Here is a 72,089-nt window from a genome sequence, read left to right on the forward strand (position 1 = left end):
AATGAAACCTGTATCCTGCATTCAAGAAATATAATGAATGATCATGAAGTAGGAAATGAGAGTGTTATCCACAATTGTTTTATAGTGAGCTATATTAACTCTTAAAATTTAATGTAAGATACTCGCATCATCATTGAATATGTGCATTGCAGTGAAGAGTTACGTACATTTTGAGCGACTGTAAAGTAACCTACTCCGATGGTCACTTAAACAGTTTTTATTTTGGGAAAATGTATGTTCAACATCACACGATGTAATACATACATATTAGAAGAACGGAAAGTCACTGCATTTTAGTACACCAACTTCAGATATCTTGTCGTGACCTGATAGTAATACGAGGTTGTGAATACGCAGAATTTTTAGCAATGACGTTTCTCAACTTACATTTCACTTTTTCTGAAATTAGTGAATTGTTATTTTGGATAACGGTTTGTGATACTTTATCCACTATATTAAGGACTTCTGAGAGCTGTAGTTTAGACGATTCTAACAGGGTGATGCTTTTTTGGACACGATTTTAAAATCAGAATCAATGAACATAATATCTTCCAATAGCTGTTCAGAAGGCAATGATTTTACAACTGCAACAGCGGAATTGTCTGTGCTTTCCAATGCATCAATTACCTCCATTATTTTGCCGTAATGTCCTGCATAATAATTAACAGCATCCAACCACGTTCCCCAACGGGTCAAGATTGGCTGCGGGGGTAAGGGTATTTCAGGGGCAATTATTTGGAACAGCAACACTCTCATTGTAGTATGTTTGATTGAATTTTTTGTCTGCACTGAACAAATGTTAAGCTTTGACTATTCCAACCACAGTAATGCAAAAACAAGTGCTTACATAGGTATATATTAGCTATAGCTGCTCTATCTATTTGGACCGGTCACAGCTCTTAACATAAACTGCTTATACTATTAGACCGGGCGGTCGCTCACCTCCTCTATACTACCGTACATCGGTAACCTGATTGCATGCTGCGTGTGGCAATTCAAGGAAGTCTAGTCATATCACAGCCTACTATATACAGTCGCGAAGCTCAATATGTAGTAAAAATGCAAACATGGGTAGTTGCCCACCACTAGGATCGCTACTATAGCCTCATCATCGCAGATCTCTCTCCTAGTAGACGACAAAATATGTTACACTTTCGTTGTGTTCTTTTGGAAAAATTAACACCTTCCTTCCTTCCCTTCTTGAAATATTAAATGCATAAAGTTAATTTTATTACTTTAATAAAGTATATTAAATTCCACCATAAACTCGAAGATACCTGCAAGAAATAGGTTAACATTATTTTTGTTTGTGCAAAACGAACTGAAATTTACTATAATCGCTTCACTCATTCAAGATTATAGCGATAATTAACTATGAAACCAATAAATATTAATTTGCATTTCCCTTTACAACAATAATAATGTAAATATGAATTAATGGAGTAATTTATGTGTACAGGTACTTGTAGTTTAGGCTACGTAGTTAACAAAGTGGGATGAGGTTAAGCAATAATAATCACACCAGAATTGGAAATAAAACGTGATCAATAAATTTCATTAAAACGAACTTAATTTTTCTACGTCTCTAGTAAAATATTATTATTCCAATTACTGTATTTTAGCCATTAACATTTTCATTACAACCAATAACGAACATTTCACAAGCATCAATGTCAAATACGCAACGAGCTAGCACTCGATGGAAATGCGACACAGTCCAAAGTCGACCGTGGACAGTCTATTGTTTCTAGTTGCTAACCGCTTGGAGCGCTTTATCACGAGATTTGCAAAAAACCACCTCAAGCTTCGCGACTGTATATAGTAGACTGTGGTCATATGTTATGTGATCACAAGAACCAATCACAACACAACGAATTTATACTATCTTTGGGATGAGAAACTGATTTAATTTTGTACATATTTAACTTATATTAACCTTGAACTTAGCAGCTGATATTTCCTATATATCTTCTTTCATTAAGTGAATGCATAGCATATCTTCTACTGCTAAATCAAAATGTTCGTTTCCCGCGTCCTCGTTGCTGCGATATGAACACTTGATTCTTTGATAATACCAAAGCGTCGCTAGATCGTTTCTTTTATCGTTTATCGTTGCTCCAACGTGTACGTAGCCTAATGCTCCGCGCTTGGCTACGAAACACATGTCTCCCTACAGGCGGCAGTACGACCAGATTGAAACGCTAGGCCAGGTATACTCAAAATTGTAAAAGCCCCGATTACACGGATGATGCTGCACTGCATAACACACACTGCGTACGGACTGGGCTCCGCAACTACTTTGCAGCACCGCCCGTGGCATAGTTCTCACACTCTAACAAATACGGATAATAAACTGAATTTGAAAAAGTAAAGAGTATGCAATATTCAGTTATTACATTATTTATTATATTTAATATAGTTATCATATAATAATATCATAGATAATATCATTTTCATATTCCACCATCTAGCCTACTTTGGGGTCTATTCAACATCTGGATTCTTTTCTGCAAGTAATCGGGAATCTATTTCCAACGAATTTACTGCAATGCGCTAAAGATGCTCATCTGTTAATCGGGACCTATGTTTGGATTCAGCAACCTTCATTTTCGAAAATAATTGTTCGCACACATATGTCGAGGCGAAGGTAGTTAACATAGTGGCAACGAATAAGCCCATCTTGTAATATTTAGTTTTGTTCATTTTTTAAATAATTCTATGCTTGTCAAGTCATATTCTCTGCATTTAGTTCTGAATTCTGCGTTACTTAGTAAATCAATTAACTCGTCCTGGAACTGCACTCTCACGGATTGTACTAAATTTATGAAAAGATTAACAAAAATACTAATATCACTCTCCATATGTCTAAAATCACTAAAACTATGTTCTGTGAATTCACATTTGAACTGTTGCAGTACAGAGACATAATTAACTATATTTTGTTCAGGCACCATACATCTCTTTACAAGTTCACCATCCGTGAAGGGTTTTAGTACCTTAGCTAATTCCCAACATACTACATAGGCTAACTTGCTCCAAAATATAGACTCCGCATTGTTCGACTCTCTTCAATGATTGGCCTTTCATGAAGTGCTTTCAATTCTTGAAGCTGTAGTGCACGTTGCATCCCTGAAAAATTATTTTATCAAAATATCTATTTCTGCTGGAATAATATCACCACGGTAATAATAATAATAATAATAATAATAATAATAATAATAACGTTAGTATATGAAAATAGGCTACATTATAGAAAACAGCTTCCCTGTCACTTCGGCATGTTCTGGGTAGCAGAGCCTATAATGTCGTTTTATGTTGCTCAGTAGTATTCCTGACAGTACCTTACAATATAGTAATAACTTTCCGTTTTCACCGAACGTACAACAAAAAAAGTCTTCCTCCCACACTGAACGGAATGATCGTTTGCTTACAGAAGGTTTTGACTGTGTCATTGTCCCGCACTGTTCGTGCGTTTACTAAGTACTTGAACTGCCTTCTGCAGCCATCCGTCGAGCTTCGAACGGGGAACAGCACGCTCTACACTGGAAGGTTGTGATTACAGAACGTAATCGGGAGTCAGAGAATGAGCATACCTGCGCTAGGCATTGGATGTGACGACACTCCAGCAGTAAACACGGAGTTCCTCATTCTGCCACGACGGGTCCCGCGTAGTACTTTGTAAGTCATGAGGTCATGAGACCATCGCATTACTGTGTCCCGGTTTGTTATTCATTGAACCCATCGTTTCAGAGTGGGAGCACAGATACCCCCTAATGGAGGTTTCAATACCTACGAGGAATTTTGTTACATCTGCACTTATTTTCCGTCAGAGGGCAGAGGGACAAGTGGTAAGCTCGTCTACTCAAATGCCACCTAGTAAGCAACTAAGGTATTACTAGGACGCGAGAGAGGACAAATTTGGTTCAGAGACTGTAATTTAGACTTGGAGGTCTTTAACGTGCCGGAAAATTACGACACGGGACATATGGCTTAACGTCTTTTCCGGAGGATTTTTGCGCCCTGAAAAATCCATCGATTCTAGCCAGGTTTGAACCCGCAACCCTTGAGTATAAAGGAGAGCGTTTTAGCCCTAACTAGACTACTGGGAACGATGCGAAGGTTTGTTAATACTTGCTTATGAAACATTTAGACATATTCCCTTTCCAATATTTCGACAATCAAGCAAACAGAGCGGACGATCTTCCCAGGACCTAAATATATAACAAAATCTGGAAATAGCTCTGATCTTCACCCTTAATAAAATGTCAATTTATAGACATAAAAATTTCAATTATTTTGCGTACTATCTGCATTTCTGCAATGATAAGCAAATATCAAATTATTTTGGGTTAATGTTTACCACGCTTAGAATTGTCGCGGAAGTAAATATTAAAATGATTTCCAGAGTTAAATCGCATGCAATGGGAGAGATGATATCAAAAGTTAATGATCGTGTTGCAGGATCGGATTTACTTACTTTCCATTAATAAGAGTAATTCTTCGTCCAAATCGTCTATTCATTTTTTTTTTGTTCCGGCGTAAAACTTTAGTATAAAAAATGTGCTGATTATTATCGATCTTCTCTTCCATAAAATAAAACATGACATATTGTTGCAGTTTTGTAAAAATAGTTACACAACTTTATAAAAGCGCATACAAAATTGCATGCAAATAATTCTTTGTACTTACACAGCGATGGATATAAAGCGAGCCATTTCAGGAAACAGGGATACACTACGTTAAATAATTTTACTATTGTCGGACCATCGGATCTGTGCCCCTTCAGCGCTGTCGTCGTTCTTGGAAAAGTTAACTCCTGTCCTCACTCCATTCCACCCGCTTTCCTCCCACAACGTTAAACAGCAGGCCACGAGCCTTGCCGAATAGAGATGTTGCCAAACTTCCGTCAAACGGTGTCATAAATAACTGATCCTCCATGCTACAATATCATTCCTTTCAATCAAAATACATCTTCTATTTCTACATTTTTTAAACCGAAATCCCATGTCTCGAATCACTTTTCATAGCGTTTCTCTCCAACTTTGGAAACTATTGCTTCTCTCGCAACCTTCAGTAATTTCTTCAATGTAGGAAATTCTTTCTGCAAGGTATAAAATTCTTGTATCTTTCTTCTTAAAATAGGCCTACATCGGTCCATATCAAATACAAAAATTAAAGGTTCCCTTGGTCTGTTCTTTTCTAGTGATTATAGCTTTTCATCTCCTGCACAGACTCTCTCTCCTGATTTTCTTTATTAGGCGCTCTGAGCTGTCTATATAAATTACATAAAAATGTTGTATTATTACTTAAATAAGGAATTTTAATACGTAATCAGTTGAAATAAAATAAGCCTCACCTGTGATCGCAGCTGCTCTTTTCGTTGCCTGATTTATAGGAAACAAATATTGACCTGTTTGTTTCTCGTCATCGAAAAATAATATTACGTACTTACTTACAGTCCGCATTTCACGAGAAAATCTGAGCAAGGAGTGCGATTTTTCCCCCACTCTTATAACCTATTCCCGACATGGAACCTTCAGGCCATTAACTGAGCCTTGTTTGTCCCAGTCGACCAATGACACCACTTCCATCCACCTGCTCCTTCAAGAACGCTGATTTACGGCTTATTCTCTCCTCTTACCTCGCAAGGACCATACTTCCCTAGCAGGGATCCTCTCGTGAAATTAGTAATAATATTTATTTCACCACTCCATGCTACAGTCCACACCTGTGCAGTAACTGTCAGCGCGTCTGGCCGCGAAACCAGGTGGACCGGGTTCGAATCCCGGTCGGGGCAAGTTACCTGGTTGAGGTTTTTCCGGGGTTTTCCCTCAACCTAATATGAGCAAATGCTGGGTAACTTTCGGTGCTGGACCCCGGACTCATTTCAGCGGCATTATCACCTTCATTTCATTCAGAAGCTAAATAACCTAGATGTTGATACAGCGTCGTAAAATAACCCAATAAAATAAAACAAAATCCATGCTACAGTGGTCATGTTGAGTTGACAACACTGGACTGCAAGTTGCAAATAAACTGTCCCGCAAGTAGGCTCAAAATTGCGAGTAGTAGGGGAGAGAAAGGAAGAGAGATAGAAAACAGAGAGATATGAATGCAGGGAGAGAAATGAATTACCGAGGCTGAGAAGGAATTAGGGTTCAGTTCGCATATCTTACGGGGGACAGATCCGATGGTGCGACAATAGTTGTCACCATGAAGCTTTTCTCTGCAGTTGCGTTCATAAGCACAGACTAATGGCGTGCATACCCGGAATATCGGAAGGTGGTTTGGTATATGATATTACAGTATTAAGAACCTAGTTACTAAACTAAAACTGAAGTTACGAGGTTAACACTACTTCTTCATTATGCATTTTTCAAATGTTTCGCATCACGTTACGAATTATAATATTATGCTTTATTTTTGTTTCACGTAGATTTCTTGCACCGATTAAAAGCATTCGTGCTGGGATCATTTGTGAGACGCATGTATTCATTCATTAATCCAAAGTTTTCTGTCCAAGAGCAGGTCTTTCACTGCAAACCCTGCATTCTCTAATATTTCATATTTACGGTCTTTTAGTCTCCGCATACGATCCATATAACATTAATTTGGTCTATCATCTAATATCTTCTTATGTCCCGAACTTTTCTCCCGTTCACCATTCCTTTCAGTGCATCCTTCAACAGGCAGTTTCTTCTTAGCTAATAACCCAGCCAATTCACTTTTCTTTTTCTGGTCAGCTTGAGCAACATTCTATCTTCATATACTGTTTCTAGCACAGCATCATTGTTTTATTTTGTCTATTTCACACGCTCCGTACTTCTCCATATGTCCATCTTATATATAAAAGTCAATGTGGCTGAGTGGGTAGGTATGTACTCTAGACATTTACCAAAGTTTGTACGTATTTTAACCTTCATAACCAGGAGAAAAACATATGCTACATTAAAATAGGGCAAAAGGACGTTAAGTTAATTAAAAAGCTGAAAATAAAAATAAATTAATACGATCAATCTTTCATGTATAATATTAAAATGCAATCTCCTACAGTCAATTGTTTTTTATTATTGCCTGTTCAGAGCCATCTTCAGTTACAAGCCGGAGCTTGGGTAGGTTTAGCAACGCTGAGCGGGCAAAGGCGAAATAAAGGCATGACGTTTGACGTTTCAGTGCTTTGATTTCATTGTCATAAGTACATTTTCGACATTAATTGATACAAAACTAAGTGCACATGATCAAGATTCAGTGTATTGATGTACGGTACGTAATTTATTACGGAATCCGAAATAGTATTTTGAGTTTCAGAATACCGCGTAAGTAGGCTACTAGCATATAGCCACTTATAACTTAAAAAAAATTAAAAGCATACGTGTTTTTATTGATGGTACAAGGGAAAATAAATAAATACTTAAAGAAATATTACTTGTACCAAAAATAAATAAAATAACGACGTACTTTCGCAATACTCTATTCCAATCAATTAACCATTATGTGGCTAGTAAATTGACAATGTTTTGCCGCTTTATGTTGTTTCACCTCTGACGTGAAAGGTCTAGGATATGATATACATTTTAATTTCATTTCATTATCTGTCGTGCTTTTCTATAAATATTTCAGATATCCAGGAAGCCAGCTTTAGTTTGAACCTCACCAGTCACCATAACAATACTGTTATCCTAAATTATTTGTTATAAATTTTTAAAAATATAATTTTAAATAGGCCGAGGTCAAGTATAAAGATCTATGGAAAACTGAAGAAACATATCTTCAACATAATACGTAAAAAACACATCATTATCTATTAAGTATGTGCCAATTAGCGTAAACTTTTCTATAAATATTTCAGATATCCAGGAAGCCAGCTTTAGTTTGAACCTCGCCAGTCACCATGACAATACTGTTATCCTAAATTATTTGTTATAAATTTTTAAAAATATAATTTTAAATAGGCCGAGGTCAAGTATAAAGATCTATGGAAAACTGAAGAAACATATCTTCAACATAATACGTAAAAAACACATCATTATCTATTAAGTATGTGCCAATTAGCGTAAACTTTTCTATAAATATTTCAGATATCCAGGAAGCCAGCTTTAGTTTGAACCTCGCCAGTCACCATAACAATACTGTTATCCTAAATTATTTGTTATAAATTTTTAAAAATGTAATTTTAAATAGGCCGAGGTCAAGTATAAAGATCTATGGAAAACTGAAGAAACATATCTTCAACATAATACGTAAAAAACACATCATTATCTATTAAGTATGTGCCAATTAGCGTAAACTTTTCTATAAATATTTCAGATATCCAGGAAGCCAGCTTTAGTTTGAACCTCGCCAGTCACCATAACAATACTGTTATCCTAAATTATTTGTTATAAATTTTTAAAAATATAATTTTAAATAGGCCGAGGTCAAGTATAAAGATCTATGGAAAACTGAAGAAACATATCTTCAACATAATACGTAAAAACACATCATTATCTATTAAGTATGTGCCAATTAGCGTAAACTTTTCTATAAATATTTCAGATATCCAGGAAGCCAGCTTTAGTTTGAACCTCGCCAGTCACCATGACAATACTGTTATCCTAAATTATTTGTTATAAATTTTTAAAAATATAATTTTAAATAGGCCGAGGTCAAGTATAAAGATCTATGGAAAACTGAAGAAACATATCTTCAACATAATACGTAAAAAACACATCATTATCTATTAAGTATGTGCCAATTAGCGTAAACTTTTCTGTAAATATTTCAGATATCCAGGAAGCCAGCTTTAGTTTGAACCTCGCCAGTCACCATGACAATACTGTTATCCTAAATTATTTGTTATAAATTTTTAAAAATATAATTTTAAATAGGCCGAGGTCAAGTATAAAGATCTATGAAAACTGAAGAAACATACCTTCAACATAATAAGTAACAAAACACATCATTATCTATTAAGTATGTGCCAATTAGCGTAAATCCTGTAAATGCGAAGTGAAAAGGAACATGTTTATAACCAATTTATTACAAAAGAAATAATATTAATAAACAAACCTTGAAAACCAACAAAGTGCATCTAAAAATTATAGGTAGTTCTGACGTATAGCAACCATTCCGAATCTTCAACAACATTTATGGGATCACAAAACAGCTGTTTACAATGAACTTGAAAATCAACGGCGTAACTTTATCGATTTAGCAGGGGAGACCCAACAGTTTGGCCAGAATTCTGATACACCACAAACCACAAGTAAGACTATAAAAATGTAGTTTATACAAAATTTAATATTTAGAGGAATTGTCAATCACTTTGTCAGTAATAATAACCGTAAAAATTGCTAATGACTGCAGCCATATTTTCATTTATTGTCTTGTTTTTATCGCCAACACGCGCTTAGTTTATAATACATCAACAATTAACGCTTGGTACGACCGCGAACATAATTCCATCGACATACACTTATATTGTAACATTAATTTACATTGAAAATCGGCATTAGCACCAACACATGTTATAGATCGCAGGCTTCCGTCTGACAGTTAACTGCAGTGTTGCCGACGTATGGCTCCGGTTTGTAACTGAAGAAGACTCTGGCCAGCTTCATTCAACATCGACTTTCTTGAGGCCATGGAAGAAATAAAACCGAAATTAAATAACAGTTTTCATATATCATGAAGGTCAAAATGTAGACAATTCATGCTATAAGTATCTTCACGCAGTCCAGAACCGTATTACAAGTTTCTAGAGACAGTTGTAGATAGTGAGCAGACTGTGTTTTACCAACTGAATTCTCGATTTTTTTTTACCAAGAACTGTCAACACATAATTTAATATTTAATACTGTATTGATTCACCAATACTATTGCGAAATATTGACCCACCAAAATTATGCAGTTTGGTAGTAGTATTAGTAGTATTTATTTATTTAACCTGGTAGAGATAAGGCCGTCAGCCTTCTCTGCCCCTCTACCAGGGGATTACAACTGTAACATGAACAATAAAATTAAAATTAATATTAAATTTACAATTACAATTACAATAAAAATTAAAGTACGACAAGAATACCTCATTAATGAAAGCTAGACATTTTATCATAGACGTTAAGAACAAAGAATATTTTTGTATTTACTGAGTTACAAATTAAACCTACAATAACAAAATTCTGTAGTGATGAAATTACCGGATATTGGAATATTTTGTGATAGATTAAGAGAACTATTTACAAGAAACCATGTCTGAACGAGTCTCAATTACTGACCAAGTGCCTAGTAAGTTTGCGTTTGAATTGAATTTTATTTCGACAGTCACTGATGCTAGCAGGTAACGAATTCCAGAGTCTTGGCAGGGCTATTGAGAAAGAGGATGAGTATGAGGAGGTGCGATGGGATGGTATTGTTAGTATTGTTTCATGGCGAGAGCGTGTGTTCAGATTGTGGTGGGAAGAAAGGTAAGTGAAGCGAGACGACAGGTACGAAGGAATAGAAGAGTTCAAGATTTCGAAGAGAAGGAGAAGTGAATGTAAATTTCTTTTCTTATCTAGTTTAAGCCAACCTATTGCTTCCAGGGATGGGGTAATATGATCATATTTACGAACATTGCTTACAAAACGTACACACAAATTATGAGCTCGTTGAAGTTTCGTTTTGTTGTCGCTGGAAAGGTCAGTCAGTAAAATGTCAGCATAGTCAAAATAGGGAAATACAAGCGTCTGCACAAGGGACTTTTTTAAGCAAGAGGGAAGATGAACATTTATCCTTTTTAGCACATGGATAATAGAATATACTTTTCTGCAGGTTTCTGTGATTTGCATGTCCCAGTTGAGATTATTAGCCATGTGAATGCCAAGATTTTTTACCGAAGAACTGAAAAGGATATGCACTGTACTTACTTTAACGGGGAAATGTCGAGGTGCTTTACAGCGTCGGTTTGCCGTTTGTGTCCTAATATGATTGCTTGTGTCTTTCCAGGATTGATACTAAGATGGAATTTCTTTGTCCATGTCACAATCGAGTCAATGTCTTCGTTCAATTTATCTATAGCGTCATTTATTCGATCTAAGCGGGAAGAGATGTAGCATTGAAGGTCGTCAGCATACAAGTGATAGTTACAATGCCTTACATGAGATGTAATATCATTGACGTATATTGTGAACATCAATGGTCCGAGTACCGAACCCTGTGATATACCTGATGTTATGTTAAGCCAGGAAGAGCTTCGATGTTTCTTACTATCATGGGGAGATTTACATGAAAATAACTAATTGTTGATTTGCATTTGGTGTATACAAGGGCAATTAGAAATGAAAGAAAAGCTGCAAGACTTCATCAGTCAAAATAGCATTTACAATGTCAAGTAGCCCAAACTATGCATAAATGGTAAATCAGACCGATCTTCAACATTTAAGTGGTGATTCTACATGTTAAATATAACAAAACTTTTACTACACTTTTCCTTCGATAAAGCACCGTTAAGAAGGAAAAAAAAAGTCTTTGCAGCGCTCTATTGCGGTAATGGCCAGAGAGAAATGGCTGATTGCTATACAAGCAAATAGGTAAAACTAATCTGAATGGTCAATGTCTTGAGTTTTTTTTTTTTTGCAAATTAAACTGTTTAGCCATGAATTTAAATTGAATAATTGCGGAAATCGTCAAAATAAATCTTGCAACGCAGGGCACTGTCGCGGGTCACCGACTGAGTACAGCAGAGGGAGAGGGGAAGGTAAGGAGTGCACGCCGTGCTGTTGCTAAATCTTATACATAAAAGTCAATATGGCTATGTATGTAAGTATATATGTATGTATGTACTCAATACAAATCTACACGCTTTGACCGATATTTTCCAAAATTGGCACATTTAAACTTCATAACCCGGAGAAGAACATAGGCTACATTAAAATTGGACAGATGGACGTTAAATTATTGAAAACAACAAAAATTAGAACGAAATAAGGCATGTATGATATTAAAATGGCCTCCTATTCTACAGTCAACTTTATTTTATTGACGTCATCCAATTACGTCTTCTTCAGTTGTAAAAGCGGCCATATTGTTATTGAAATATTAAATAAAATAACATTAAATTAACATTACGTAAATGAGGGACGATTTCTTGATTGAATGTATCATGAGCAATAATATACAATACAAAATGACAAACACATATTTGTTTAGTTTTTATAAATTCAAAATCAAACGTAATACTGTAGACAGCAAATGTGGAACATTCATAACACTTAAATTCAAGCACTTAAATACGTAGCTCTCTGTAGCGTTGCCGTAAGATGAATGACTTTGATGTGTGGGGATCCAAAATATAACCATGAGCTAAACTCCTTCTTTTATTATTATTTTGATAATTTATTTACATTATTTTAAATACGTTATTTTATTTTAACCCGCCATAAAGGGAGTTTTACTACATAAATAAATATCCGTATTATTTCATTTATGCTGTCTCAAACAAAGTTACCATACAATTTATACTGAAATCTTAATATATAAAATTGAATGTGGGTATGTATGTATGTATGTATATATGTATGTATGCGTGTATGTTCTCTATACAAATCTACACGCTTTGACCGATATGTGCCAAAGTTTGCACATTTAACCTTAATAACCAGGAGAAGAACATAGGCTACATTAAAATTGTGCAAATGGAAGTTAAATTAATTAAAATTATAGAAAATAAAAATAAATACATCAGATATTCATGTATAATATTAATATGCAAAATCTTCTACAGTCAATTGTTTTCTATTATTGTCTGTTGTATTCAACATCGACTTTCACGAGGCCATGGAAATTTTAACACGAAATTAAATTACATTGTTGTTACACATCATGAAGGCTAAAACTAGATAATTCATGCAATAAGTATCTTTACGCAGTCCAGGACCGTATTATGAATTCCTCGATGCAGTTTTGTAGATAGTCAGCAAACTGCTTTATATAACTGAATTCTAGAATTCTTTGAAACTACAAGGCTTGCTACCACATAATTTACTTAATATTGAATAACCAATAGCACTATTGTGAAATATTAACCCACCAAAATTACGCACGAATAAGAATTGATATGAAAAACTCATACGAAACATAATAGAATTGGCAATATTAAGTGCAAAAATAAAAGGAGATGTTTTTATTCCACGTATTGCTAGGATAATCATTCAATTTTAAACAACTGCAATTTCAATGCCACTAATGGCCATATTAAAATGAAGCTCAAGGACAGTCGCTCAAAGTTGCAGACATTAACTTAAAAACTGCGTGTTTTTCACATCAACTATATTTTATACAAAGAAGTGAAAAAAAAAAAAGATTTTACACATATCAATAAGCAATTCAATCATACTTTTGTCATGTTGTTAATGTAGTATGTGAATGTACTGTTCACGTCCGAAAATGTGTTGCTGCGAAATTATATCTTGTATAATCACGTTGCAAATTTAGTATGTTAAGCATTGTGGAAATAAAAATCTCTTAATTTCTAAAATAGCGGTAGGCCTATACGTTTCCCAGAATATTAGTCTTTACGTTAAAAAATGACTTATTGCGAGTTTATATTGTATCTGCATTCTGTGTATAAAATTAGAATTAAGGGGACACGCTACTGAGATTTCTAATCTCCACAATTTTGATTGTAAGTTTTTGAAATTTTAAATCAAATAGATGTTGATGAGTTACATGTGCACAATTATTTTCAAAATTGTATGTTGAAAAATGTACTCGGAAAAAAATAAAATATAAAAAAGTACAGTATTTATAATTTTAGTAAACAAATATCTGGGTTTCATATAAAGATAATTTGTTTCTTAAACCTTTAAAATGATGCTAAGACTGCCTACAATGAAATGGTGCATGGGTTTGTTCCTAGTCAATACAGTTCATTAGTAAAAAAAAAAATTAACTTTTAACATTGACCAAAATTGACGAATAATCAGTAGCGTGTCCCCTTAATATAATATGTTCTGAATTTATGAGATATAGTTTCAAGTTTTATTAAAAAAACTAGGTATGATATGTGGGTGTACAGCGGTCAAGAGGTAAAAAAATCTTCCAATATAAATTAAAAGTATATATTGATTCGATGCTGAAACTGATCAGAAAGAGGAGAAGGAATTCTAATTTCGTTGGGTTTTACTTTGTTTATAGTTTGATTTTTCTATTACTTTATTTGTATTTCTGGCGGTGTGGAAGAGAAGACCTAATGGCCTTAACTACACCAGAATAAATAAATAAGTAAGTAAATAAATAAATAAATAAATAAATAAAAACAGATAAATAAGTGAAATAAAAAAGAAATAAATAAATGTAAAACAACAGTTTAACGTCAGGCACATGATGAAATGTTTTCTTTTCGGTGCCTGATTTACAACTGTTTTAAATTGAGTTAACCCTGGCAGGCATTTGGCTAAGGAGTTCATAAATTCATGTAAATGACGTTAAGTAAAGATTCATCTTTATGGGCGAGGAAAGCTTAGTAAAGACAATTCGTTTTGGTTGTGCATAGTTAGGTTTCCGAGATTTCCGAAAATATAATAACCAGTTTAATTTAAAAAAAAGAAGCAGAAAGGAAAACCCCGGGCAACGCCGGGTGCTTTCAGCTAGTCTTGATATATAAAAGTGAATGTGGGTATGTATGTTCTCTATACAAATCTACACGCTTCGACAGATATGTGCCAAAGTTTGCACATTTAACCTTCATAACCAGGAGAAAAACATAGGCTATATTAAAATTGTACAAATGGACGTTACATTAATAAAAAAAATAGAAATAAATACGATCAAACATTCATGTGTAATATTAAAATGCTATCTTCTATAGTCAATTGTTTTTTATTATCTTTTGTATTCAACATCGACTTTCACGAGGCCATGGAAATTATAACACGAATAACATTGTTGGTATTCATCATGAAGGCTAAAACTAGATAATTCGTACAATAAATATCTTTACGCAATCAAGGACTGTATTATGAATTTCTCGATGCAGTTGTAGATAGTGAGCAGGCTGTGTTTTATCCAACTGAATTCTAGAATTCTTTCAAACTACAAGGATTGCTACCACATAATTTACTTAATCTCGTATAACCAGAAGTACTATTGCGAAATATTAACCCACCAAAATTAGGCACCAACATGAATTGGTGTGAAGAACTCATGCGAAACGTAATAGAAATCGCAATGTTAACTGGAAAAACGAAAGGGGAAGATGTTTTTATCTCACGTATTGCTATGATACCCATTCTATTTAATGCAACTGCAATTTCAGTGCGACTAGCATTTGTAATGACCATATTAAAATGAAGCTCAGGGACAGTACGTCAAAGTTGCAGACATTGACTTAAAAACTGCGTGTTTTTCACATCCTCGATTATATTTTATACAAAGGAGTGGAAAAAAATATTTTTTACACATATCAAAAAGCAATTCAATGATATTTCTGTCATGTTGCTATTGTAGTGTGTGAATGTACGTAAGCCGACTGAAAATAGCATTGTATTAATTCTAAAGTATACGTCTCTCAAAATACGTATTGTTGTTCACGTCCGAAAATATGTTACTGCGAAATTCTATCTGTATAAACACGTTGCAAATGCAGTATGTTATGCGTTGTGGAAATAACAATCTCTTAATTTCTAAAATACCGTTAAGCCTATATGTCTCTCAGAATATTAGTCTATATGTTAAAAAATGACTTATTGCAAGTTTATATTGTATCTGTATTGTGTATAAAATAAGAATTAATATAATAAGTTCTGAATTTGTAAGATATAGTTTTCCAAGTCACATTAAAAAAAAAACAACTGGGTATGATATAAGTGGGTGTACAGGGTTCAATTGGTAAAAAATCTTCCAATATAAATTAAATTATATATGTACATATTGATTCGATGCTGAAACTGATCAGAAAGAGGAAAAGGAATCATATTTTCGTTGAGTTTTACTTTGTTCATCGTTTGATTTTTGTATTATTTTATTTGTATTTCTGGCGGTGTGGAAGAGAAGGCCTAATGGTCTTAACTACACCAGAATACATAAATAAAAACAAATAAATATATAAATTAAAAAAAAAACCTTGAACGTCAGGCACATAATCACATGTTTTCTTTCGGTGCCTGATTTACAACTGTTTTAAATTAAGTTAATGCTGGCAGGCATTTCGCTAAGGAGTTCATCAATTCATGTAAGTGACGTTAAGTAATGATTAATCTTAGCTTAGTAAAGACAATTCGTTTAGGTTATCTATAGTGAGGTTTCCGAGATTTCCGAAAATGTAATAAGCAGTTTAATTAAAAACAGAAGCAGAAAGGAAAACCCGTGCAACACCGGGTGCTTTTAGCTAGTACTTTATAAAACGGTGAATGTTAGAGAAAAAAACCGTTAGATTTTTTCATATCTTTAGCATATTTTATTAGGCAATTTACTCGTATGTGTCGCAATGTTTTTCTAATGTCCATGTTAAGAGAGGTTAGTTATAAGATGGCGGTGGAGAGTACGTTGTGATTTTACCCCTTTTTCTCTACATATTATGGCAGTTGGTTCCATTTTTTTAGGGTTAGCTTTTGGTATTTTGGTGTATGTAAATATTTGTTACAACTTTTATCTATGAATGTTAGGGCTGGTAGAGAATTATTTTTTTATAGTTAAATTTTATCCCTGTTTGGGGAAATGTTAGAGTAATGGATGTATTGTTGTGAGTATTGTATTTTTCTTATTGTAATGGAATTTAGTTTTTTTTTGGAACTAAGTTATCTTTGTCATTATTCATTTTAATGAACTGTTATTGTTAAGGCTAACGGAAATATTAATTATTTCTTTTCATTCACCAAGGCTTTCCGGGCATTATTAAAAGTTCAGGGACATTATTCTCAGTGCCTTTCAATCTTTTTGCGTACTTTCTACAATTCTGTAAGGAACAGCAAATATCAAATGATTTGGAATAATTTTTATGACATACAGAACTGTCGCGGAAGTCAAGATTAAAACGATTTCCAGAGATAAATCTCACGCAATGGGAGAGATAATATCACCAGGTAATGTTCGTGTTAAAGAATCAGATCTACTTACTTTCCATTATTAACAGTAATTCCTCGTCCATATCATCTATTCACTATTTTATTCGTTCCGCCGTAGAACTATAGTATGAGATAATCTCCTGATCATCGACCCTCTCCCCTTTTCACAATATAAAACATGACATATTTTTGCAGTTTTAAAAAAATAGTTACGTAAGTTTACATAATTACAAACAAAATTTTATGAAACTAATTATTTGCACCTTCACAGCGATGTATATATAGAGAGCCATTTCAGGAATCAGGGACACACTACGTTAAATAATTGTACTAGTTGTGTCACCATGAAGCTTGTCACTGCAGTTGCGTTTATAAGTGTAATGGCTTGCATACCAGGAATATCGGAAGGTGGTTCGGTATGTGATATTACAGTATTAAGAACCTAGTTACTAAAATAAAACTGAAGTTACGATATTAATACCAGTTCCTCATTATGAATTTTTCAAGTGTTTCGCGTCACGTTACGAATTCTATTATGGTTTAAATCGGTATGGCATAGTTGCGCCCCGCTGTCAAATGGGAAGTCTAGGCATAGCATAGTTGCGCCCCGAAGAAATCAGGTAGCAGAATGGACATGGCATAGTTGCGCCCTATGGACATAGTACACTCGAAAGTGATTGTCATAAAATAAATAAATAACTTAAAAATATTATAATGGTAGCTGCACTGAAATCAGGTAGCATAATGGAGAGGGCATAGTACACACGTAAGTGATTGCCATAAAATACGGTACAGGGTTTCGCAAATCGAAACTTAAAACCATTGTGAAATATTAACTCTTTACCCTTGTCACTAAACATAACATTCATTTTAAATTAACCTCACTATACACCACAGCTGGTGTGAAAATCAGTAATAAATATGTCAAGATTGCTAACGTTCCATATTCCAACGACTCACTCATTTGAATATGTCAGTTAGTTAATGAAGTACTGCCAACTTCATGGTGTTCATTTTTACGGTAGGCTATCGATAATCACTGCATAAACAGTAGAAAAGAAGTTAATAATGTAATGCCAACTTCATTGTATTCATTTTATCGATAATGAATATTAAATCGAATAAGAAATCAGTAAGGTTGGTCGATTACGAGTCTCGAGTTTCCATACTGTCTTTTTCTCTACCTATTTCATAAGGGCGCAACTATGCCATGCCCCTTTTCTCTACCTGATGGGAACGGGGCGCAACTATGCCCACAAAACAGGGACCCTTTAGGCCTCCCCACACCGACGCGAAATATTCGCACCGGTGGCGAATGTTTGGCTTCGCAAAGTTGCCACTGTCTCAGTGTACATTGCGGTATATGAGTGTGCCCACACCGACGCGAAAGTATCGCCGGACGTCTGCGAATCTGCAGCGTTGAAATTTAGATTCGCCGCCTGCGCGGTTTTTTTAGCTGCCGCCGCGAATTTTTTGATAGCGTTCTGTGAGAAATTGTAAGGAAACAACCAGTTTTATACGATTTATTCTAGAGGATTACAAGTAAGTAAGGAAAAAGGGCAATATGAGATGCAATCCAATTGGAATTTAATGAAAGTGGTAAGTTATTCACATCTTTAACATATCTTAAGAGAAAAATTCTAGCCTATAAAGAATAATTTCATATTCGCACTTTGTTGACTTTTATCAGTCCTTCAGAATATCATAGCATTACTTAGTACAGAAATATATTTCTAGAGAACCTACCTATATGAACTTTGCGTCATTTAACATCTCACTAAGACTTAATAGTTCAAAGTTATAATTTTCTTAGTTTAGGAAAGGTTTCATTCTTAAAATCAAACATATAAGCCTATATTTAATAGCAATTTTTTGTCAAAACTAATCTCATTCATATTGTTTTCCTATGAAATACTCTAGGAACTTTTGTATCAGCTAATACAGAAGAGTTGTTTCAATAAACATAAATAGGCCTATTAATTGTTTTCATTAAACCTTACGGATTCGCGTTGAATCTCCTAACAATAGGTAGGCCTAGTACTCGCGTTTGGTGTCACTACAGCTCAATCAATAATAATCAAGCTAATATTTTTATTTTATTATGCGATATTTGTCTTACTTACTTACAAATGGCTTTTAAGGAACCCGAAGGTTCATTGCCGCCCTCACATAAGCCCGCCAGCGGTCCCTATCCTGTGCAAGATTAATCCAGTCTCTATCATCATACCCCACCTCTCTCAAATCCATTTTAATATTATCCTCCCATCTACGTCTCGGCCTCCCTAAAGGTCTTTTTCCCTCCGGTCTCCCAACTAACACTCTATATGCATTTCTGGATTCGCCCATACGTGCTACATGCCCTGCCCATCTCAAACGTCTGGATTTAATGTTCCTAATTATGTCAGGTGAAGAATACAATGCGTGCAGTTCTGTGTTGTGTAACTTTCTCCATTCTTCTGTAACTTCATCCCGCTTAGCCCCAAATATTTTCCTTAGCACCTTGTTCTCAAACACCCTGAACCTATGTTCCTCTCTCAGAGTGAGAGTCCAAGTTTCACAACCATACAGAACAACCGGTAATATAACTGTTTTATAAATTCTAACTTTCAGATTTTTGGACAGCAGACTGGATGATAAAAGCTTCTCAACCGAATAATAACACGCATTTCCCATATTTATTCTGCGTTTAATTTCCTCCCGAGTGTCATTTATATTTGTTACTGTTGCTCCAAGATATTTGAATTTTTCCACCTCTTCGAAGGATAAATCTCCAATTTTTATATTTCCATTTCGTACAATATTCTGGTCACGAGACATAATCATATACTTTGTCTTTTCGGGATTTACTTCCAAACCGATCGCTTTACTTGCTTCAAGTAAAATTTCCGTGTTTTCCCTAATCGTTTGTGTATTTTCTCCTAACATATTCACGTCATCCGCATAGACAAGAAGCTGATGTAACCCGTTCAATTCCAAACCCTGCCTGTTATCCTGAACTTTCCTAATGGCATATTCTAGAGCGAAGTTAAAAAGTAAAGGTGATAGTGCATCTCCCTGCTTTAGCCCGCAGTGAATTGGAAAAGCATCAGGTAGAAACTGACCTATACATAATGTTAAAATAACCGACTTGCAATTAATTTTTAAATATTAAATGCAATGTTATAGGGTTGTTGTTTAGTCAATTTTCCGAAGAAAAGTCTGAACCTCACAAATGATACCCAGAAGGCACCACTTATGAGGGAACTAGGCCAGGAGATAATGGAGTAGGGTGGCCAGTTCCTTTCCCCCTCCATTTGATACATCGCCGAAAAAATTAGCAAAAATCTACACCTAGCAGATACTGATTGACACTTATACTTACACATAAACAGGATAATTTTATTAATTATACGCGAATATCACTACTTGTGGGACAAACCCCTCCCAGATTTTAGACTTGGCATCTTCTCTTGTCTTCCTTCTCTTGAAGGACGCATTATAACAGAATCAAAGAAAAGTTAGAAAAGACGAGACGAAGTATTCTGTTTTAGAGATTTTGTTACGCACTTAACACACGTATATTGTAAACTATTTCTGCACGATCATATATTTAGAACTGCAAATACTGTATGAATTTTATGATACTTTCTGCGTTGAGAGCGCATTTTAGTGAATGTAGCCATTATACATTCAAGGGAGTACTAGTTTGCTAAAAAGTTTAATAAAAGTCAGTATGGTTTTCTTTTTGTATCTAATGATGAAAAAAAAACATGAAAATATGTTATTGAGGGGGTTTAGACGTATTACATTACATTATAATAGAAACGCGGACAATTAAAGTATAATAATTGTTTCCAAATGTGAATGTACTGATTTCACGGCACTAAAATGATTTACCCATATATCGTGTTAGGAGTTTGTTGAACGTACTCTCATCAATTCCTAGAAAATTGCTAAATGACCGAGAATCTTCCAATGTCATCTCTCTGAGTAGGAATAAAAAATATATTACCAAAAAAGGATCTTTTATTTCATTTCACTATTTTCAATTATTTATATGTGCTGGGATGATAATTCATGTTGTGAGGGATTCTCTGAATATTCGTTTCATAGGTAATTTATCTTTTCAGATGTCTTTAACTTCTTGTTTCTGATGTACTTCTGTATTTTCCTACGTGGACTTCACTTTCTCACCTACACTTCTTTCTTATTTCTATGTGTTCTCTTCTCCAGAGCTCTAAGTTATTTGACAACGTTTGCAACCGCAAGCACAACATCTAAGGCTAAATACTCATCGTTCGCCATTTCGTTTTTTTTTTCCTTTTAATAATTTAATTAAATGTATTCTAATATTTCAGTTACATTTATTTTAATATTGTGACTACATTTATTTTAATATTGTGATTACATTTATTTTTAATTGCATTATTTATATTTTAATTCCATTTATTTTAATATTTATTGTTACATTTCAAAACACATACAAGTAATTAAAACAATTTAAGCGATGAAAGTATTCTGTAAGCGGATTTGAAATCAGAGCAAAGATTTCTGTATTAGCAGACAAGAGGTTGTCTTGAGTTCTTCGCCAAGTAAAAAAATACTCTTTTCTTTAACTCGCCGTAACTTGAAAACCAGTAAAGATTTTGAATAGCGGCAACTTTTAAAAGTAATTTCCATTCTTTCTCAACATTTCATTCGCTTTGACCCCCCATCTAACGTGAAAACTAAAAAAGTTTACCGCTAACCACTTCTGAAGGACTAAATGTCTATTTTAAACAGATCACTTCCAAATTAGTATATTTCCCCCCCCCCCGTTTTAAAAACAATTTTAACTTCAAAATTTGTTCCACCTTTCCTCAGACATTGACCTGCCAATCATAAAAATAACAGTGCGATTCATTGACTATCATAGGAGCTGCATACGCGAAATTTGGCCTCCGTCAGCGCTCCGAATATTTCGCGTCGGTGTGGGGTAACGTGCGAATTTCGTTGCCGCTGTATACGCGAAATATTCGTCGCCGCCACGGCTGCGAATATTTCGCGTTGGTGTGGGGAGCCCTTTTATCTGCTGCATCTTACCTGACCGTGGGGTGCAACCACAGTCTACTATATACAGTCGCGAAGCTTGAGGTGATTTTTTGCAAATCTCGTGATAAAGCGCTCCAAGCGGTTAGCAACTAGAAACAATAGACTGTCCACGGTCGACTTTGGACTGCGTTGTATTTCCATCGAGTGCTAGCTCGTTGCGTATTTCACATTGATGCTTGTGAAATGTTCGTTATTGGTTGTAATGAAAATGTTAATGGCTAAAATACAATAATTGGAATAATAATATTTTACTAGAGACGTAGAAAAATTAAGTTCGTTTTAATGAAATTTATTGATCACGTTTTATTTTCAAGTCTGGTGGGATTATTATTGCTTAGGCCTACTTTTTTTTTTTCAAAGGATATGTTTTTAATTGTAGCTGTTAATTTTATTGTTATTTTTATTTGTTACTTTACTAGAGACGTAGAAAAAGTCTGTTAGAATAAAATTTATTGATCACGTTTTATTTCCAATTCTGGTGTGATTATTATTGCTTAACCTCATCCCACTTTGTTAACTACGTAAGCCTACACTACAAGTACCGGTACACGTAAGTTACTCCATTAATTCATATTTCCATTATTATTGTTGTAAAGGGAAATGCAACTTAATATTTATTGGTTTCATAGTTAATTATCGCTATAATCTTGAATGAGTGAAGCTATTATAGTAAATTTCAGTTCGTTTTGCACAAACAAAAATAATATTAACCTATTTCTTGCAGGTATCTTCGAGTTTATGGTGGAATTTAATATACTTCATTAAAATAATAAATTAACTTTATGCATTTAATATTTCAATAATGGAAGGAAGATGTTAATTTTTCCAAAAGAACATAACGGAAGTGTAACATATTTTGTCGTCTACTAGGAGAGAGATCTGCGATGATGAGGCGATAGTAGCGATCCTAGTGGTGGGCAACTACCCATGTTTGCATTTTTACTACATATTGAGCTTCGCGACTGTATATAGTAGACTGTGGTGCAACCATGCCCTGCTCGTTTAAATTTGTTCGACGTAGATTTTCCGCACAGAATAAGAGCACCCTTTCCAGGATCCTTTGTGAAACGCATTAATTCATTCATAGTTTTCTGTCCAAGCGCAGGTCTTTCACTGTAAACCCAGCATTCTCCAATCTTTCATATTTACAGTCTTTGTCTCCGCATACGATCCACATGTCTTAATGTAGTCTATCATCCAATATCTTTTTCTGCCCCGAAATTTCCTCTCGTTCACAATTCCTTCCTATGCATCCTTCAGCAGGAAGTTTCTTCTCAGCCAGTGACCCAGCCAATTCCTTCTTCTCTTCCTGATCAGTTTCAGTATAATTCCTTATTCACCCACTCTTTCCAACACAGCTTCATTTCTTATTCTGTCTTTCCACTTCTCAGGCTCTATTCTTCTCCATATACACATTTCAAATGCTTCTATTCGCTTCTCTTCACTTCGTCGCACTATGTTTCTACCCTTTACAATGTCATACTTCACAAAAAGCACTTCACTAATCTCTTCTTTAGTTCTATTTCCAGAGGTCCACAGAGGTAAAACTGTAGAATTTCAAATGCTTAAAAAAGATTAACTAAGTGAGAAAGCTAAACAAATACTGATGAATGGAGTATGACAATGACAACAAACCATAACATTTGAACAAACGTACAAAAATGTAAAAATAGTTATCTAATAATAGTACATTATGCAACGAGCCTATAACGGTAGTAATTAAGACGCAAGTATGTTTTTTTATGAAATGAGCGCAAGCGAGTTTCATAATTTTCATACGAACGTCTTAATTACCATTATAGGCAAGTTTCATACGACTTTTTATGCTCGACCATATTTCTAACTTGAAATTATTCAAAAGTAGGTCCTGTTATGGTTATGTATGTGAGTAGCGAACTGACCTGAATTGTGAGATGTGCGCAGACGCGAAAGTATTGATTTTTTTCCGAGGCCGAATGTCATTGGCCTTGATATAACGTAGAGAATAAGATGATCATTGGGCTTGATATAACCTGGAAATTGATTTAGAATTGAAAAACAAGATGACAAATTGAATTTATTTGCATATTATTTACAATTAACGCTAATTATTATAGTAACAGAACATAACCTTCTGCGACAGTATTGGATTTCCAGCCTCCGTGACGTTTCGCTAATTGTCTTTCGATTGCATATCCGAGAATAATAGATACTTGCGGTTTTATAATGGTACAAAGGTGATTTGTCATTGGCTGAACACCCGAACTTTAATGAATAGGTGTACTTTAATGAGGTGCATTAAAGGGCTACTACCAGGAGTATAATTACTACATTTCGGCATGGTCGAGCATAAAATAATTTTAAAAACTAAAACTGTTACACTAATCACTTCAGGAATATAATATTACAACGATGAGAGCTATAACTTGTAATATGTGAACAAACAAGCGAAAAAAAAAATAACAAACAAACAAACAAACAAAAAATCAAAAGAAAAGAAAGCAATAATTGTAATCTCAAACCAATAAAAAAATTAGCAATATTAGTAACCTTACTAGGAGAAAAACTAGATGCAAATCACAGGCTGTTAATTTTTATTAAGTTTAACTGCTTTTTAATAGATTAAAGGTAAGAACATCGTCCAATTCATCTCTGAATGTACGTTATACTTAGAATACATTTTCAGAAATGGGGAATTTTTATGCGATAATGATTTAGATGTTATGAATTGGAATAACTGAAGTTTCCTTAGATTAGTTTTTATTGTAACAACATTACGAGTGAATATTTATGCGATAGTGATTTAGATATTCTGAACTGGAATAACTGAAGATTTCTTAGATTAGTTTTTATTGTAACAACATTATGAGTGAATTTATATGCGATAATGATTTTAGATGTTATGAATTGGAATAACTGAAGTTTCCTTAGATTAGTTTTTATTGAAACAACATTACGAGTGAATATTTATGCGATAGTGATTTAGATATTCTGAATTGGAATAACTGAAGTTTTCTTAGATTAGTTTTTATTGTAATAACATTATGAGTGAATTTTTATGCGATAGTGATTTAGATGTTCTGAATTGGAATAACTGAAGTTTTCTTAGATTAGTTTTTATTGTAACAACATTATGAGTGAATTTGTATGCGATAGTGATTTAGATGTTCCGAATTGGAATAACTGAAGTTTTCTTAGGTTAGTTTTTATTGTAACAACATTATGAGTGAATTTGTATGCGATAGTGATTTAGATGTTCTGAATTGGAATAACTGAAGTTTTCTTAGATTAGTTTTTATTGTAACAACATTATGAGTGAATTTGTATGCGATAGTGATTTAGATGTTCCGAATTGGAATAACTGAAGTTTTCTTAGGTTAGTTTTTATTGTAACAACATTATGAGTGAATTTGTATGCGATAGTGATTTAGATGTTCTGAATTGGAATAACTGAAGTTTTCTTAGATTAGTTTATATTGTAACAACATTATGGGTGAATTTATATGCGATAGTGATTTAGATGTTCTGAACTGGAATAACTGAAGTTTTCTTAGGTTAGTTTTTATTGTAACAACATTATGAGTGAATTTGTATGCGATAGTGATTTAGATGTTCTGAATTGGAATAACTGAAGTTTCTTTAGATTAGTTTTTATTGTAACAACATTATGAGTGAATTTTTATGTGATAGTGATTTAGATGTTCTGAATTGGAATAACTGAAGTTTTCTTAGATTAGTTTTTATTGTAACAACATTATGAGTGAATATTTATGCGATAGTGATTTAGATGTTCTGAATTGGAATAACGGAAGTTTTCTTAAATTAGTTTTTATTATAACAACATTATGAGCCAAGCCTAATGTTAACGTTACTGGTAGTTAGGCCATGGGCTAGTGTAACTTGTGTGACCACGACCGCTACGGGCATGAGGATGTTGAAGTTGAGTGTAAAATTAGTCTTCTCTAAATTAATAAGTCGCCATTGAGAGCACCTTCAAAACCTGTGCGATCACTCATTTGATTTGTGATCGTGAATTCTGTAACATTAAATCGATAGTAGACTCGTACGACAGGCTTTGAACGAACCGTTGTGAAAAATATGTTGTGAGCTCGAACTAACTCTAATTTACAGTGTTTTCTGATGTTGTCAATATTAATTTATTCTATGACTCTTCGCTATATTTATAAGATCTATGGGTTGTTTTCGATTCAACAATAACATAGAAAACATATGACAAGCGTTAATATAGAGAATTAAATATCTCATACTGCAAGTATTATCGCCGCGGCCTCATACTTAATATTCGGCAGGTCTTTGAAATTTAATTGTATTATTTTCAATTTCTTGTGTCGCCGCTCCAATCACTCGCCTCAATTTCAATGTTGCAACCAATACGCTGCTTCCATTATTAAATGACACCTACTTGTTTAATCCACGTGGACTAAAACTGAGGTTGCAATGTCTTGTGCTGAGGACTAACATTAAGGTACGGTATGTGATTAACTCTTTGATGCACGCATTTGGGAGGGAAATAAAAAATTGTGTTTGCAATGAAATTAAACTTTTATTTCTCTAAGAGAAGTGTCTCAAATTTTAAAAATCTTAAAAACTTCCAATTTTTACACAGAAAATGGGTGGTTTCATGGTAAAACCACTATGCAACACTGCAGAACACAATGTCTTCAGACTTATTGCGAATGATACAAAAGGAAACAGTTTCTGATTTCATTAAGGCAAAGTGCCACTTCACATGTGTTGCGTGGTATTTAGAAAGGAAAAGGATGGACCTTCTATCCTTCCACTTGAGCCAGGACATTCCAGCATATTATGACATACGGCTATCACTCTTACCACGTTTCATGTCGCGGTCTCTTCTTTCGTCGTGCGGTAAACCAATACGCCCATGTCTAACTGTACCACATGTACAGCATACATATTTTGCTGCCTTAGAAATCATCAGATTCAAACTTGTGAAAAAGTTGTCAAAAACACTTTGTGATTGTCACCAACGATCTCTTCCTTATAGCCATGATGAATAAGATGACACAAAAATGGAACATTTTGTTGGATATGGTAAGCGTAACTACCCCGTTTGCGTAGTGGCTACGTTTTGAAACCACCACATTATTTCTATGTTGACGCCACATGTGTCGAAGAAATTACAATCTTGTTACTGAAATATGTTCTAAAAGAACGAAAGACAAATAATACTAAATAGAAACTTATGTAACTGTGATATTTTAGCATACAACTGAAATAAAAACACGTAGGGAGTCTTCCACACCCCAACTATACACAACAACATCGGCCATCTTAGTGGAGCAACACAAATATGAGGAAAATAAAATTCTTCTACAGTTACTAGAGATCAGTGAACGTAGCGCAGTAGTTTTCAAATAAAAATCACACAGCGTATTCCGAATCTCACCGGTCCGGTGGCATCAATGACGTCACGTTGCAACGAAAATAAGGAACAAAACTGTTGGAAGAATCGATGCTGTCATGGCGACTGTGTAAGTGGTTATCTATGCTACGCTAGCAAAATTTTGCGAAATTTCCGTACTGCCATCTCGTTCAAATAAAAGAGATCATAAACAACTTATTTCTTGAACCGGTAGTAATAACTAGTCCGTTGACATGTTCGCTCATAAGCCATTAACATATTGTTTTTACGTTGTGCTCATTACAAACAATGCAGCAGAACTAAAGCAGAACACACCGCCATGACACAACAGTGCACGATGTCATTCGTCTGCTAATTCCCGCCCTATACAAGAACCAATCAGATTCACTGATGGCGGCTGATGGAGACTGCCACCACCTCTGCAAGTTGATGGCACCGGTGCGATACCGGTGGAGCATCAATGACGTCATCGGTGGAATTCGGAACACCGTGATGCCATCGGATTGCTCACCGGTGAGATTCGGAATACGCTCACACTGTAAGTAAGCGGGAAACTCAAATTTAAAAGGTGGTTATGTGCTGTAACCACTGCGCTTCAAAGGGTTAAAATTATTGTTAAAGAGTTATTATTAAGAGTTAAGAATGTCAACGTACTTGTACATGAAATAATAATAATAATAATAATAATAATAATAATAACAATAATAATAATAATAATAATAATAATAATAATAATAATAATAATAATAATAATAGTCATTTAACAATATAACAAACTAGTGCCTATACCAGCAAGTTCAAATAGTGGTCTAAAAGGCGGCAATTTTAAATCTCTTTCAAAATCATTTTCTCTATTCTTAATGGCGCATCGCATACCACCATTTAGGTGCCTGCGCAACATCACAATGTGTTCAGAAGGCCTACCACAGATGCGGGCAAACCAGTGCTGCTCATCGGAGTGATTACTAACGCGGAGGAATCGGAGATTACGAATAAAATCTCCACCGGTGATCTCCGATACTACCGTAGGTGGAACAGGGGACATACGGAGGGATGCGGGGGTTCGGAGCGAAGCGACAGTTAGCTCAAGGACGACCGGCGCGTACGGACTGAGGGTAGTTGTGAGGGGAATAAAATGGCACCAAATCGGATATCCGTCGCATGGAAATTCTTTAATTTAGTTGAAGGTAATAGTAAAGTCGTGCGCTGTAATTTGTGGGCGAATTTACTCTAAGGGCGGTGGAACTTCGAATTTGTTAGACCATTTGAAGCGATCGCACAATCGCGAACTTGATGAAAACAATTACGCAAAACATTTGATACGATTTCTTTTTAAATTGTTTAAGTGCTATTGTTCCCAAACGCTCACAGTCTATGAAAAAGTCTTGAAATTTCTCTAAAACGTAACTTTCGAGGTAATAAAAAACAAATGAAATATTTACAAGACGACTTGAGTTATATTTTACTGTTTGGATTAAAATATTTCTGAATGAAACTATAGAAACATCTGGTAATAATATAATTACAATTATCCTTAAGTTGATATCCATTTATATTTTTATTACAGAGCAAGAGTGGCGCGTTTTAGAAGAGGCAGTTCAAATACTGACACCCTTTAACACAATTATCATAATCCTGTCCGGTGAAGAATCTGAATAAATTATGTTGGACAGTAAACTTTAACCCAATGATATCCCACGTTCTTTCCGAAGCTCCCTTAATATATTTTACGTTAACTAAACCGATTAGAATAGTAATTGAAAAACCCTGTTTGCGATTAAGCGAGAGTTTCTAGGAGAATTAAAGTATAAATGTTTACATTAGCTACTGAAAAGCTTTACTTCTGCATTAGTTTTGCAGTTAGATTGAATGTTATTAATTTGATCAATGACATAAAACTAATACGGCTTTCCACATATACTGTGAATTTCAAAACTAGAAAAAATCTGTCAGCTAACGTAGCACTTTAAGCAACACAAAAAAAGAGCCGAAGAAAGAGAGAGGTTAACATAAAAGAGAGATTAAACAACAACAAATTACAACTTATTTTAAAAGATACGCGGACGTCAGCGGACTCGAATCACTACCTCATCCGATTAAAGGAATGCTCAGCGGAAAGTGTTATGTCTGCGCCACAGCACATATACAACCTGCGCTGCATCAATCGGAGGTAACCGGAGATCTCCGATTGCAAGTGCGCAAACAACCGCTCCGGAGAAAACCTAATCATAAGCAGCACTAGGGCAAACTGGTAATCATGATTACATCCGGTAGTGGAGAGGGTTCTGACGTCACGTTTCTCCCATCAACTTCCACCCCACTGTAAGCGACCCTTAAGTCGATGTGACGGATTGTTTTTGCGATGATGAAAAAGTCAATCTCAGTGAATACTCATAAACGCCCATTCTAAATAGATAGGGAAGAAAAATTCTTCTGTTGTGCTCATGGAGAAAACGTGATATGCTTACTATGCAACAAAATCGTTATGGGAACGCACAGAAGCATTATACAGAGACATTATAAACATTGTCATAAGTAGGCTCCGTATTTCAGCTACCAATAAACTGTAATGAAGTTGCCTGATTCGAAGTATATGTGTCGTCACAGCGCTGGTACAGGTACGTTCGTATACAAAATAGTTATGCATCCTCTGCTCTTTTCCTCTAGAACAGGAGTCGTCAGAACAGAGCACGCTGGGGCTAGTCTCTCTTACCCGCGGAAAACGCAGTGCACTAGGGTACACTCCGTAGCTGCTAGCGGGTATGCTCTCCATCTCTCCCTGTTGCACGAAGGTGCACACGGGACCGGTTCCGAACAATTCGCCACAGAAAATTGGTAAACTGGGACAATTGGCCACAGAAAATTGGTAACTGGGACAATTGGCCACAGAAAATTGGTAATAGGGACAATTCGCCACAGATAGACAATTCGCCACAAGTAGAAAATTCGCCATAAATAGACAATTCGCCACAAATAAACAATTTGTTTAAATGTGAATTAGTGGCAAATATAACTTTCACGTTGTTCTCCGGTTCAAAATACAACAACCACCTTTCTTAGTGTATCTGTCGGCTATAGCTTTCAGTTCGTCAGAATTTCTTGGTTCAGGTGGTAGGTGCAGCTTCCTGACACGGCGCACAGCTTTTTTAATATATGTTTTCTTCGCTTGCAATACGCTGTAACTCATTTTGAATAAGACAGACGTTGGTTCTCGGGAAGTCCCCGCCCTTGCCTTCACATTCTCTACACATTCCTTTGCCTTAATCCTTCCCCAGTCTTCAGAATGATTCTTGTGTTCAGACGGTTCTTTGACGACACTGCTTCCATCTGCTGATAGCCTAATGGGACTGTTGAATTACACCTTCCACGCATGTCAAGCGCCAAAGAATCCATTCTTATTTCTTCTAAGTCTCGTGTACATGTAGCCAAGATATATTAATTTGTCAAAGCCTCTTTCTGATTTTGTGAAGCGAATTTCTTCCGCCATAGTTCCGAATTAGTTTACAGCTTCTGGATTTGTCTTGTGTTAACATAGAAATATATATATATATATATATATATATATATATATATATATATATATAATTTGAACTGGTAATGGAAATTACGGAAAAATGGCTGAACGGATTTTAACGAGTGACCCCTCATTTTCATGCCTGGCATCCAAAGTTTTTCGGAAAAATAGTAGTTTTCAGTGAAATGTCAATTTTCCTATATAATTTTCCTATTTTCCAAAATCCATCTGTTGTCAGTTTTGAGTACTAATTTTATTGAATCACGGCCGACTTGATTGAATTTCAGAACAAAACACACACTACAATAAACAATAGGCGATTACACGAAGGACATGACCTGCAGGATTGCCGACATATTTAGAGCTCAATTCAATTTGTTATTAAAAACTGATTCTGCAGTGTATAATTTTCTGAGAACAGCTGTGTATTGGATATTCAAATCTACGAAACTTGAGGTGGTTTGATGACATTATTACCATTAGAAATTAAATATTATTATAGTTAATATCATGATGCATCTATTTTACATTAATTGTACATAATATTGAAGCTATATTGATGACATGAAAGTGAAACGTTTCGAGGTTATTTAAGTAAATGTAGAGAATATCTTAATTTAGATCTTCATTTCTATAATTTACTGAGTGGCTGCTATATATAACTACAAAACTTAAGATAATAATATTGTTATTAAAAATCAAATATTTTTATACTTATTAACCCAGTGGGGTTGGAATTTTTTCATATACTTAATGGCGGTGTAGTGTAGATATTGATATGTATCATTGTCTTCAGTATTGGCTCGAGAGAGCGCAAAAATTACAGTTCCTAAGGAAAGATCAAAAGGTATTACTTACTGATAAAATAAGAGGCCCAGAAAATTTTGTAGACTCCAGATCATTACAGCAAGATCTCTTAGTAGGATAAAATGATTTTACGCTCTACATTTCAAGTTCTACATGCAGCAGCTATACGAAAATGTTATTGTTCGAAAGCTTAGCAAACCTGACATTTTTTTAGCTTTTGCCTACAATCCACAATGACCTGAAATAGCTACTGCTAACGTCCTGACATTGATACTTGCGTTTTCGCGTTCAAACTCAAAAACTGAATTTGGTTAGGTTCAAGAAAAAGTATTTGGTGTAAAAAAAATCCATTCAGAGGGAGTATGTTTCATTATTATGGAAGCAAATAACTTCAAAAAGACAAGTATTCTTCATTGAAAATAAATCTGAAAAATTTTTATTTGAACGTCTAACGAACTTAGTTTGCAGCAGCATTTGCTGCACAAGCCAATAGTATATTATAAATTGCTGCGAATTTGGGTATTGCCTTGACTCTTAATGTGTGCCTAATTGTCTTTGATACGAATTTCAATTATGTGGCGAATTGTCTTTGATAAGAATTTCAATTATGTGGCGAGTTGCCTCTGTGGCCAATTTTCTGTGGCGAGTTGTCCCCAACCCACACGGGACAGCACTGCGTACCCTTTGCACATTTCAGCGAGTGCTGACAACCACTGCTCTAGAAAGTCAAAATCGGGACGCAGTCATAGTGAGTAGTCTTATCGATCACTGCTCTTACTAGTCGTATTATTTAAATAGCTACATCTTTGTGGCTGCTTAAAGGTTCATTGCAGAGATAAAATGCCTTGGGTAAGACGCTCAAGCGTGTAAATTTGCAGGACATAGTTGAGAATATTTGAACTAATATTTTCACTGTCAATATAAAAAATACAGGGACATCATTTTATTTTTACTAGCATTTTTAATATTAACCTGGCTATACCTTTGGATTAATGATTGAGACCCGGAAACACCGTTTGCTACCTCCTTCCACGACTGGAGTTCGATGATACTGACGTAAAATACAAACAAATCACTTTACTAGGTACAGGAGGGAAGAAAAGTAGTTAATCAATTTACGTAAAGTAGGAAATATCGCGATTTTGAGTGTGATAATTTTCATTAGGTTTTGTTTAATAAAAATACAGTACAGTATTAACAATAAGTGTTTTTACTCACGAACTGAATTATCCATGCGAACTTATTCATTATGCAGTGTATATTATACTGTCTACAGCACATTAGCATACGATATAGAGAATGAAGTTAAAATGAAAAATAATAATAATATAGATATTTAAACACATTTTTCAAAATGGTGGCTGTTCATTTCGATACAGACTTCAGTTCTTTTGTGCCTATTATCGCACTATAGACTATTGCATCTAATTCCAATTACCAGTTTCATCCTTCATAATTAGTAACACATGTTGAAATAATTCTGTACCTATTCTATAAAAGAGTACCTTACGTACTACAAATTCAATCTTCACTTCTGCCCGACCCGCACAGATAAAATTACTCAGACATGCTATCTACTGTCCGTCCAAGTGGTTATGTCGCAGGATCGTAGAAAGGGGGGGGACTCACGTGATAATTAATTACTTAACGAGGGCCTTTTATTTAAGTTATTTTAAACAGTTGCATAATATTACGTAGACGTCCAATTAATTCCTAACAGAAATTAATGTTTTCAGAAAAGAGCTAAGAAAGCCCAGTCACTAGTCTTTACAGTGGAGCGAGCAGAAGCAGTGGGGGAAATCGGGATGCGACGTAGACAAACGGACGACAGTACCTGTGCGAAAATATGATTCAATATTGGAAATTTTCGTCACTGGAAAACTCGAAGAAATTTCTGAAACGTACTACAATCACTGACTCAGTACTGCGGCCTTGGTTCTGTGTGGAGGACAGTTAGGTTGGAACTTCGTTAGCAGAAGGGTTGGGAGTGAAGTACATTAAAAAACTCAGGTACAATAAAAGTTGAAATAAAAATAAAATGATGTCCCTGTATAACATACAGGGACATCATTTTATTTGTACTAACATTTCTGATATTAACCTGCCTATACCTTTGAATCAACGGTTGCTAACCCCTTCCATGACTGGAGTTCGATGGCGTAATATACAAACAAATCACTTTACTAGGTATAGGAGGGAAGAAAAGTAGTTCATCCATTTACGTAAACTATGAAATATCAAGCTTTTGAGTTTGATAATTTTCATTAGGTTTTTGTTTAATCAGAATACAGCACAGTATTAACAATGAGTGTTTTTACTCACGAACTGAGCTGTCCATACGGACGTAATCATTATGCAGTGTAATATTAGAGTGTCTATAGCACATTAGCGTACACTATAGAGAATGAAGTTAAATTGAAAAATAATCATAATATGGATATTTAAACACATTTTTCAAAATGGTGGCGATTCATTTCGATTAATGTATGTAATTCCAATTACCAGTTTCGTCCTTCGTACTAGTAGGCCTAACTCATGTTGAAACAATTCTGTACCTACTCTATAAAAGAGTATCTTACGTACTGTAAATTCAATCTTCACTTCCGCTCGATCCGAAAAGATAAAATTACTCATTCTATCTACTGTCCGTCCAAGTGATTATGTCGCAGGATCGTAGAAAGGAGGGAAATCACGTGACAATTACTTAACGAGGCCTGTTATTTAAGTTATTTTAAACAGTTGAATGTGTATAATATTACGTATATGTCCAATTCCTAACAGAAATTAATGTTCTCAGAAAAGAGCTAAGACAGCCCAGCCACTAGCATTTACCGAGAGGCGAATAGAAGCTGGTGGGGAAAACCGGAATGCGACGTAGGCAAATGGACGACAGTACCTTTGCGAAAATGATGCAATATTGAAAGCTCTTTCGTCATTGGAAAACGCGAACATATTTTTGGAACGTACTGTGACGGTAAGGCTACTATGACTTGGATCTGTGTGGAAGACGGTTGAACTTCATTCGTAGAAGGGGTGGGAGTGAAGTACATTGAAAAACTCAGGTACAAAAAAAATTGAAGTAAAAATAAAATGATGTCCCTGTATAAATTGGGTAAAATGAACGTAAAAGTGACAAAAAGAGTGCAGTAAAAGACTCTGCAATATCAAAAGGCACAGAAAGTGTGTTAAACGTAATCTAAAAAACCAGTACCATCAAAATCTGAAAATTATGAAGACGTTTAGCATGGATTTGTGTAGCCCACCATGATGTTCAATGCCAGTATTTCAATTAATGAACTGAATAATCTACATTTTAGGGAATTTCTAGAGAAGTACCTACATAGAATACTGGGTGTTCATTTCAAAGTGTGTCATGACGTCACTGTTGTTGGGTCACCGATTTGAAGCGAGTTTCAGTTTATATGTTAGAGAAGTTGCCTATTATTTAAGGCGTTCTTCAATCTGAACTTGAGAACGTGTACGGTATAACTTGAACGTCGTAGCAACAGATGGCGGTCTGTACGGTCTGTGTGCTACCATAACCTCTTTCGAACTGTGTTTTGCGCCGGCAAGTCGTACGCAGGGTATTTGTTATCATCGGTTGCGTATGGTAACATTCCACAACACAAATCAAATGCTCCGTGTCCATGTTGACCGTCGAAGTTAATGTCAACAAATACGTAAGTAATCGTCTTAACCCTCTCCCCATATCCCGACAGTACGTATTTCCAAACAGTTCACATTCCTGCCACTACCGGCGTTACCGTACGTATCGGCACGTCCTCTTCAGAATGAACGCCGTACTTGCTAGCCAACTTCTCTGCCTCTTAGATTATACACCAGAGCTGCGGAAGTGTAGGAAGAGTGAATTCTCTAGGCTCATCAGCTAGCCAAATGACGGCATACAGCGAGCCAAGACACATTTTGAACTGAACACCCTGTATTAGAGGGTTTTCAGTGATGAACGATATGAAATATCCTAATGAAACACGAAAAAATATCAGACATGAAATTCTTGTATTACACCATGCACCAATAACGTCATGTGCTATTGAAAGAATTTCTTGCAATATAAAATCATTTCAAATTACATCTGCATATGAGTCATTCCACGTCAAATCGCACAAATTTAGTCTGTAATTTACTTTCATGTCTCCGATTTAGATAAAACAAATTTTACACATTCTATGGATTGAAAAAATAAATACGGGTTTTATTGTTGTTGTCTATATGATTATTGTAGTAGATATGTGTTATCAAAGATTCTGAAATAGGTCGCGCATCATTATTGTTAAACGTGATTATCTCCACTAATAATCATCATAGAGATTTGCTCTTTGTCTCAATTTGAAGGTGACAGTACACACTTTATTCTTCGCATAATAATATAAAAATATAAGTTTGTTAACTTTGTTTTAAAAAACATTTAAATGTATAAAAATATGTTGTAATGGCAGCGACTTACTTTAAAATTACAGAAAAAAATCCTTAAATACCTTGAAATTATTTTAACCGCCCTTAAAAAATCAGAACTCTACTTCGAGCCGTTGAAGAATAATTAAATGATTCGCCAAGCTGCGCGTCTTGAGGTCGCGGGCTGCATAAGTACTGTTGCAAGATGATGTGCAGGTGCAGCTCCGGATGAGAGTCGTGTGACCACTTTACACTGTTCCACGGTCAGAATATCACTCTTTTACGTAATTTACATAACACAGTACTGTATTTAAATATTGTTTTTGTAAAATATACACTTGTGAAAATAACTACAGTTTACACAACACTGGACTTTTAAAACTAATCAACTACAACCAATATCAATTCTATTTAATGTCCACCACTTTGCTCTCATTTTGAAGGGAATAGTTCTTTATCATGGCCTGAGATTTTGTCAGTGGAACAAAAGAATGAAGTTGTAAGGTACCTCGCACCACTTTTGCTTGTTGGTACCTTGAGTAGAAAATATTGCTATGTTTTTTGTGTTCACTAATGGTAAAAAATTTAAAAGCAATATTAGAAATGTTTTTCTCAGCCCAGTTATACAGTTTCCTTGGTGTTACAATAGGATCTATTCCAGGTTGAAGACTAGCTTCCATAGCAAGCCGCTTAACGGTACCGCCAATGCGAACACAAGGCCCTTTTCCATGTGATGTAGCAAAAAAATGCCACTCAGCACAAATCCCAAATTCATCTTCGTGGTGACATTTATTTTTAAAGTTATTTCTTACTCGAAATCAATCTGAAACCAACGTAGTTCTATGTAAAATATAATGGATTGTACGTATATTTTTTGCTTTTTTAAAGTAAGCTGTTATAAAAAAACATTAAGTTATGTTTAAAAAGTGACCCTCTAAAACAACCCCATTTGTATTTCAACTTATACTTAAAAGAATTAATATAATAGTTGATCTCTTCCCATTTCAGATGGCACCAACACTCAACGTCTATGATGCATAGAATCTTAACAATGAGCATTTTCATACTGCGTCGTGGATGAATTTGTCATATAATTAAAAGAGTATAAATAGTAAAATTTTAAAGTATGATCCCAGAAAAAATTACAGACCTCTTATTTTGATCTGCACAACATATTTTAGAAGATTTAAGCAAATACTAAATGGTCACGTTTCGTATACAGGTGTTTGATTTGACATGCACACAACACAACACGATACCTACTTCGAAAGACTTAGGAATTATTGTTAGATAAATTAAAGGGAAACTGCTAAGTGTTGAAGGGACATTACGTGCTTTTAGAACTAGAGGTTATCTGTTTATTTACGTAAAGTAACACCGCACCACTGATAATGTATTAGTCACTCTCGCTGCTGCTGTCGCAGCTGTATGCTCCGGCGCGCGGTCTCACTCAATGCAACCCGAATACACCATCAGTAAATTATTTGCACAGCGACTTCTGATTCGAATAGAGTTCTAAAACCAACGACTTCTGATTCGAATAGAGTTCTAAAACCAACGCAGTTCTACGTAAAACATTTCAAAGAATATAATGATATTTTTTCTCCTTTTTAGAAGTAAGTCCCTGATATATGAAAACGTATTTAAAAAATATAACCCCCTAAAAGGGGCCCGTTTTATATTTTGATTGAACACTAAAAATATATAATACTGCAATTATTGCAATTTAAAATGATATAAATACGAAATTTCTACGATTTATAGAACCTTCAGTATAACCATTTTCATAATACGTTGCATCCAAATTTACGGAAAATGTAACATTTAATAAATGACTAAATAATTGTGTCAGCCCAAAAAAATTACACATGGGTTACTTAATTTCATCAATAGAATATATAAAAAAAATTGGAGCAAATATTAAGTTGTCATGTTTCGTAGGTGTTCGATTTGACATGGAATGACTCATATGGTCAAGTTCCGTAACTTACAAATGCACGTTATTATTCACGGCGAAGTTCACGGCGGAAATGAACGTCACGCCTCAAGCATGTGTTTACTAGTATAGCTTCAAAATGTCGTACGTTGACTGTACTCCACGAACATGCAGCGACGACCTGTTTATATATATATATATATATATATATATATATATATATATATATATATATATATCCTTATCCATTGCATCATCTGTGTTCGGCGTACTGTATATCCAATGTGTCTTTAACTTCGAAGCCCAGTCATAAGAATCACAGGTATGTAATCGTAGATTGAAGTTTAGTACCTACACAATAAGCTAAAAAAAATATTATCTGGGCCATTTTTCTGTTTTCACACATTTGTAAACATAACCATTTCTATTTCTCTCTATTTCAATTTATAGCGCCGGAAACAAACATACTCATGGGAGCAGATAAAAATGTTATTTTTATCTTCCAATATGTTAATAATGTGAAAAAATTGCTTACATAAACTTTGGCCCTCAAGAGCAATTACGAGACCGGTAAAAATACGTTTCCTTCTGGTCGATTACAGAAAGAAAACACAATTTCATGGAAAAATTTATTGCAACAGATACAGCAAATTTTTTTAGGTATTTTTCAACATATTCTCCACCGAAATTGAGACATTTGTCGTACTATGAGATCGACGTTTGTGTCCCTATGTCGTAGAAGTCAGCGGCCTGGGATCGGAACCAGCGTGTGACAGCCGTATGCACCTCTCTGTCGATCTCATGGTATGACCACAGTCTAGTATATACACCCACGAAGCTTGTGTTGTGAGGGTGCTAGGGTCAATAGACAGTGCAGATACTATTTCGCATTGTATGTAATGAGGCGATATTAGCGATCCTAGTGGTTAGCAACTATATATGGATGCATATTTACTACGTATTGAGCTTTGTGACTGTATATACTAGTCTGTGGTAAGGCAAAATGTCTTATTTCCAGTGGGGAATATGTTGAAAATTAGCTCAACAATTGCTAAATTGCTAGATCTGTTCCAATAGGGGAAACTCGGCTAATTCCGCAGTACGGGTAATTCCGCAGTAGTGCATATATGATTTTACTGCGGATTTACAATAGCGTGAACGTCAGTTTTGAGAGGCTGTCAACAGGAGGCATGTCCTCCGCAGTACTAGGCCTATAGAAAAAAAATAAGGATATTGGTCGACATCTCTGTCGGCAATACAGTGAAACATCGAAAGTTGGCTGTTTTTCGTGTTTTGCTACACAGCTGTGAAGAAAGTGAGCATTGTATAAATTGTTCCTTTTCTGTTCCTTTCATAATGTATTTAATAATTATTTACCACTGCGGAATTAGCCAAGTTCTATTGCGGATTTATCCGCACTGTTGCGAAATTATCCGAGTTCATTTTCAACTGTAATGTATGTACAACTAAATATATTTGCATTTTAATAGCTCTCTTTATCTCATTTGGTAATGAATACATACATACCTTGATAATATTTTTCAATAAACATTTTGATAAAAATATGATAGATTTACTTCTTAATATTGCGGAATTAGCCGCGTCTCCAAATCTTTCCATGAAATTGTGTTTTCTTCTTGTAAACGATCCCAGGGAAACTTATTTTTTACGGCCCTCGTAATTGCGTTCGAGTGGCCAAAATTGTACAAGCACTTGTTTGACATTAACATTGTAGAAGAAAAAAATTAAATTTTTTATCTGCAAAAAGAGAATGTTCGCTTGTAAGTTTCTCTTAGCGGTGTTTCGAAGACCTGCAGACGCTACCAGGAGGCGGGGTATGTTTCAGAAACACCACTTGGAGGACACCCACGAATAATTACACCGGGGCAAGATCGATATATTCAGTTGTTGGCTCGGAGGAGGCCTACGATCAATGCTACCGACATACAGTACAAAGGGACGTATGATCTATCTTAGGGAGAAATTTATCCACAAAAATCTTCAGACGCCAACTACATGAGTTCATTCTGCATGCGAGACGTCCTTGGCGAACACAGCCACTCACCAGACAAAACAGGAGTACGAGATTAAGATGGACAAGAGAAAATGAAAACAAGGACTTGAATTTTGGAATTGTGTTTTTGTTTCAGAAGAAACTAGGATTTGCTTGAAACCAGATTCGGGGCGTACTCTCATCTGGCGACTGATAATGATGCAAAAGTCCAATTAAATTCCGCATGGCGGAGGCTCCATTATTTTTTGGGGTGGTGTCATGCGTGATAGTCATACAGCACTTATTTCAATGGAGGGTAGCATGACAGTATTGGTACATTGTACGCAGGTTTTGGAAGCAATAGCTGAGCCATTCGAAAAAGATTTTGGCGATTACTTCATTTTCCAGAACGATAATTCACGGGTTCACAGAACAAGAGATGCGGATGAATTCCTTGAACGTGTTAAAATTACCAGAATGGAGTGGCCAGCGTGTTCAACTGATATGAACCCAATAGAGCACGTTTGGAACAGGCTTAAATATACATTCTTATGTAACAATCCTCCAATACAGACTGTCCAGGAGCTCCGGATGGCGACTGTTGAGGAATGGGAACATCTCAATCAACAGGACTTTAATGACCTCGTTAGTAGTATGCTCACACAGGGTATTACCAAATATTGATTACATCTGGATTGAATTTCCATCAACAATTAAATGAAATTTATACTGTAGTGTTCATTACATGAGCTTGATCAATAAAAATCAAGAAAATTGTACGAACTCTTCATTAAATTCTTGTTTTGAACGTTGCTAAATGGTTTTATTATTTTCATGTATAACCTGCAACAAAGTTCGGAAACCGTAGTGTTTCCAAACCTTTTGTGATGTGTGTAGTTGATAAAGCGCCGTTAAATAACCAAGTAAATATATTCTCAATAGTATGATTATGACGATATTCAATTACGACATGGATAGTCGACAATTTTAATCCTTGAGATTAGTATCTGTGGAGGAGATTTATGCTAACCACAGACAACATGCGAAGAATCCACTCTCGCCGACGAAATCAATGAAAGTATACTGTTCGAATTCCCCATAGCCCAAGAAAGAAATTGGTACTATTGAAGTTAAACATTTTATGCGTTCAAGTGGGTATTGTCACTTCCAGATTCCATTTTAAGTCAAGTTAGGTTCGATTTTCATGCCCTAAAAACAGGCCACAAGTTTATTGGACGATATCATATTGCATTACATTACCGATGGCTCTTTGTTATAAGAGGGACACTAAAAACAACTGTAATTTAAAAATAACGAGGGACACTTTACGTAACTTAAATATGTGTTGTTCTTTTTCAGCGTAATTATGTCCTACTACCAACGAGACTAAGCGACGTGACATGCAATAAAGATTATATTGAGATCAGTAAACTGAAAGTTCAGAAGTTCAACAAAACAATGTCTGTGGTTAAAGGCACATTTATATTGAAGAAAGACTTCCCAGAGACTTCAAATGTAAGTGCAATTTAAAATGTTGTTTCATCATTTAAGGTAAGAGGATACTGAAATTTGACTAAAATTCACATTAACAAATTTCTTTTTCACTTCAAATAATCTTTTGACCGTAGAGACTATATTACAAATAAAATTTAAGTCCTAACTCAATGCTATGACATTTAATGACGCATTTTTTAAAACTCTATTAGCCAGATATTTAAAAGGCTACGCCCACTTCATTTTCTAATCTCATTTAATTCAAATTTACCGTATTCTCAATCTGATTTTGGTTGTTTATTTTATACATCTTAATTGCATAAGTTTTAACATTGTATCACTTCGGAATATGTATTACATGACTTTCTTGTGTTAAATTCTATCGTACCTAGTTTACGTGTTTCGACCTATTATGGGTCATCCTCAGAATTGGTCGTTGTTGGTCTTGGCGCCTCTTGTTTTGTTTCCTGTGAGGGTGTGTTTGTGTGGAGTACTGTAGAATCAAAGAGTGTGTGTGTTCTGAAATTGAGTTGTGTGTTGAGAATTTCATCCAACCAAAAATCCAAAAACTAAACACACTAGAATAATATGAAATATACAGACACAAAAAACACACCCCTTGCTCCTATGGGCATCAGTTTACATCACTGGCCTACGATAAAAGTATTCTTACGCCACAGATCATTGCTAGACTAATCGCATTGGTCCAGTGGAACAAAGAATGCATTTTAATTGGTTAAATTATATCACGCATCGTTCGAACTCTTTTCTTACGCGTAGTCTCATTAAAGCGACTTATCACTGTGTTCCACTGAATCGAATCAATTGTAATTAACAGATGTTTAATTAAGACGATATCTTTAAGCACGTAAAATCAAAAGGGATTTTAAGCCCATCTCACCTGGTGGATGGCATGGTTGGTACCCCGGCTGGAAACCAATAAGAGAACATAAAACGTGATGGTGAGAAGATTGGCGGACAGACAGTGATTCAGTCGGATGGTGACACGGTCGGGCAGGGATCGAGGAGTAAATATCTCGTAAGCCTGCCTGAGCAGAGAGAGTCCCTGGCACGAGGTTAACTCTCTGTAAACTCTCTCTGTTGCTTGTGTGTGTGAATGTATTCCACAATCTAATCCACGATCACTAGACCAGGAGTTCTTCATCTCCTAACTGACTGATTTTTTTTAATGCGTAAAATTAGAAAACTGCTGCTAGATCATTGGAGTCAGTAAAAAACAATGCAGAATTTTAAGATTAATTTATATATTTTTTTCCTGTAAAATAAATAATTTTGGATAAATGCTACGAACTCATGTATGATCCTCTTTCAGTTATGTCGATTTGTTCTGAATTGTTGAAATTATGTATTACAGTGTTCTGTAATGAGCTACCAGAACGTGGGCGGAGGAAAGTATGGCAAAGGGCCTGTGGATTTAACGCCGACGAAATGTTGCGATTTTTTTGAAAACGACAAAACTATTTGGCCTGCTGTACTCAAAGCAACAAACGTACCTATTAAATGTCCATTAAAGAAGGTGAGTATTATTGTCTTCTTATGGCCGTAATTATAGTTGAGACAATGGTAAGACTTAAAAACAAACTTAGTTCTATTTTTTTTTTAATTTGTCCGGCCAGAGGACGTTTTCCAAAGTTATCTATTTTTGTTTTCTGTTTGTCTACCTTTGTTTCCTTTATTTTTACTTAGACTAATATAATCACAACACCCATGCCCGAGGCGGGACTCGAACCCACAACCCTTCGGACCAAGCGATAGGGACATACCGTGCCCCTACCGCTTGAGCCATCCGGGCCGGCTTATTGGGACATGTACTTCGATCGTGAAGGTTATATGGCTTAAAGAATTACTTTTTAAATTTATAATAAAACATGACTTACAGAAATAAAACTGCGTAAAGCTTAAACTTTCCATGCAAATCCGTGTATTTTAGTGCAAATCTCTAGAAAATAAGATTTTTTAACTAAAACATCCTCCAAAAATAGCAGTAGTGATCTTAAATGCAATATTATATTTAATTTAACCTGTTCTCTAAATGGCGGGTTAAATACAAAGACCTCTATCTATTACTTCTTAATTCCGTAATACCCGTATTTATTTCTAAAAAAGCAAACTTCAAACTGTATCACGATTTTAATTGGTGTTATGAAAAGGTACAAGGGATGCAATTGGACTACTACGAACAATCGGCGAAATATACCTAGAGAAGAATATGTACACAGTATTTGTGGATTTAGAAAAGGCGTTTGACAGAGTGGATTGGAACAAACTAATGGGCATCCTGAAGAAAATAAGTGTGAATTGGAAAGACAGGAGGCTGTTCAGTAACATATACATGAAACAACGAGTGAAAGTCAGAATAGGAGAAAAAATGTCTGAAGGAAGTGAAATAGGGAGAGGAGTAGGATAAGGATGTTCTTTATCACCTACCCTGTTCAACATCTACTTGGAAGATTTAGTGAAGAACTGTTTTCAGTACATGGGAGGAGTGATAGCAGGAGGAAGAAGAATAAAGTGTATAAGATATGCTGATGATATGGCGTTGTTAGCAGAAGAGGAGCTGATACTAAGAGATATGTTGCTGGAGCTAAATGACAGCTGTGAGCAGTATGTAATGAAGATAAATGTCAACAAGACGAATATTATGATCATAGGAGGAAAAGAAAGGAAGACGGTAAACTTGCAAATTCTAAATTAGGCATTAGAGCAATTGGACAGCTTCAAATACTTGGGATGTACTATAAGCAGTAAGATGAGCTGCTTCCAAGACACGGAAGCTTTTAATAGAAACATGAGCATCTTCTGTGGACCTCTGGAAAAAGAACTAAGGAAGAGATTAGAAGTGCTTTGTGTGGAGTGTGGCATTGTCTGGAGTAGAAACATGGATATTATTTACAACATGTCCATTATGTATAGCTGTCAAAAGAAAAATTGGCCGCTCTCTAGAAACTAAATTCCCTTTGGCTATCTCCGCTACACTTCGGAGACAGGCGATGTTACATGTTGTTGGACCACGTTGCTTGATATCTACAGTTGTAATTAAAGTGTTCTGCGTGTTCCTGTTGTGGCATAATGGTAGCGTTTCGGGTTGGTATTCGTGAGGTTGTGCGTTCGAACACAACCTGTTGCTTTTTTTTTTAAAGAGGGAGAAAATATACTCGCTCATGTCTCTTTTATGAATGTTTTGGTAATTAACATTAGGTTCATGAATGTATTATACCATTAATTTATCATTATGTATTATGACATTATGGCTGCAAATGGAAAGAAAGAAAGAAAGAAAGAAAGAAAGAAAGAAAGAAAGAAAGAAAGAAAGAAAGAAAGAAAGAAAGAAAGATATATTCCCAACAAAAATAATATCTTTCGTGGCATAAACAAAATTCAAACAATAAAAAGTTAAAAAGCAAAACAGAAAGTCACGATTCAATATTTAGTCCATCTTCCTCCCGTTTGGATCACATCTTGCACTCGAGTGGGCATGGAATCGACGAGTCGTTTCAATTCTCAGCCACGACATTCCAAGAACCACGGGGTGTAGATTTATATGAAATAGAACATACTGTTTTCTAAATGTTTCATATAGCCCAAATGTTGTTTCTTTTATAGTAAGCTTATTATTTTCAGACAAATCTATTTTGTGGCTTACATTTTATAATTACTATATTTATGTCGCTTTTTTCCCTTACATTGTTATTTTTACGTTATTTATGTCGCTTATTTTCCTTATATTGTAATTTATAAACAATTACAATAGGTGTGTCTTCTCATATTCTAACAATGAAGTAATACTATTATTACTTCTTTTACTATTATTATTATTATTATTATTATTATTATTATTATTATTATTACTATTATAAAAATTGTTACAAAGTACCTTTGTAAATAGTATTACATGTAATATTGTTTATATTCCTAAGAAAACATTACGTTTCTGCACCAGAGAGACGATAATATAATATACAGAACGATCCAAATGTCGCGTACATTAAAATTACAGTGTCTATATTGAGTAGAGAAGTTGGAAAGTGCTATCGGCTACCGCTAGATAGCATCATAGGTATTAACAGCAACAAACTTAGACGTCATTGTGATGTGAATGTATACCACAGTCTAATATATACAGTCTCGCAACTCATACGTATAAAATATGCCAACATTTGACAGCTGTCGCGACAGTAGCCCTCTAGCGGCAGGCAAGTTAAATTTGTGCACACGACATATGATAACACAGCAGAAAACGGGTTTTGCGTAATTTATTTTATATTTTTATGTTATACAGTAAGTGTATTTGGTTCTTATTAATTTTACTTTAGAATCCTAGAAGAATTTCACACGCAGTTAATCTACAGTTTCAGAAGCTAGGAATAAACGTAATTCTTTCTGCTTCTTACAACTGAATCATGGCCCTGAACACTTATCATGGTTTGAAATAATATAATTGTTTGTACGTGGACGGTTAATTCAATTCATACCTAAATATATTTATGAACCATTGGAACTCTATATTTCCTGTGAGAAGAGTCAAATTTGTAGGGCATATCTCGTAGGGTACATCGCGTGGTGAACTCCTCTCCCTATTTCCTGAGAAATTAACTATTTTCCATACCGCAAATTGGGGTAAACTCGGCCGCTGAGGTAAACTTAAAAATAAAAAAGGGGAAGATTTAAACCTTAATTTGACAGACAATGATTTATGAAGTTCATTATTTTTCCGTTTCATTTTTTTATTATTTTGAGTCGGTAATAGTGCTGATATTAGCTATGGTTTAAAATTTTATGGAAAGTTTACCGCATTTTACATTACATTTCTAGTTTTCACACATAAGCTTAATTTTAACTTACCCTACCTATATAATACGTAATTTACATGCACTTACTATTATTATGACGTAGGTGAAAACAAATGAATACACAATTAACTTCAATTAACTCAGAAAATGTAGGCCTAATTTTATTTTCAGAGCAGAAGTGGTGTAAGTCAAAAATGGGTAATGAGGGTTAAAGAAAAACATTCTGTAAAATACAGCGCAAAGTAGCAGTTAATATTGAATTTATTTAAACTATTAGTAGTCAGTGAATAGCACGAAGGATATATTAATTGCTACTTCGCGCTGTATTTTACAGAATTTTTACTTTAAACCTCATTACATAATTTTGACTTATACCACTTCTGCTCTGAACGGCTCAAATAATCACTGGCAATGTAAAATCAACACCAATGACAGTCATGCAAATTATTACAGAAGAGATTGCTTTTTATATTAAATTTAAAATGCTCTTTTATTTCTTGAGAACCTAATACGTCTGCCACATGAATCTACACCAACACATCAGAAATTTATCGACACAGTCTGGATTTATTCAAGAAGTGAATATTTTGCAAAAGGATTATAATACGCCATGAATTCTTGAAAAATTAACACCATAATTCCTACTTGAATGCAATATAACATTCAACTTTTGAAAAATATAAAGAAAAAACACGAATACAAAAATTATGGAATTACTTGCATTAAAAACTGTAGATACATTATCCAAAATCGGAATGGTTACACATTTACACATGATCTCTGCAAAACAATAATATACTGTAACAGATATTTACTTTGTTTTTATTTAAACTCCCCTTCCTGACATACAAATAGGTAACTGATAACTAATAAATGTTTTATAGAACACAATAAGTAGGCTACATCAAGAGGCCTATATATATTATTAGTCCTCTTGGGCTACCTACAGCGTGGATTATGGGTTATGACTGAGTTATGATTTTCTCTTGGTCTTTAGAGAATCTGAAGAACGAAAAATTCGGAGATTTAAACTTGTTCTTACTGCAATTTTCGTCATTGCACACATTGCCTTTATTCCGACGCATGATTAAAACGTTATTATAACATCTCGCATACCTTTAAAGCACGTGCTGGCTGTATCAACCCTATGACCAGTGCCTTGCCTGCCGCTTGAGCGCTAGTGTCGTGAATATTGGCAAAAAAAGTGTTGAAGTTGCGCGACTGTATATATTAGACTGTGATGTATACACTGACGATTGCAGTAGTCCTTTGTTTATTGCTCGGCAAATCTGCCTTTTCCCAAGAGCAAGGAGTTTTCATTGTTGAGCATTCTTTTTCCAGTCGTTCTTATGCACGTGTTGTAGACGAATTTCGTAGGAATTATCCAGATGTGGCAGTGCCTAACTATTCGATCAAACGAAATTAATCGCCCGTTTTAGGGAATGTGGATGAGCGCTTCTTGACAATGATGAACGTGATTGTTGGTTCCAGCAGGACAGTGCCATATGTCACACATCTAATGACACCATGCAGTTTTTGTGCGAGTTTTTTGGTGAGCGTATCATTTAGCAAGGATTACGGCCCCCGCGTTTCCCTGATTTGACGTCTCCAGATTTCTTCTCGTGGGGTTATCTTAAAGGAAGGGTATACAAAAACAGGCTGCACACTCTGGAGGAACTAAAGATGAACATAACAACGGAGATTAACAACATCAATGTACGCGTGCTCAAAAAAGTGGCCGCAAACATGGCAGAAAGAGTTCGTACATGTATTACTGAACGGGGCTGCCATTTTCAGCATGTGTTGTGAAAAATGATGTAACTCATGTGAATACTGACGTAAGTAAACGTAATAAATTCATCTTTATAAATATATGTGAACGTATTAAGATGTGCGCGACTTTTGGATCGCTCTGTATTTTGACCAACATATATTTACGTTTGTCCTTCAGGCGGACGTTTAATTTTTTGCACTACCTCCATCCAACTGGCATGATGTGTATATGAGGGCAGGGGACTATCTTGCCAGCTGCTTTGTAAGCACTGTATTATTCTGTGTGTACTTAACTTCAGAGTAAATATATCTCAACTTCGAAGTCCAGTCATATCACACTGGTTCAAATGATTTATTTAAAAGCACGTAATATTATATTGTTGATATTTTCTAGGGTACATACGAGTTGAAAAATTTTGACATAAATGTTGCCAACCTGCCAGATACTCTTCCACCTCCCAACGAATGGATGATGGAATTAACAGCCACTATGGAAGATAAATCGGTGCTTTTCAGCATCCAAGGTTATGGAGAAATAAAACGATCTGTAAACCCACTTGGTCGCTAGAGGAGAAGAATTAATACTGGCCACATTCCAGACGCAGCTTACATTTACTGATGTATCTACAAACATTACTGTAATCACTAAATTAAGGAATTAAAATGAGGCTTGAAATATTTATTTTACTTTAATCTACGAGTACTATGCAATTTCAGGTGCTGCAACTTTATTACATATCCCGTCTTGTTACTGCACTGATAGAAAGAAAATTTGTGACAAATACTTATACAAAACAGACTAGGCGATATGTCAATGTAAATGCGAAGATTAGAAAGTAACTGTTCAAGGTATGGCCACAGTCTAGTATATACAGTTGCGAAGCTTGAGTTCTGAGGGTGCTAGGAATAATAGACTGTGTCGGTACTATTTCGCATTGTCTGTAATGAGACGATATTAGCGATCCTAGTGGTTAGCAACTATCTAAGGATGCATATTTACTACGTATTGAGCTTCGTGACTGTATTACTAGACTCTGGTATGACATCGAGATTTCTTACAAATGTGGGAACTATGCATCCAATAGTTCAAACCACCTGAACTATTATAAAAACGTTCAAGAAGAGTCTCGGAAGAGCTTACAGATGAGAACAAAAAAAAATGAAACTTTGAGGCACAGCATGGAATAGAGGCATCTATCCTTATTGGTTCAGAAAATATTAAAAAATTAGGAATCATCAAGCAAAGTAATGATAACTTGATTTCAAAATGTTACAGAAGTAATTTACTCATTCATTCATAGTTTTATGCACAAGGGTAGGTTCTTCACCGCAAACCCGGCATTCTCAAATCTTCACTCTTTTCGCCTTCCCCTTCGTCTCGGCATACAATCCATATAAACTTAATGTTCTCTACCATCTAATATCTTCTTCTCCACCGAACTTTTTTTTCAATTCACCATTCCTTTCAGTGCATCCGTCAGTAGGAAGTTTCTTCTTAGTCAGTGATCCTGCCATTTTTTCTCTTCCTGATCTGTTTCAACATTATTCTTTCTTCACGTTCCATTTTCTCCATATTCATATTTCAGACGATTTCAGTCGTTTCTCTTCACTTCGTCGTAATGCCCATGTTTCTGCTCCGTACAATGTCACACTCCACAAAAACACTTTACTAGTTTCTTCCCTAGTTCTTTCTCCAAAGGACCGCAGACAATGCCTCTTTGTCTATTAAAAGCTTACTTTGCCATTGCTATAATCTTTTTTACTTTCTGAAAGCAGTACATATTATTTCCCTGGTAGAGGGGAAGAGAAGGCCTTATGGCCTTATCTCTACCAGATTAAATAAATAAATATTAAATACTAATTAAGGTACACCTCATTTATTATTAAGTACTATTTATGTGATAAATGTAATTAATTTCCTCTACCAACATTTTCCTCTGTCCATTATAAGTAGGGCTAAGAATTATATGCCGTTACATTGCGCTTCAAGCGCCTCTGACTTTAGGTAATTTATTTGGGGTGGGGGATTTCAGTGTGTTTCGTTCAGCAGTGAACTTTAGTTGATCGGTTACATTACGATCGAATACTGCTATTCGTAACAGACAACATTCAACGTCCTGTAAAGAAGAATAATAGCAAGATGCCGAGGACGAAATTTTTGGCAATTTCAAATGATGAAACTTGTAATAATTATACAGATTTTGAGATAAGTAATGCTTGTGTAAAATATTTCAAATATTCCCCCATTGTTTGTACAGGAACGAAGTTTCTCTAAATATAAGGCTGTGTTTTCTAGCTACAGGCAATCATTCTCCTTTGAAAATTTGAAAATGTGGTTTGTTATTCACTACATCAATATATGAAAAGAAAAATTACGTAATACAAAAACGTAACACACTATCATATTAATACAGTGAAATAATAAGGCTGATAATTGTCAATGTTATATTAGGTATATTTTCTACAGACATTAAATACCAAGTAGTCAATGATATTGTGACGAACCGAATAGTTGGAACACGAGATATGAAAAGATGTAGCAAACAAGACGAAGAAAATACTGGATAAATATTATGGATATTTAACTCGATGTAAAATTTGTGACAATTTCAAATAAGGAAATTTATAATAATGATACAGATTTGAGATAGATAATGCTTATTTCAAATATGTCCTCATTGTTTCTGCAGAAATGGAATGAAGTTTTTCTAGATGTAAGGCTGTGTTTTCTAGCAATAGGCAATCACTCTCCTTTGAAAATTTGAAAATGTGGTTTGTTATTCACTGCAACAATATATGAAATGAAAAATTATGTAATACAAAAACGTAATACACCATCATATTAACACAGTGAAATAATAAGGCTGATACTTGTCAATGTTATATTAGGTGTATTTTCTACAGACAGAAAATAAAATGTCTTTAAAATAGTGCAATTTTTCTTTAACAAAGAAAATGATGTCTTTAAATTTTCCTTTAGCAGATAGTTGTGTTTCGAAGTCAAAGGAGTGGCTTTCAACCACCCAAATGCTGAGGACTAACATACCGTGATGATAAGCATGAGTTCAAACGAACGAAAGACACTGCGTTAACTCACCCCAACTCTGAGACGTACTCAAAGATAAAGGCGCACGAAGCGCATTGGTAGTGTAACGGCATATATTTCTCAGGCCTATTTATAACGTATCATTTGTCAGCTTATTACAAAAAGTCATAGAAAATCGTATTTCTTTAATTGGAGCATAATATAGCGGCTTGATTTCAAATAAACATCCATTAGGCCTTTTAATGTTTATTAAAAATTATTACACTTCAAGTGTATGATTTCCATCTAAATAGAATTGGAGACAATGAATATGAACAAAATCCGTTCTATAGTTCAGATGAATCGATTTCAGATGGACGGTGAGAAGGAATGTCCAGAACAATTTTTCTGGTATAAGGTATGTTAAAAACATGTGTTTATATTGAAATCTTAAAAATAGCTTCCTCAGCATCAAAACAGTGTTTCTATATTTCTTCGTATAGTGAGAAAGTGAAAAAAGTTAAACATATAATAAATTGTGTTGATAAAACTGAGGCCAGAGTAATTATACTATTTTTAAAGTGATTAATATTTATATTGTTTTAAAGTGACATAACATTAATAGATAATATTGTATTGGAGGACTTGAACAGATTATACTTGGAGTGACGTTAATCTTAAACGTATATGTACGTCATTCTGTGGTCTTCTACGGCTAAATATTTAGAGAAGTATTTTATTTTGGATAACTGTTAAAAACATTTGAAGGCCAAGCAAGAAAAACGCTTCGTGTCCACTTTCGGCGAGAAAGGAGCTGATGCTGCCATCTAGTGATTTGGCACGAACACTTCGTGCCTAAAGCACAAAACGACAAAAATAACCGAGACGTCCTTCAAATTCCACCACAACAGGTTTAAACCTGTGAAACTCGGAACCAAAAGAAGTGTTAAACCTACGAGTATTAGTACTTTTTTATCTTTCTTAAAACAGACGTTAATTTTTTCCCTTCCTTTCTTTCTCGGTGCGCGTTACTTGTTATAATAGGCCCATATCGTTGGTCGGGGATATCTTCATTGTCGAAATTTAATATTTGTAATCTTGACTGTATTTTAAAGAAAAAATGTGATGCATCACAAACATCTGCACAACTCTTTAAAGCGTATCCACACCTACAAACATTCAGTTCAGTTTCAAACACGTCTCTGAGAGGGATAGCTATGGGCATTAGAGCTGATTATATATTTTTGAGGTTCAAAAAATAACAACAGAAGATGTCTGTGGACACGTAAATTTCTACAAGATGATCCTAAATATTCCAATAGATTTAAAATTAAAAGATAGAACTGGGTTCAGAAATTTCTTCAGAATGACACCAAATTATTTTTAAATATTGATTCAAATGATGCATCTTCCTGCCTACTGAAGAATGAAATGGAAGGAATGGTGAAAAGGAGAAAAGGTCGGGGCAGAAGATAGACAACATTAAGATATATAGATTGTATGCAGGGACGAAGAAGAAGGCGAAAAAAAGGGAAGAATGGGGAACGCTGGGTTTGCAGTGAATGACCTGCCGTTGGAAAGAATGAATGAATGAATGAATGCATGAATGAATGAATGAATGAATCCTCACTTCTGCAAGAACGACACTAAATACAGAATTGCTATATTCATGTAGAACATAGACAACTTCACTTTCTTTGACTATAAACTATCTTGACGAGTGATAAAAAATCTTCTTATCAAATATAAGGCCCTACTTCAAGACCCACAGCAGAGTTCACTGGTAAGTTTGGAGAAACAGTGACAATTGACAAGGAATCGAGATTTTTCTGAAATCCTTTTGGCTTACAGCCGATAGAAGATCCTGAAAGTTTATACCTTGAAGTGATAAATCTACGGACCAGCATGCCACTCAGATTCCAGGGAAATCAGGAATCGTACTGTTCGTAATGCTGCCTAAGTCAGAATTTCCAAATTACTCTTTGCTCCCACATTATGTGCTTGAGGCAGAGTTTAATACAAGAAAGAAGTGTAAAAGCTCTCAATATACAGAAAGAGCTCAGAAGTAAGTTTATTTCATTTGCCGTGACATGTAAAAAATTACTTGCTTGAATTTGTGATTGTTTGCGAATATAGACTATTACCTTTCTGAGAACAGAGGAATATTCCGCATGACCTGATTACTCTGTAAATTCTCGCATTCTATGTTTAAAATGAGATATGTAATGAGAAATATTAACATATAGTGTAATAATAAGTAAGTGTTGCAGCTATATTTCTTGCAGCTTGAAAAGGTTGTATTCAGTTTGTATATCCAGTACTACACTAATTTACAAATCTAGAAAATAATATAATTTTGTTATGTGTGTTTGGGTACAGTCTGTCTAAAATTACTATAGGCCTAATTGTTGTACCATGCGTCATTCTCAAATTCAAGTCATGGAGTAGATATTACGACCACCTGCATGAGCCGCCAGAGCGCACCGTGACAGTGAACTGCTTTTGCAGCGAAACTACAAACAACTTGTAACTGCGCGGCTGGCTCCGTCTGTCTTTCTATCTTTCAAGGTTTTTTCAACACTTTGTGAGCACGAGTTGCCCATCCATGGCTATAACCAATTAATTTTTGTCAAACTCCTACAGTTTTCTTTCTGGACTTTCGACAAACATGGAATGGAATGCAAATACTCATTGAATGACAGTGTTTTATGTTAAGTTACAGCTCACATATTTTAAACGTTTTATTACTGAAAGGCAAAATTAAAGACCCGCATGCACTATACGATGTAAACTACACCAACTGCAACAAAACAATTTTCCCACAATACGTCCAGCGTGATGCTTTTTGATCCGAGTTAGAATGCAGAAAATCACGAACATTTCTCTTCAAACAGACGTTTCCAGTCAACTTTTAGACAATTGTAATCAGTTTTTTATGCATTTTTACGAGATGTGGACCAACGGCTTCCTACGAATGGCAAATAAAGCTGTATTCCCTGTATCTTATAAGGTAGGAACTCTCTAACCAGAACGAATTCGTTCGGCACGTTCGAATTTTTATTATTTGCAATATTTTAAATTGAATATTGCCTGCTTGGCTTTATCGCCTCTGTCCGCATTACCTGATTCCATCCAGTATTCCGACCAGAGAATTCTAGGCTACGTTTTATGTACACAGGATCCCCCTATTAAATTCTATAGGACTTAAAACGTCTAAATGAACCATAAACTCCTGCAAATGCCTAAAATCTTTGTGCTTGAAAACGCCTTTTTATTGTCTAATTAAAATATAAAAAATATAATAATCTCTTACAGACAAACACTGGTATGCCAAGTTCATTCCATATTGGTCTTAGGAGTGGAGGGAAGAAAATTTTACTAAATTTCCTGAAACCGTATTTCGTTTGGAAAGTCCATTCTAGCACAAAAAGAGTGGTAGATTGTTCAGGTTAAGCGAGAGCTTACAAATTAGTTTTCGCGTCAATGAACCCACATTATGTGAAATGAAACTGATCAGTCTCTTTCACTCATAGAATTTTAGTCCTCAGTTCAACAACACTCATTGGCAGCACCTGTTCTTTGCACATAAATTACACTAAAATGAAAAATGTATTGAAGTTAAAACTATTAATTGTTAATTTTATATAAACTCCTGAAAGTCATAAATTGAACTTCATGAAGTACTGAAACTCTTTTTAGCACCTAGAGATCAGTTAAGGCTGGTTCACAATAAACCGGAAACGAGAATCGGAACGAAAACGAAAATGGTAAAATTGTTAAAATGTATAAATTTAAATGTGAGCATTCACAATTAACGAAAAATTTGCCGGAGCCCGAGATCGGGAACGGAGAGTTGGCCAAGTTTCAACTTTGGCGTTCACGTTTCCGATCACAGCCCACTAGATTCATTCTATTGCCATCTAAAAGCTATTTTGTCGTCGTATATTTTGTAGCAAGAAGACCGTGACATAACCTATGCATTATTTTGTTCTGTGCTGTGCATCATGGAGCAAGTTTTATTTGAAGAGATTCTAATATTGTAATTGAAATCCTCACATTTAGATAAGCGGCGTGCCTCGTATAAAGATGAGAAAATGAAGGAGAATACGTGGCTTTCAACAGCTGCATCTCTGAACACCGATCGGAAGCCAATCATATTTTATTACTGTATTGGTTGTATTACACACTACATATTCACGCTTCAATTCAATAACTACTGTTGTGTTCATTTTTTTTTCTATTGCAAATGTTTCTTCTCTAATTATTTTACGTTATAGTACACTTAAAACAGGTTGTGATAATAAAGATGCATGGGCATATTTATAGTACCATACCTAATGAAATGTTTCAGTTGAAATTTCGAAGTTGGTTAACCTGTGTTTATGTTGGCTGCCTTGTACGCATGAAAGAACGCCATTGGTCAATTATACACAAATAACATCAGAATGCGTGATATCGACTTTACATATCGTTATTGACATACATATCGATATGCATAGTCGTCTACGTTCTCGGTTTATTGTGAATCAAAAATTTTCATATTCACGTCGTCTGCTTCTCGTTTTCATTCTGGTTCTCGTTCCCGGTTTATTGTGAACCAGCCTTTACTTAGTTATAATCGCTTCCAATATTTCACTGCTATGAAACGTGCAAACGTTATGGTTTCTAGTGAAAGAAAGGAATGTAGAGATATAAAACACATGATACGATGTAATGTGAACAACGTAAAACATAGGTTAATTCAATAACCACTTATAAACAGTGAAGTACAACAAATAATAATGCAATAAACACATAGTTTCCATGATACAATTTCGTTTGTACGTCCGTTATTACGCTAGCCACTGACAGACCAGTACTGACAACATCACTAAACAAAAATCACCCGGCTTTGAAAATCCTGCACAGATTCGTATATGCAAAGCATAACAAAAGCCTAACCTGTCACAGATTCGTATATGCAAATCTTAGCGTGAGTGTATACAGGCGTTAAACTTTGGTAATGTCCTCTACGTTATTGTATTGTATTTATTTACATTCCATGGTATTCATACATCGCTTCACCGCTAGAATATGTAACATGAAAAAAAATCTTAATAGTATTATTAAGTCTTAATTATAGTCACAGTATAGTTGAAATATATACAGAAGAGTTTTACAATATAGTATACTAGTACAACACAAAGGTTTAGTATCAATAAATTAATACAAGACAATTATTCATGAAGCTTTGTTGAATGTCATAAATTGACTTACAAAATAGAAGGCGTGAGAAATTAGGGTAATTTCCTAGAAGACGGGAAAAATCCAACATGGCTGACGAAAACTACCAAAAACGTTCTGCCAACTATGAAGTCCAAATGTCACGAAACATTGCAAAATCAAAGATGAAAAATCAAATATATATTCATATTTTTAAAGAAGAACAAGCCCTCCAAAAAAATGAAAATATATTTAATTTTTCGCCTTCGATTTTTTTGGCGTTTCGTGGCATTCAAACTTCATAGTTGGTAGTACTTTTCTGGCAGTTTTCGTCCGCACTTTACCCCCAAAAATCACTAAAACACAAAACAAAACATAATAATTTATCATCTTATCAAATAAAATTCAATTCTCATCGACGTCTTCAACGACAACCTCTTCACTTCCAGTATAAATGACACAGGCTTTAAGGCAATCTAAACTTAAACCATGCAGGCAACAAAGAACTAAACCAACACTTGTCGTACAGTCAACTTTGCATAAATATACCACGTGTTTACACTAAATGAAATTCTCTTCGAACACTTATTACATCTTAACTTCTACAGAAAATTCAGTAAATAATTCCTTTAAACCACAGAAAAACAGTTTTCTTCTCAACATTCAACACAATCCTTCTTCACCAGCGAAAGAACTAAACCAAAATCGACACAAAATTTAATCGATAAATTTCAGAACACGGTTTCCTTCCTTTCCCTCTTACTTCAAAATTCCAACCTTGTGCACACAAAATAAATTATTGGCACTGAAAAGTGGCTTTTCGTAAGCTTGATGATGCGCATTCGACAAATGCAGACAAATCTACAATGTAACACCACTCACGTCAAACAACCAAGAACAACAGGACGTCATTATCTATGAAAAATTAATGAAAATTCTAGACTAAATAATAACTATAACCAATCATATCGAAAGAAAATCACAAAAATCATAAACTGAGAAACTTTCAATAGCTTTAGCCATCAGACACAACATAACACCACTCACGTCAAACAACCTAGAACAACTGATAACATCATTATCCATTAAAAATTAACGAAAATTCTAGAACAAATGACAACTATAACCAATAAAATTAAAAGAAAATCACGGCGACACCTAGTACAAAAACCTAGAACTAACATGTAAAAGTCACTAAAAGATCACTAACCTTTAACTCTGAAATAAAGAAGTTGGTAATACTTACTACATTCAACCAAGTGCCCGTCTTCTATGAAATTACCGAAATTAGATACTTCTTTAATTTGGCCATAAATAATCTTATGTTTTGAGTTTGATTTCTTATATCTATAGGGAGGCTATTAATAATAATAATAATAATAATAATAATAATAATAATAATAATAATAATAATAATAATAATGTCTGAAAGTAAAAGACACCGGTAGTTCACTTTCAGGAATTATAACAAATTAGAGGGAACGAAATCTGAAGAAAAAACACGAAACTGAAAACAAACAACTTGCCAAAGTAAATGAACCAGATGAACAATGTAGTTTGGAAGCAAAATTTTTAATTGAACAAATTCAGACTTTTGGGAAACAAAATTGTAAATTCCATTAAATGACGCTGAAAATCTGCATACTGATATTTAACAAGTTATCAGTAAATCTCAAATAAGACTATAATATGCTTGTTATGTTTATAATCTTCGTAATCGATCAGTAATGCAAAATTAATCAAAGAATTTTCACGATACACAATGCTTCGTAATGGAACTATTCATCATTTAATAGGACTGCAAGGTGAACTTAGCGGCAGAAATTGTCATGACACTCAGAGACCCACTCTCGATCGTGCCATGCCCCAGCTTGTATATAATCTCGTAAGCAACGTACAGGAGAGTCGAGGGTGCATAAGCGGAGTACGAAGGGATCTAACTCAGCGCTAATTTAGCCCCGTTAAGCTGCATCTACACGGTTCAATTTTCCATGCACATACGCATGGAATCTGGGAAGAATATTGAAAGAATCGGGTTTAAAACGCGCGTTCAATTAAGATGCATCAAGATTTTGTGTCTAGATAATGCGTCGTTTTGAACATGATTTTTACTACGTATTTAATATATGAACTAATATTAAATATCAATCTTGCATGCATTGCTTGAATGTCGAAAGTTGAAAAAAAAAAGTTGAACCCTGTTTACTTGATGCACTTTTATGCTAATTATATAGAGTTAAAAGTTTATTATGTTAAATATAAATTTGTTTTCTGAAACAGTCACTTTTCTCATAATAGACAAAGAACATATCAATACCTTCACGTACACAGAAACAAACCCAACTTTATTGTATTATGAAACGATTCCATACTTTTTTCCCCCTAATTTATGGTATTAATAGTCACAGGTCGACCACATTAGCTATGTAATCTAAGTAATTATACCCAGCCTGAAAATATAGAACAAAAACTGAAAACGATTAAAAATACTAAAACTACTATAATGTATTTCCGACTTACACAATACTGCTTCTCTGCGAAGATTGATATCCATATATTACTTCCATAAGAAATGTCTTGTCCTCACTGGTAAGTCGCTCCAGAAATATTATTTAATTCACTTTCAGTCTAGTATGAATCTAAAATATGAGCAGTTCTTTGCACAAATCTAACACATTTTAACAAATTAGTAGGTACACAGAAAAATGTTAATCAAAGCATTGATTGCAGATCACCAAAACAACAACCCATCATTTCGTACTATGAAATATAAATGTTCGAAGAGACCACAGCTAAGCGGCAGAGAAAGACGAAGCCCATCCAACTTCTACATAGACATACGAAAGACTGCCAGCTACCACTGGGCTCTAATTTTCCGGAACAAGGAAGAATCTTACTTGGAACGTCCGTGTTGTCAATGGGCAATTGCAACGAGCCGTAGTTTCCTTTCCTATGAATCACTCCTCCTTGGATAGAATAGAGGTAGAACGTAAAAAATATGCATACGTATAGGGGAGGGAAGTCGCAGTACAAGACAGGGTGGTTCAAACTATGTTGACCTACACACTTGCAGTTCTGAAGATTTTATTTTCTGGGCTGTGATGTAAAACAATTATTTTACAAAATATTTCATATATCACATGAGTAATATAGTAGCATGTGCGTGTAAGTCTTTAGGTTTTATTATTAGAAATGCGATAAGTTTTAAAAATGTCAAGGCATTAACATGTTTATATTCAAGCTTTGTTAGATCTAAATTAGAATATGCATCAGTTGTTTGGTCTCCCACTACTATTAAGTATAATACATTAATTGAAAATATACAAAAAAAAAATTCTTAGGTCACTTTATTATAGACAAAATGGCAAATACCCACTACATGAAAATTATGTTTCATATACTATGCTTATGAAAGTTTACAATTATAATACTTTAAAATTACGTAGGGCTATTTACGACATTATGTTTCTTAATTCAATTGTAAATGAATGTAATTGTAATCAGTTAATTAATCTAGTCGAATTTGAAGTTCCTAATTATAGTAATAGAATTAATAAAACATTTTTAAGGTGTCCCCGGACAAATTATAGTACAAACAATACCATACATAGAAGTTCTTACTATTATAATAAGCATTTTAACAATTGTGATATTTTTATACGATGAAAGAGTAATGGAACGGAGAAAAATTCTCTCCGGCGCCGGGATTTGAACCCGGGTTTTCAGCTCTACGTGCTGACGCTTTATCCACTAAGCCACACCGGATTCCACCCCGGCGTCGGAAGAATCGTCTCAGTTTTAAGTTCCAACTCTTGGGTTCCCTCTAGTGGCCGCCCTCTGCACTACGTCATAGATATCTATGAACCTAGGACCGAAGTCCACACATGTGCTGAGGTGCACTCGTAATGAGTGACTAGTTGGCCGGGATCCGACGGAATAAGCGCCGTCTTAAATCACGGAGTGATTTACGCATATCATATTCTCCGTTCCATTACTCTTTCATCGTATGATGAAGCAGAATATCTGCATGGAAATATCATATGTACTTCGGTACATTATGATATGCGTAAATCACTTCGTGATTTAAGATGGCGCTTATTCTGTCGGATCCCGGCCAACTAGTCACTCATTACGAGTGCACCTCAGCACATGTGTGGACTTCGGTCCTAGGTTCATAGATATCTATGACGTAGTGCAGAGGGCGGCCACTAGAGGGAACCTAAGAGTTGGAACTTAAAACTGAGACGATTCTTCCGACGCCGGGGTGGAATCCGGTGTGGCTTAGTGGATAAAGCGTCAGCACGTAGAGCTGAAAACCCGGGTTCAAATCCCGGCGCCGGAGATAATTTTTCTCCGTTCCATTACTCTTTCATCGTATGATGACGCAGAATAGCTGCATGGAAATATCATATGTACTTCGGTACATTACAATAATATATGTGATATTTTTAGTTTTAGAAGTACATTTATATCTGCCATAGAACAAAAAGCCCAATCCATATATAATTTAGTTTAGTTTAATTAGTATAAGTTTTTTTAATTGCTACCTTTTTGTTATTTGTAAGTAGTTTACCCTTACTGCTGTTGGGTAAACTATGAAAAAAAAATAATAAATAAATAAATACTGTAGTACTATATATTGCAAGTATTTAATTAAAAATGGGTGAATAGTTTGTGTCTGCTAGCATAAAGTGAATACTAGCAATACGATGTCAACGCCATTATAAGTCTGCGTAATAATAATTGATAAAACCTTCAACTTTTAAAATAATAAGTTGTGAGTACTGTTAAACATTTTCAGCCGAGTTACAAGGTTACGAAATTAATCTTCAATTTTATACTTTAGTAGAAAGAATTATTCTGTTAAACTGCAGTATCGGAGGCTGTTTGCATCTCTCTTGATCGTGCTACACAGCCATTAAATTTTAATACATTAAACATTTTACATACAAGCCTTGTGTAGTTTTACCACAACCTTCATGTGTGCATTACAATTTCAGGCCTTCATTTTAATCTGATTTTCCATTCAAGTTTTTTCCTTATCCTGCTTTTTAGGGCCTTATCCGCTGGTCGAAACAAAACCAACATCGAACAAAACATTTTATTCGCGGAACAATAAATAAACATTTTGACGGAGAAGTTTGCATACTTTAATTCGAAGCTAATCCGTTGACCAGAACTTTGTATTAAAACATGACTTTTGTCATGACTTTGCTGGCTCGAAATGTTTGAAGAACAAACTATCCAAGGCTCTGACAACATAAACATTGTTTTTATTAATAAATTAATCGATATCGTGCTTCCTGTGATAACACATATTTTTAATTCTTCCATCATTACTTCTAGCTACCCAAATCTTTGGAAAACGGCTTTAGTGCGTCCAATACCTAAAGTAAACACACCTACATCTCCTCAAGACTATAGGCCAATCTGCATTCTTCCTGTTCTATCAAAGGCTCTTGAACGTATTCTCCATAAGCAATTAAGCAAATATCTGATTGAATTTAATATTATCGACCCCTTCCAATCTGGATTCAGAAGCGGGTATAGCACTTCCACTGCCTTATTGAATTTAACTGAAGACATACGGGAGGCTATGGATAAACGACTAGCAACAATATTAATTTTATTGGATTATAGCAAAGCATTTGACTTTGTTGACATGGATCTACTATTAACTAAACTTCGAGTGTTAAATTTTTCTGACAGCGTTATCACCTGGATGCACTCCTACTTCACTGGCCGCCAGCAGCGTGTTGCCTTTAATAATCGGTTCTCTCTCCTGGCAGACAGTAGCGTCAGGAATTCCCCAGGGTTCGGTATTAGGTCCATTGCTTTTCTGTCTCTATATTAACGATATCGCCAAGTCATTTAAATATTTCAGATATCATATTTATGCAGATGACGTTCAATTATACATTTCCGTCAGTCCTGATAGACTAAGTGACTGTATTAATAGACTCAATAAAGATCTCGAATCCGTTTCATCTTGGTCTCAACAATTCGGACTTAACTTAAATACAGATAAATCACAGGCCATCTTATTTTCGAATAAAAGATTAATCCCCGATATTAATAAGCTCAACCTTCCTCCTGTGACTCTGAATAAAGTGATCATTCCATTCAGTTCAACTGTAAAATATCTGGGAGTTCATTTTGAATCTAACCTTACCTGGGACACGCATATCAAACACACGTGCAAGAAAGTATTTTCCACTCTTCACTCATTAAAAAAGATTGTACCACTATCCAGCTAAATTAAAGCAGACGCTTGTACAGACTCTTATTATGCCTCATTTCGATTATTGTGACGCTTTATTCCGTGATCTCAGGGTGGATTTATCCCAGAAACTACAACGTGTTCATAATGCGTGTGTTCGTTTCATTTGTAATGTCCGCTACTACGACCACATTTCGCCTTCTTTCGATAAATTATTGTGGCTCAGGTTAAATGAGAGGAGAAAGTTACATTCCCTTTCTCTTATACCGAATTTTGCACACCTCTACTCCCTCTTACTTATCTGTCCGATTCCACAGTCTTTCTCGGTATCATAACTTAAATACCCGGTCACAATATGATAACACTCTAGAAATACCACTGCACACATCATCTCTTTATTCTTCATCTTTCACTGTTGCTACTTCTCGTCAGTGGAATTCTCTGCCGCCTGAAGTCAAGGGCTGCCGAACTTTAATTTCATTTAAATGTAAATTAGAAAAATATCTTATGATGAGTTGCCAGACCTAACGTGTTGCAAATGTGTTTCACTGTATTTATTTATATTTTATTATTATTTTTTTGTTTCTTATTTTTATTATCTAAATCGTGTTTATTTATCACTTCATGCCAATATGTATCCCACTATGTTGTTGTTTTTTATTATTAATCTATTTTTTGTATACATTTTATTCAATTGTCGGTTTCTGGTTTAATTATGTAAATCCTACTTAATTGTAATCTAATACTAATATGTATACTAATGTGTTTATTTTTATTTTTACTGTGTACATTTTTCTTTTTTTATTGAATTATCGGCTTCTGTTTTTATGTGAATCGTATTTGATTCTAACAAATTAATATGTATTTCACTATGTTTATTTTTATTTTATGAGGTAAATTTTATTGTAATTACCTCTTTTGATCTAATTATGTATCAGTATGTAATTACTTAATTCCGATCAAGTTTTATGTTCAACTGTGTAAGCAAGTTTTAATCCTGGTTGAGTGTAAGAGAAGCCCTTACGGCCTTAACTCTGCCAGGTTAAATAAAACCATTATTATTATTATTATTATTATTATTATTATTATTATTATTATTATTATCCACCGCGTGAACAAATTGATTCAATATGCATTGAATGTAGAGTCTTGCAGTCCATCAGATATCACATTACTCACAACGTTTACTCCTTCAGTGTTTGTTACAGACATTGTCGTTTATTTTAATTACAGATACATAATATTAACTTCTAGTGGTTTCTCACTTCCAGACAGCTTTTAATTGGTTACTTTATTATGTTTTATCACCTGCTACGGTATCTAGAGTCTGAATGAGATGAAGGTGATAATGCCGGTGAAATGAGTCCAAGATCCAGCACCGAAAGTTACTCAGCATTTGCTCTTAATGGGTTGAGGGAATCCAAGGAAAAAACCTCAACCAAGTACACTGCTCCATCGATTTAGTAAAAAGTCAATGTTCATCTACTTAGATATAACACGAGAAGCAAGTTCCCTGCAATCGGCAAGCTTCATCTTTAGGTAGAGCAGTGTATACAATCTGTGGTACGTTATCCACTGATTACATAATGTAAAAATGCTGACATATTTATTTTATTATAATTGTTGATATTTATTGTAATACAGTATATTACAGTTTCTTTTGAAATATTAACCCTTATTTTTTTAGTTGGTTATTTAACGACTCTGTATCAACTACGAGGTTATTTAGCGTCGATGAGATTAGTGATAGCGAGATGGTATTTTGGCGATATGGGGCCGAGGATTCGCCATAGATTACCTGGTATTCACCTTACGGTTGGGGAAAACCTCGGGAAAAGCCCAACCAGATAATCAGCCCAAGCGGTGATCGAACCCGCGCCCGAACGCAACTTCAGACCGGCAGGCAAGCTCCTTAACCGACTGAGCCATGCCGGTGGCTTCAACTCTTATTTATTCAACTGTTGAATAACATTTTATGTAATCAATTCATGACCGTTATTATTGCATCAATAACTACTACTACTACTACTACTACTACTACTACTACTACTACTATTATTATTATTATTATTATTATTATTATTATTATTATTATTATTATTATTTATTTTAATGCGAATAAATTCATCATGCAGGAATGGGTATTTAAGAGTTGTTAATTCATTATAAAAAGCGAATCTGATACAACGTTAATACAAATCAATTTTATTTCCTAGTATAATAATCCGTGGCGCTACAGCCCGTGAAGGGCCTAGACCGACCAGCCGGGTGCTAGCCTCACGCCCACATGTCGAAGCAGAGGTGGACGATCATCCAACCAGAATGGAGGTATCGTGTGGTTAGCACGATGATTCCCCAAGCCGTTATAGCTGTCATTCGCAACCGGATTTCGCTACCTATCGTAGCTCCCCAAGTGCATCACGATGCTGGGTGGGCACCGGTCCCATACACTGGCCGAAATTTCATGAGAAAATGTCTTCCCCCATGAGGACTCGAACCAACGCGCATTCCGTAACTCGAGTCCTAGGCAGGATGGCTTAGACCACGACGCCACGGCGCGGGACTATTTCCTAGTATACTGTACGTGTATATAATGTGTGTATATATATATATCTCTCAACAAAATATATTAATAAATAAATAAATTAATATATCAATAAATAAATATATATAAATAAACAAATAAATAAATAAAGGAAGGAAGGAATAGGTGAACGAGTGAAGTTATGAAGGAAAGAAAGAGCATGAATGAATGAATGAATTTATTTATTTATTTATTTATTTATTTACTTGGTTACTTAACGACGCTGTATCAACTACGAAGTTATTTAGCGTCGATGGAATTGGTGATGGTGAGATGATATTTGGCGAGATGAGGCTGAGGATTCTCCAGAGATAACCTGACATTTGCCTTACGATTGGGGAAAACCTCGGAAAAACCCAACCAGGTAATCAGTCCAAGCGGGAATCGAACCCCCGCCCAAACGCAACTCCGGATCGGCGGGCAAGCGCCTTAGCCGAAAGAGCTACGCCGATGGTTGAATGAATGAATGAATAAATAAATAAATAAATAAATAAATAAAGGATTAAATAAAGAAAGAAAAATGAAAATAAATATTGCCTTACTCTCTCCAGCAATATCTTTAACATATGTGCCGCTTTCAAGGCGTTCAATAATACTTTGTTAGAAATACTCAGACTTGAAATTGTTATCGGTATATGGGAGATTTGATTCTCGTCACAACAGACCACGTTGTACAGACCCAGGAACAAAATTTGGACCACTGAGCATGCGCAATATGTTGTAACTGGAAATTGAAAACTTCTGGTGGTCCAAATTTCGTTTCTGGGTTTGTACTATTTTCTGCTTTCTTTAGATTCAAACGCATTCTACAAAATCGACGTAGTAGTGTAACTTGTTCCAAATAGGATTTGCACCCGGGCCCGCTCGTTTCACGACCAGGCACGTTAACCGTTACTCCATAGCGGAAGACTCCAGGCTGTTCCTGACATAATACCGGTAATAATATCTTTCCTCAAATTAACTTAATGAAAGAATAATCTATAGCCTTTATTGTTTATGGCAAGGCTAAATCCAGAAAGATGGGCGTACGCAGCTACAATGTGGGACCCAGACACGGGGAAGAGAAGACAAGGACGACCAAGGCGCAGATGGGCAGACATACTCGCAGCGATGGCCGGAAAATAGTGGTCAAGAATAGCAAGAGACAGGAAGAAGTGGAAGGAACTAGAGTAACACTTAGCCTAAGTGAAGTGAACATTGTAGGCCTACAATATAAAGTGTAAATAGCTTGTAAGAGGAAAATTAGTGTCAGTGATATATATCAGAGTGTCACAAGTCTTACTTAGAATGGCTCACCAAGTAAGTTGCATCGAGCCACCCCTTTCTTAAGGTACGTTTTCCTCGGTGCGACTATCGCGTTGATCGTTCAACGATTATTGTTGAACGGTAAAACGTTGAACGATAATCGTTGGTTACCATTTTGCACGGAGCGTCTGCGATTTGTTGATTTTTGACTAGTCGCGTGTTTTCATCCGCAATCGCGTCGTCCTAGAGGAAGATTGTGTTTAACAGAATGAGTTTAATGAGTAGACGTAAAAGATTACTTAAATGCCATTTTGATTGAGGAGATGGAAGACGACGAAATACTTCTCCATACGTATGGGATGAAAAGAGCAAAAAACACCGTCTGCTTGAGCTCAAAAATGAAGAGAGACTGTATAAAAATTTAAATAACTTAATTAATAACTTGATTTTCCAACTTTTATTGACAAACTGAGCCCATATATTGTCCTTGACCCTTTGATCCTTGTAGGACAGCTGCCACAGTGAGGGATGATTCGCCACTTCCTCGAGAAGAATTTCATCAACCGCGTCAGAAAACAAAGGAGCCATGATGCACGTCTTTCTCACAACAAACGTTAGCGACTGACGATTATATTCAACCTTTTGCTGAACGACTATTCAAGACGTACGATCGTCGTTAACGACTCTAGCGGCAGTCGCTCGAAATAAAACAGCTCCATAGGAAATACAAAGAAATAAATAGTGCTCAACGATTATCGTTGCACGATCATTGTTGAACGATCATCGCGATCGCCGCACCGAGGAAAACGTACCTTTAGGAGGCCTTTGCCCTACATGGGACATTACCGGGCTATTCATTCATTCATTCATTCATTCATTCATTCATTCATTCATTCATTCTTTCTTTATTGTTTAAGGAGTAAAACTCAATTGATCTATACTGTCTTCCCGCTAACACAGAAGTTTTTATTCGCGTAAAAATACTTACGTCAAAGTAATAAGAAGTTGTTCTGGTGGAGGAATACTTTTCAAGTTGGTATCCTGTTTCCTGATCTTTTCTATCAAGCTTACAGATAATCAAACTTGGTTGTTTACATCTTGGTATAGTTAAAGCCTTACGGTTAACATCCCAAGTGTTTCAATAGAACCGCAGATGTTTCTGTCTTTATAAATCGGATGAGACCAAATCCGCGCTTATTTGCAAACTATTTATCTTCTTCATCTACTTCTCCTTCTAGTAAAAGAAGAGAGGGTTGAAGGGAGAATTAAATCCAAACTTCCTCGCTCATCGCTAGACTTCGTTGAATTGCCACACGCAGCATGCAATCAGGTTGCCGATGTACGGTAGTATAGAGGAGGTGAGCGATCGCCCGGTCTCGTAGTATAAGCATTTCATGTTAAGAGTTGTGACCGGTCCAAATAGATAGAGCAGCTACAGCTAATGTATATCTATGTAAGCACTTGTTTTTCCATCACTGTGGTTGGAATAGTCAAAGCTTAACATTTGTTCAGTGCAGACAAGAATTCAATCAAACATACCACAATGAGAGTGTTGCTGTTCCAAAAAATTGCCCCTTACCCCCGCAGCCAGTCTTGACCCGTTGGAAAACGTGGTTGGATGCTGTTAATTATTATGCAGAACATTACGGCAAAATAATGGAGGTAATTGATGCATTGGATAGCACAGACAGTTCCGCTGTTGCAGCTGTAAAATCTTTGCCTTCTGAACAGCTATTGGAAGATATTCTGTTCATTGTTTCTAATTTTAAAATCGTGTCCAAAAGCATCATCCTATTAGAATCGTCTAAACTACAATTCTCAGAAGCCCTTAATATAGTGTATAAAGTATTACAAACTGTTATCCAAAATAACAATTCACTAATTTCAGAAAAAGTGAAATGTGACTTGAGAAAGATTATTGCTAAAAATTCTGCCTATTCGTATTATAAATGATGTACTATCAGGTCACGACAAGACGTCTGAAGTTGTACTAAAAAGTAGTGAATTTCCGTTCTTCAAATATGCACCTATTACATCGTGTGATGTTGAACGTATATTTTCCCAACATAAAAACTGTTTGAGTGACCATCGGAGGAGGTTCACTTTGCAGTCGCCCAAAATATACGTAACTCTTCACTGCAATGCACATATTCAAAGATGATGTGAGTATATTACATTCAATTTTAAGATTTAATATATCTCACTACAAAATAATTGTGTATTTACATGTTTAGACATTTGCTACTTCAATGATCATTAAATTATATTTCTTGAATGGAGGATACAGGTTTTATTGTAACCGCAGTATACTGCTCAGTGTTTACATCTGAGGCTACTCCATCCGTTGCACGTCCACTTCTCATATAGTGTATACCGCGTGCGTAGTAAACCTTACGATTCTCGTGGCAATTCCACGAAGTCTACTCATCGCCATGTTGGTCAATGTAGGAAATTTTGTTTTGTCTGATGATTATATTCCACAGCACTGAAAACTTGTTATCTTAACAAAGTTATTTCAAACTAATTGTTTTCCCAGTGGCTAAGTAGCCTTAATCAGACACAGCTTCCTTCTATAACTCATAACAATGTGTTCCCTACTTTTTAACTTCGCTATAGAATATGCCATTAGGAAAGTTCAGGATAACAGGCAGGGTTTGGAATTGAACGGGTTACATCAGCTTCTTGTCTATGTGGATGACGTGAATATGTTAGGTGAAAATACACAAACGATTAGGGAAAACACGGAAATTTTACTTGAAGCAAGTAAAGCGATCGGTTTGGAAGTAAATCCCGAAAAGACAAAGTATATGATTTTGTCTCGTGACCAGAATATTGTACGACATGGAAATATAAAAATTGGAGATTTATCCTTCGAAGAGGTGGAAAAATTCAAATATCTTGGAGCAACAGTAACAAATATAAATGACACTCGGGAGGAAATTAAACGCAGAATAAATATGGGAAATGCCTGTTATTATTCGGTTGAGAAGCTCTTATCATCCAGTCTGCTGTCCAAAAATCTGAAAGTTAGAATTTATAAAACAGTTATATTACCGGTTGTTCTGTATGGTTGTGAAACTTGGACTCTCACTCTGAGAGAGGAACATAGGTGTTTGAGAATAAGGTGCTTAGGAAAATATTTGGGGCTAAGCGGGATGAAGTTACAGGAGAATGGAGAAAGTTACACAACGCAGAACTGCACGCATTGTATTCTTCATCTGAGATAATTAGGAACATTAAATCCAGACGCTTGAGATGGGCAGGTCATGTAGCACGTATGGGCGAATCCAGAAATGCATATAGAGTGTTAGTTGGGAGACCGGAGGGAAAAATACCTTTAGGGAGGCCGAGACGTAGATGGGAGGATAATATTAAAATGGATTTGAGGGAGGTGGGATATGATTATAGAGACTGGATTAATCTTGCACAGGATAGGGACCGATGGCGGGCTTATGTGAGGGCGGCAATGAACCTTCGGGTTCCTTAAAAGCCATTTGTAAGTAAGTAAGTAAGTAAGTAATTAATTGTGTGAAAGAATGTCACGGTCTACCAAAAATAGTCGGCTATGAAAATGTGATAAATTAAATAGGAAAACAAAATGTATTCTTTGCTCGAATACTGCCTTCGTTTTTCGATACATTATTAAGTATTCTGTGGTCTATTACATTCGTAATCAGCAGTTTAATGCATATAATGTTTGTTCCTTTTGCACAATTTATTGGCCTGAACAAAGAGTAGGCCAACTGAAACTTAATTTAATAAATGAGAACAGTACTTGCATAATACAGCAGGAAATACAATAAATTTACATCTTTCTTGATAAAATCTGAAACTGTGTAGTACTCACCTGACGTAGCGTGTAACGGATATGCGAGTATGTATAGTTTTCGCTCCAACGATCTCATTCTGCAGAGGTACAAAGACCACAGAATTTCGCATTAATTTCGAAAAAAAAATCGTGACAAAAATTTCGCGTTTTATCGCTAAGTATATGTAAGATTATCGCAATAATTTCCTGTAAATTGGAAAATACGCTATACAGTATTACGTATTAAGCGTCAAAGTAATGATAAAAGAAAAGGTTTTCATTGATGCTTGTCTTTCAGGAGCTACACTTCTATCTTCAAGGCGCACATGCTCTTCATTTTTAAACAATGTTTAGACACTTAGGGCCGTATTCATAGACATTTCGCAGCACGCGCTACGAGCGTACTAAGCTAGCCCCGGCTATCCACTGGTTACTTGTACAGAATTTAAATCATATCCTATCGCTAACACTGGTTTATGAATACGAAAAACGCTGATCATCCACCGAAAGCCCGCGCTGAAAATGTCTATGAATACGGCCCCATGTCTCTTTTCTCCCGATCTACTCGCACATTACAAATTTACACATAAAAATATTAGTCTCGGATATACACAGTGTACTTAAAAGAATATAGCAGTTTATAATCTTTATATTATCACTCAGATGAGGCGCAGAAAGTTGTTTGTAGGCTCAAATGAAAGGGGTAAAAGGCAGTTTTAGTTGTATGCATGCGCAGATAGCTTTCCTTTGTTTTGTTTCCTTGGCAGCGATAATAACAAAGATATCGACTTCTCTCAACAGAAAGCATGTTGTGTTTTGAAGTTTGAGAGTTGTAAATCGGTTGTAACAGTTCAACGTGCGTTTCGTAGGCAGTTTAATCGTGATTCCCCAAATGCCAACAACATCCATCGATGGTATAACCAGTTTCCAACGAATTACGTACCTGGATATGCTACAAGAATGGCTCTTTCCTCAACTGCAGGATGAACCAAATAACATAATTTGGCAAACAAGATGGCGCACTTCAACATTGGCATCATCTTGTACGAGACTGGTTAAATGATGTCACTGACAGCTGGATTGGTCGCCATGCACCCGATGACAGGGCATATCTCCAGTGGCCTCCAAGATCACCGGACTTCACCCATGCGATTTTTTCCCTTTGGGGTTTTATAAAGGTCCAAGTCTGCGTGCCTCCATTGCCTGCTAACCTGCCCGAGTTGGGAGACAAGATTCGAGAAGGTATTACTGCCATCATTCCAGACATGCTGATTAGAGTATGGAAGGAATTAGCCTACAGGTTAGATGTGTATCGTGTAACAAACGGGGCTCACATTGAACACTTATGAACTTATAATTTAAACTGGAGTTCTTACTCTTTCATTTAACATGAATTTTGTTATTGTCATAATTAGTTAAAGTATCATTAAACAACTTTAAAATCGCTATATTGTTTTATTGTACACCCTGAATATAAAAACCCTCACTAACAAATTCTTAGATCTGGAATGAAAAGTAACTATATTCTGTGAATTCTGTTGAACCTAAAAAACCTACATTGGACCCTAATACATAAAAAATTTAAATCATTTTTGATAAGTGTTATACTGTATTTACTGCGTTATATATTGATTATTTTATTTTATTTCGAGAGAAATATCGATACATTTCGAGAGAAAGAGAGAGAGAGAGAGAGAGAGAGAGAGAGAGAGAGAGAAAAGAACGTGGAGGAGGCTGCCTGAATCCCTAAGGCAAAATCATCTGTACTTAGCAGTGACAACATCTATGGCTCC

The 72,089-nt window shown here is 35.2% G+C and overlaps 1 protein-coding gene across 1 annotated transcript; it reads left to right on the forward strand.

Annotated features, from left to right (window-relative positions):
- Positions 1-17,306: 17,306 nt before the first annotated feature.
- On the forward strand, positions 17,307-51,143 carry LOC138701744 (uncharacterized). The gene is made up of 4 exons (XM_069828973.1): positions 17,307-17,434; positions 41,494-41,649; positions 43,004-43,165; positions 48,607-51,143. The coding sequence occupies exons 1-4, from the start codon at positions 17,363-17,365 to the stop codon at positions 48,778-48,780; spliced, it is 564 nt and encodes a 187-aa protein (XP_069685074.1). The 5' UTR covers positions 17,307-17,362; the 3' UTR covers positions 48,781-51,143.
- The last annotated feature ends 20,946 nt before the right edge of the window (positions 51,144-72,089 follow it).

This window comes from Periplaneta americana, chromosome 6 (genome assembly GCF_040183065.1).
Source record: "Periplaneta americana isolate PAMFEO1 chromosome 6, P.americana_PAMFEO1_priV1, whole genome shotgun sequence".
NCBI classification, from domain to species: Eukaryota; Metazoa; Arthropoda; class Insecta; order Blattodea; family Blattidae; genus Periplaneta; species Periplaneta americana.

Excerpts from the sequence above, each read along its gene's own strand:
- LOC138701744 (XM_069828973.1), top strand. The coding sequence starts at position 17,363 with ATGAAGCTTGTCACTGCAGTTGCGTTTATAAGTGTAATGGCTTGCATA. Across the intron at positions 41,650-43,003 it reads ACTTCCCAGAGACTTCAAAT|TGTTCTGTAATGAGCTACCA; the intron begins GTAAGTGCAATT and ends TATGTATTACAG. Across the intron at positions 43,166-48,606 it reads TTAAATGTCCATTAAAGAAG|GGTACATACGAGTTGAAAAA; the intron begins GTGAGTATTATT and ends GATATTTTCTAG.